The sequence below is a fragment of the Puntigrus tetrazona genome, chromosome 10 (assembly GCF_018831695.1).
Source record: "Puntigrus tetrazona isolate hp1 chromosome 10, ASM1883169v1, whole genome shotgun sequence".
Lineage (NCBI taxonomy): Eukaryota > Metazoa > Chordata > Actinopteri > Cypriniformes > Cyprinidae > Puntigrus > Puntigrus tetrazona.
In genome coordinates this window covers 1,239,864-1,311,952 of record NC_056708.1, presented here as the reverse complement: position 1 = coordinate 1,311,952, position 72,089 = coordinate 1,239,864, and the positions used below count along the sequence as shown (strand labels likewise).

General features: G+C 39.8%; 2 protein-coding genes across 5 annotated transcripts; both read right to left on the bottom strand.

Annotated features, from left to right (window-relative positions):
• Positions 1–1,918: 1,918 nt before the first annotated feature.
• Positions 1,919–11,474, bottom strand: urm1 (ubiquitin related modifier 1). Its single transcript, XM_043251185.1, has 5 exons — positions 11,361–11,474; positions 9,325–9,395; positions 3,851–3,932; positions 2,817–2,865; positions 1,919–2,434 (listed from the first exon to the last, which is right to left on the bottom strand). The coding sequence occupies exons 1-5, from the start codon at positions 11,393–11,395 to the stop codon at positions 2,366–2,368; spliced, it is 306 nt and encodes a 101-aa protein (XP_043107120.1). The 5' UTR covers positions 11,396–11,474; the 3' UTR covers positions 1,919–2,365.
• A 4,469-nt stretch (positions 11,475–15,943) lies between these two features.
• sh2d3ca (SH2 domain containing 3Ca) lies at positions 15,944–60,934 on the bottom strand. 4 transcript variants are annotated; one of them, XM_043250509.1, is made up of 13 exons: positions 60,807–60,934; positions 58,185–58,914; positions 54,190–54,229; positions 28,320–28,448; positions 25,966–26,393; positions 25,055–25,129; positions 24,659–24,783; positions 23,247–23,737; positions 21,792–21,907; positions 20,388–20,559; positions 19,853–19,964; positions 19,379–19,585; positions 15,944–18,662 (listed from the first exon to the last, which is right to left on the bottom strand). In XM_043250509.1, exons 1-13 carry the CDS (start codon positions 60,823–60,825, stop codon positions 18,487–18,489), a joined length of 2,820 nt encoding a protein of 939 aa, XP_043106444.1. In that variant the 5' UTR covers positions 60,826–60,934; the 3' UTR covers positions 15,944–18,486. The 4 variants fall into 4 exon arrangements, with proteins under 4 accessions (XP_043106444.1, XP_043106446.1, XP_043106447.1 ...); XM_043250511.1 differs by lacking the exon at positions 25,055–25,129; XM_043250512.1 differs by lacking the exons at positions 54,190–54,229; positions 58,185–58,914; positions 60,807–60,934 and adding an exon at positions 47,759–48,103.
• Between the last annotated feature and the right edge of the window lie 11,155 nt (positions 60,935–72,089).

Genomic DNA, 72,089 nt, shown 5'->3' with positions numbered 1-72,089 from the left:
ATTCACAAAAACTTATGCAATCAATCAGTCAATGAAATCAAAGCAGCGGCCATTCATCCCCTCCCGGGCTTCAAAAGATTGCAATTAAGCTGCATAAACGGGATTCAACGGAATATGTGCAAGATGTCGACGATTTGTACTGTTTTAGTGTCACTGTTGAGCTGAAGGGCTTGGGGATGCTGTAGCCCTGCCTGTCGATGGCGCACTTCTAACGGTTACACGCGTCGAACCGTTAACTATTTCCGGTGGAAGCACGGGTGTGCAATATATATATATATATATATATATATATATATATATATATATATATATATATATATATATATATATATATATATATATTATATAGCAGAATAATACAAGTAAATCACACTAATGCAGCCGCATTCAAAATAGAGCTAGGCTAGTAAAAATTCGGCAGGCTATGTTTAGGCCTACTTTATTTGAAGATTTTAGCCTGCACCTAGCCTAGAGGTTTCAGGCCTGAACTTGAGCTTCAACACGAAAATGGTTTATTATATCGCAAAATTATATCACTCAACACGAACGAGAAGCGTACGAGTGCGTTTGAAGAATGAAATAAAAAATAAAGACGGATTAATATTTTTAATTATTTCTTTATCGCGCTGCAAAATTACAAAATCCGCGTTGCTTGCATTTTCAAACGCACGAACGATAAAACTTAATTTTGTTCCGTATTTATATGCACTTTTTTATTTTTAAAAAGGCAGACGGCCCACCATTTTGTAAAAGTCAGTTAATTTAATCTCGTGGTAAACAGTAGGGCTGATTTAACCCGGGCTAAGCGTTAAAACAGTAACGACGACGTTGTTATTAATGTTAAAAAAAATGTGTATTATTGTTATAAATTAAGACATAAAAAGCTTAGTTTGAGAATCAATTAATAGTCGTATTTTTGTAAGAAATAAATAGTAATGACAGAATGCTAAATCAAGCCGTATTCATTCATCCTATGGTGAGAAAAAACGACAGTGAAATTAAAATCTCTTTAAAAGCTCTTGCGTCTGTATAATGTAATGATATTTTAGAATAGCCTAAAGTTACGCTTAGACTCTAAACAAACGAAATAATAATAAAAAAAAACATGTCGTTGAATTAAATGAATTAGAACAAAACCCATTTATAATAATATTTGATACCATGTTTTATACGTGTAGGCTATGCAAAAAAAAAAAAAACGCCCAACTTTTTTGTTACACCCACAATCCTTTTTTAATAACGTTTCGAAAAATCAGGCGAAAACCAAAAGTGCGGATTACCTAAGTAAGCCTAGTTTAAATCTCAGTGCGAAGTGTCTTTAATAAAAGAGAAATTGACTCGTGGCCTCCTAACAGGTCACACTCCAGGAGAAGCATGTTTACCCCAGCATTCCCCCTTTCACACACACACACACACACACACACACACACACACACACACACACACTGACATCACGCATTTCTTCTTCGACAGCATTAGCATCTGTATTAGTGTTACTTTCATCATACGAGTTTCCGAGAGGGATTAGTGCTCGACCTCCCGCCGTCATCCTATAGTTTCTTCTAATGAATGTTCTGTAGGTGAAGCCCAGGACAGGGCAGTTCATTCTGCGCCACAAAAATAATACCATTGCACTAGAGAACCGACAATTTTGATCTGTCTGATGCGATGACGCTAAACGTTTCCTCATAACAAGGACGAAATAATATTTAGAGCTACGTTTAAGATTATTTTGCGGCGAGCCATCAGTCTGTCGACGAGAGGTCATTTAAAAGCGTCGTGCTCTCAGATGCTTAAGCTTAGCAGGTGCGTGTCAAATGCACAGCGTTAATGCATATTATATTATATTATATTATATTTCAAATGCTGGCAAAACTGATTCGGATGAGCATTTTTGCACTACACAAAAATCACAGCATTGCAACACAGGGTTTATTTATTCAGATCAAAAATAAAAAAAATACAGACTTGCATAGTAGACATACAATTGATAGGCATTGAGCAGAAATTGAATGAAAAACATAACGGAACCGTTTGACACGGGGCAACCGGTCCAGCGTGTCTCAGGAGGATCCATCTGGACACTGGCTAGACAGAGTGACCTTCCTTAATGAGCCCTTGCTCCCCATCGTAACCCCACCACGCTCTTGTAAGGTACAGGGGGACAGTGATCCGGCCCTCCGCAGCCCGATTCCCGATGACGTTACGCTTTATTAGAGTTAAAATCAAAATACGTCTTTTTACGGGATTGGTCGAGAAGCCCACGGCTGGGATTGAAATCGGCCAGCGATGCCGTTTTTGATGGAACATCTGATTTTTGACCTTTGGAGGGGTGGAGGGGCTTCTGTACGGGCGTGGCGCTGATTTAACCTCCATGAAGTGTGGAGATAAAGACAACATTATCCCGGTCCTGAAGCTGGTACTCCAGTTCACCCTGTAAGGATGCGTGTATAAAGTAAATGACGAACGCCTACACTAAAGACGCAAAAAAAGCATGCATGCAATGTAAAATGAGAAAGGCACTAGAAAGAGTCGCTGCTTTTAATCAACACGTGATTTGCAGGTTTTGCCATCATTGACAGTTGTTGAGACATTGACTTTTTTCCCATTGATTGTGTTTCTTTAAATTACATCCTGATGCCAATACATGTTTTCCTGAAAGAACAACCCAGCACAACCTTTATGTACATTAGATGAATGAAGAGAAGCTGACATTGGACCTAAAATGAGCATGTCATTAAAACAGAGTGGAAAGAGTTATTGAGGAACTGTACACACACACACACACACACACACACACACACACACACGCTTACCATCAGTTCCCAGTCTGCGTCGTTGATCAATACAAGAATCCCGGGTCTACTGTGTGTGTAAAAAAAGAAGAGCTCATGTAAGTGAAAAACATGAAAACATGACAGTAAAGCCGCTCTCTGATAATATAATGCAGCCTGTTTAAACACAATGAAAATCGCCAGGGCTGCGGTTTTCTAAGACCCTTGCATCTGCAATTCATTAAACGAACGAGCTTCTCTCGTACCTACATACATGTGCAAGATGAAGCACAATAAAGACTGCGCACAGAGCATCCTCTCGCAAAGATTAGCACTAAATTTATAATTACAGTCATCAATACAATAACACAATACTGCTTTATATACAACATAACACTTTGGATTTTGTCAGATAATGCAAAAATAATTAATTTATTGTTAATAATAATCAAAATTGAAATTTAAATGAAAATGTTTTGCATCTTTTTTCCGGTGCTATTGTAGGTGATGGAGTGGCCCGTCGCGGCTAAACAGTCGATGGTACGGTTTATATGCCATTAAAGACTACACCGTGTACCAGAGCCTCACTGCAGCTATCCACAGCTGATTTCATTTTTTCAGTAACCGGTCCACGCTAGTTACGTCAGGGCAAGAATAAAGGTCATTTATGACAAATCACTCTTAGAAAAAAACATACTTGTTGGAGAATGCAAAAAGCATAATTTTGGGGATAAAGTGATTGTATCAGAATTATACCAAAAAAACACCCCACTACCGTTCAGTATTAAGCTGAGAAGGCAAGAACACTAGAACTATAATAACTGTACAAATTCTGAGCACACCACACACACATTTACATAAAGATTTCCTACACCTTTACTAATGCAATATAATGCAATAATTTTATCACTGGCCAAATATGTACGCGTTGCATCGGGGAGCGTGGTGTGATTCTGCATCCAACGCGCAGCACTGCATTTATTACGAGTGTGTGTCTACAGCGCGTGTGTATGTTTGCCTGAGCATCATCCTGCATCAGTAACATATTTACTGTGGGTCTGCGTCTGTGTACTTACACAGTGTTGCCCTGCATAAAGAGCTCTGGGCGCTCCTTCAGCATGTTCCCTCGAATCCACGCAAGCAGCTGCTTCATGTCCCCTGGAAGAGTACCACAGAGGTCAAAGGTCACAGGTCAGAGTTCAGTGAGCCAGCCCCACGGTCGATGTGACGCGACAGAGCCTCGAATGCGAGGTGGGAGGGGGTTTGAAGGAGGTATATCAAGAACAGACTCGCCCACTGTCATTTTTGAGCATGCCATTAAAAACATACCAGCGATGGCGTATACATTCAGATTCGTAAACGCCATCAACTGTAGCCGTATCAGCCTAAAAGCAGCGACCGGATAAACGTGATGAAGGTTTTAAGGATAGCGCCGAAAAGCCATATATCTGTGGAGGTGCGGATGGGGGGGGGTTGGGTCGTGGTAATGATTGATGGATATAAACCCAGCGGTCCAATGTGAATTCAAATTAAATCTACGATGTCTGCACACCCCCCCATGACAACAAAATATGCTTCACCAGATGACCATTGTAAGCCTACAATAAAAAGTCGGTAATTTTTGCTTAGAATGTTTTGATGTGTTACACAATTTACTTTAGCCATGCAAATATATTTCAAATCAAAACTATTAGCTGATATTAAAGTTTGGCCTTCAAGACGTGTGACAGTTTTAGCATGCGACGATGGGTAACCGTTTTATATCTGCACGTGCGTTTAAGCCATGAAGTCCAGCTGTTCAACATGGCGGACAAGTCTGTACGTCCAACATTAACATTGTATCATCAGCGTCCATTTCTGGAACGTACCAGTTTTCTGCTCAGAGGGGTGATGGAGACAAAGACGGAGAACGAGTGAGGATCGGGGGGGGGAGAAAAAAGAAAAAACGAGAGATGGAGATGTTTTCATTTGATCCGGGGAGGAGTTAGAATTTTTCGTTTGCGAGTTTCCTGTGGTTGACATTGGTAAGGCTGAGCACGCAAATTGCGCACTTAGCGTATTTTGTATTCTTGAACATCGTCTGTAAGAAAGGCCATTACACTTATTGGAAATGTGACATCAGAGACGGCGCTTTGAAAAACATCAGAAATAGCTACCGCGCTGCCCACCCTATCCGAACACACGCATGGACTCACCTGCACACAAAAAAAAATCCATACTGCTGCTGATCCCTGCGATATAATCCTGTGCATAGGTTTAATCCTTGTGTGAATAAACATCCACAGCAACTTACCTGAACCACTGAAATAAATACTAACACAAAACTTTAATGCAGTTTCATTTTATACAATCCTCGGACGTATGTGAAGGGCGAGGATAGCTGGCAACGTCTGTGTAGGTGTTCTTATGTGTGTCAGCATATATCTCGGCTGTGTAAATCCCATAAGGGAAGATTTTCTTTTTTAAAAGGAGCTCCATTTACTGAGGCGTTTGACAACATTTAACACCGAACACCGTCCTCTCGCACTCAGCGTGTGGTGGCAGTTCTCAATTTGAGCAGCAGGGATGGACGTTAAGGTCTCAGGTGAGCAGTGGTGACTAGAAGCAGAGAACCTGCGGAAGGGGACTGGGATACCCTTGATGAGTTTGAGGAGATGACCGCTTGCAGAGTTGTGCTACAGCTAACTGGCTATGTAAGCGTGTATAATTAGACCAGGACAAATTAGCAAGAGGACGAAAGAGGAGGGCAAGTGGGTGCAGGAGTGCGGGTCTATACAATACTCTCGACTGGGCAAGTTTCCACCAGAACTGAAGCTTTCAGAGATGTCAGCACCAATGCGTGCAAGTGTGTGCGCTCGTAAGCGCGTGGCGTGCTTCTCGGCGAGAGGCAGGGGTCGAGCAACAGAGGCTGTTTCAGGTTAATTGGATCGCTGTCAGCCTCTTCAGTTGTGTAACGATCGTTGTACCTTGCAGCTCAGCTAGCCCACAATCCTGAACCTATAAAGAAGAGTGATGCTTGCCTCAGTGCAACGCTACTGCAATGAATATTGACTAGCACCAAAAGCAGGGGCAAAAAACAGACGTGATCACTTTTAGCCACATCAGTCCTTTGATTGGGGGAAGTTGGAAAAAAAGCGAAGGCGAGAGTCTCCCGCTTCGTTTTCTCATACAAAGAGTGGTTGACGTGAGCCGGGGGTAAAGAGTGAGGGGTATCAACAAGACGCCCCACATCTCTTCTGCCCTCATTTGAGATAGAATGGAAGACGAAAAGAACTGGATAGGTCATGGTGAGGTAGGAGGAGACCGAGGAAAAACAGGATCGGGAGGGGGAGTATGCGTCACCGCAGACAGGTGCATGCTGGGATAAGGAATGCGTGGGAGGGTGGCGGCGTCTGCGTAGCATAGTGGCTGGCTAACTCTCTTCGTTTCCTTTCTCTTTGCATGACGATCATCATTATCGCCGTTATCTGTGGGTGGGAGGGAATGAAGTCATTCATCTTACTTGGGATATGAGGGTTGGCGTTTCTGTGACGTTCGTGTGTGTGTGTGTGTGTTCGGTGGCGGGGGGCTCAGCACCACTCATCAATCACTGTGGACCAGTGGACAGAAAATTTAGGCGGGATTAGTGTTGAGCATCAGTGTCAGCCTTAGCAATCATAGCCAGTCATCCGTGACATACTCAAATCATGCCCACAAACATGCGTAGGGTCTTTAGGCTTCAAAAGTGCTCCAAGGTCATCCCCGGGCCCCTGCGAGGTCTTTGGCCACATTCCCTCCTGCCGTCCACTTTTGTGGACAGGTTGTCGTGGATACTCTGGTGCCACAGAGCTTGACCCTTCTCTTGTTTGGCAAGGCCACCAAAGAAAAGTTCTCAACCTCAGAGCTGGGAGAGGGATGCAAAAATACTAACACACTTTATTCCTGTTACATGTACCTCAGACCCCAACTGGAAGACTAAGACCAATGTACAGGGAGGTAAATTGACTGGCTATAAAGAAAGAGTAGTACTACTAGGCTAGGCTAAGTTTCTGAACGTCTGTACTCTCCTACTAATCAGCTGGATCATCCTTGAGGTACCAAGCTGAGCTTGCAGAACTATGTTTGAAGATGATAATTCTGTCATTAATTACTCACTTTCATGTCGTTCCAAACCTGCAATACCTTCGTTCATCTTTCTGACACTGCATAGACAGCAACGCAACTTACAAGGCCCAGAAAGCCATTAAGGACATCGTCAAGTGGCATCAGTGATTCAGCCGTAATTTGATGAAGCTACAAGAATAGTTTTTGTGTGCAAAGAAAACAAAAATAATGACTTTATTCAACGGTTTCTTCTCTTCTGTGTCAGTCGGTTGAACACTAATGTCACATGGACTGTTTTAACAACCGCCTTGCTACCTTTATGGGCTTACGAGTCTATGCAGATTCAAAAAGCTTGTGGATAAACAAAGGTCCTACTGGTTTGTGACGGTATTTTGAAAAGAAGTTAGATTTTGGGGTTAATTATTCTTTTAAGGAAGAAAACAGAAGTTTATATAACTTAACTAATTATTGGTGGAGACTTACCCACATAGAAAGATCAATGAAAAATTATACTGTTTCGTAACTACAGTTCTTCCAGCTACTTCTGAGCATTTGCACAGGATGTAAGGTCTCACTTTCCTAATCTATCTTTTGCACTAATGACTCTCAAATGACTGCCATGCAATCCAGCGATGGCAGAGAACATGTTACCCACTCTGTGCTTAAATACCAGGGGGCAATACAAGTGCTCCCCCACAGCCAAACATCCCACCACTTTTACCCAAAAGTCCCACCAGGAAGCTGTAGGAATGCAAGGTGTTTGTAGGAGTGAGGCATTTGTACTGTCAGGCATCCCAAAAAAATGACTGCACACAAAAAGGATTTAGTGCTTTGTAACAATTGTCACTCCCTCCTTTACTGGCCCTCCATTCTCCATACCTTTCCTGTGACCCCAGCACTAGGCATAAAAGATCCATCAACAGTATCACTGGCTGCATTTACAAGTGAAAGGGGCCCAATAATGGAGCAGTTAGGGAAAGAATGGCTGGGCGCAGGGAGGCTCACAGATGTTGGTGGTTGAGGGGGAGGTGGGATGTATGGAGAAGGGGCTCAGCTCCATTGTTGCTGAGGGAGGGAGGGGTCGGTGGAGGGGGAAGAAAAACTCGATTTGTGATGGAGAGCCGGCACTGGTTCACCAATGGCCCGGCGTCAGGGTGAAAGCCGGACTCGCTAGAAGAAAAGGTGTCCAGGGAAGCGTGTGAACCAGGGCTCTGAGAGGTCAGGGGAGGAAAGGAGGCGAATGGGAAAAGGCCATCAGACAGAGGGAAGGCAGAAAAAAGATAGATGTGGAAAAAGAGCCACATAATTTGGTATGATTTGTGTGACTCTCTTCTATAGGAGCAGCAGAGAAAAAAGACATCCTTTAGTTCCAGCGGGGCATAAGGCCAATAAGTGAATCTTACTTCCGAATCACTGGCATTGGGAGAGAAAGGAAGAGGATATTTGGAGCAAATTAAGTCATCAGTGCGGTGAATAGCAAAGCACTAGCTTGGTATAGAATTGGCCCAACACTGCAGTGTAATAATATGTTGCTGTGGTTCATGGGATGTTCTGGGTGGTATCTGAAGCATTGCTTGGTGGTTACTTTCCTGTCAAAAATTCAAATGGTTGGAGTATGTCACTAAGAGTATGTTCACACTTGTCATATTTGGTTCAATTAAAGCAATCTCCAGTGTGATTGCTCTGTTAGTGCAGTTCATTTGACTAAGGGTGAACGCTGCCATCCGAATCAAACTTGGGTCTCGGTCCCCATCCAAACGAACTCTGGTGATGTTCAAATAAAATCTGAATGCAACACGGACCAAATACTTCTAAAAGAACCGAAAACAGGATGTTGTGACAAGATGTGACGCGATTTGACCAACGTGAACATATCCAAAACATAATGAGCAGACGGCAAACGTAAAGCAATTAGGTAAAGTGCTTTTTATGAACTCTTTGTTGGCAGGTGGTAAAAATAAAATCATATGTACACACAATGAAACTCAAGTCGAACATACCTATTTGATCTGTTTGTTAAGTTAGGGTAAAATATACATTATTCAACCCAACCAATCAGGTTGTGGGCATATGAATATGCCTTTAGATTTGGTTTCTTTAGGTTCTCTTTTAAAAATGCCAATGTGAACCAAATATATTTTCTTTTTTGGTCCAGATCGATCCAACAAAAAGCTCAGCCTTCATCATATAATATCCAAACATATATGACTTTCATTTTTTTGTGGAACAAAGGTTATTTTGAAAGTGTTTTTCCACGCAGTATTTTGGACCCCATGGATCATATGGACAAAAACAGCATGCCACAAAATAAAGTCTCACACATGCACAAACATCTAGAACATCATTAAATCATGTAAAGTTGACAGAATGTTCATTTTTTTGGTGAACTGTGCTTTTAATACTAAGTTACTAAGCAATAGTAACCCCATGAACAAAACAGAAGGTACATTTTTTTGAATATACTCACAAGGATCTGATTGGCCAGGGAGTGTCACATGATGATTCTTGACCCCATCAAATAGAAGTTCAGCTCCTCCTCTAAAACAAGAGCAAAATACAGCATGCATAATACTGTTTTTGCCTTTACTGGTAGAACTTCAACAACAAAAAGGTTCAGTGAATGTTCTCCTATTTCTAAAATCATTTAGCAGTATCCTCCATGCAGCTTTAAATTACTCAACATCTAATCCAAACACCACCAGAAACCATGGTTTCTTGTCCTTAATATTTTGATGTGAAAGATTTAAAAAGAAAGCTGATTTTATGATTAAAAAAACAAAGCAAAAACACAATAAAACTCTTGGAGAGAACCAGGTTGTATGTACGGCATCAACTCAGTACTTTCAGCATAATAAATAAAATAGTTACATAACTTACAGAAACGCATGAAAGGTGTGGGGACCAACATGTTTATCACAAAAAAGACAAAATCGCATTCAAGCAGCATTTCATAAACGCAACTCCGTAAGCGACAGAGGTCTGTGCAAGAACTAGAGAAGGTGCATGTCAGTGGAAAAAAACCCAAAACAGATATGGACATGAAGTCAGAGTAGGACTCATGTAGCAGGTGCAGGCCCAATAAAGAGCGCTCACATCTCCTGGAGAATGCCCAGTTGTCCTCCAGATCGCCAGGGCTGGCGAGATGCCCGTACTCTAGCGGTACAGAGAGAAGCCAGCCTGCGTGCCAGCCTCAGAAAGGCCACTCACAAACACCACCTCTGTCCACAGACAGTCACATAGGACTCTGTTACGACTTGAAAGCAGTGAGGACTTTGACCGAAAGCCAAATGCAAAATTTTTCTGCACCCACTGGCCAAGATTTGTTTCGAGAAGCTCCGTCTTTCTGTCACTCCATGCCTATTTTTCGAAATAGCACGCTGCCATAATACACTGTACTGTGCACGGTATGCAACTTTTCTGTATACTCCGATGGCCTAGTACATTTGTCAAAATGAGCTGTATACAGCATTGGGTGTTATGTTACTGTATTTCACAATGCACTGCGCTACATGCATTTTTTAGCTCATTATGGCATTATGCAGCTACATGTCTCAACATCAAATTTGTTTTGGGTTTTACTTTTTTTTTAAAAAAAAGAAGCCATGATCATTTACAAGATTATAACTTAACAGCATTTACTGCACAATGAAATTATGTGTGCCTACTATTGTTGGAACGGTTTATTGCTGTATAATCTGTACTGTTTCATATTACGGCAGTATTCAGAGATATTCAGAAAAGTGTCTAGAGCAGTTGTGCACATGAACTGACATTTTGGGTTGTGATGCTTAAAGGATTCAAATAACAAAGATTTAAATATTAAGTAAAGATTTTAAATATCATTTGATGCGTTTAATCAGCATTACTTTGTTTAACTCCTACAAAGCTTACGTACTTTGTCTTGTTTTGTTATTCTGTTACAATATATATTATTAATGAGTATGTCTCGGCTCGTATGGACTAAGAAGTTCTTCTCTGAATGTTGAAAAGCAATAAATGAATAAAAAAATAATAATAAAATCTCCCTTTTTACTGTGTTTTATGAAAAGGGGAGCAAAACGGGATGGAGAAAAAACAACTGCAGCATTGAAATATCTTCTGATAGAGAACTTCACTTCTATTAAGACTAAAGCTTCTCCAAACGAGTCTGTATCGATTATTAATTTGTTCAGTTTAGGTAAGCGAAGCAGTTTTTTTTATTGTAGTCCTTTGCGAGTGCACGCGACGCCTGCGTGATTGACAGCTCTGTCCGCGTGAACGCGCGCCGCTTCAAGAAAATATCTAACACGAACTTTTACTACGTTTACTTTTTTATTTAAACCTGGTTTTCTTTCCAGCACTGCCGTCAAACCGCTGAAAAACATCAGTCTGCATCGACCCAGTCCCTTCGATAAAGCTTCGGTCGAGCTGTTCTGAAGGCTTTCCTTTCGTTACGTATATTGATGTAAGCACTGGAACACAAGGACAAGGCGACGAATCATAAACAAAGCGATAAATACAAACCCAAACTCCAGGTGCAGACCTAAGGGCGCCGCCATGTTGCTGTAAAACCCGGAAATAATCGCAACTCTTCACCGGAAATGACATCTTCCTCCGAGGAGCCCATTTGCTGTAGAGGGCGTTTCTGCTCTGTGTCTTGACTCAGAAACAAGCTTTGGTTCTCCTTTGCGAGCTTAAAGATTAAAAAGTTATCTTCTAAGAATAATCTAAAATGTTTTAGTAATTGATATTAAATGGCAGATAAATTACGAAACATTTTGGCTACAACAATTAAGAATTATATATATATATATATATATATATATATATATATATATATATATATATATATATATATATATATATATATATATATATATATATATATATATCCATAGAGAGCATGTCACAAGTAAAGAGAATACGTTTGTCAACATTTGGTTGAAATAATGTTACATTTTCATTCAGTGTAACACAATATTTATGTAAGAATTCAAACAACACGCCTATTGTGACTTGTGCATATTAAAATATATAAAAGAATAAGTGGGATAGTGGCACATAAAAAAAAAGAAGTACTAAATAGTATTTGGGGTGAAAGTAATTCATCTTTTAATGTGTCACAAATTGATTTTTGTTGAAATTATGCCTGAAAAGATTGTTACACTGAATGGCTTTTTATTGACTATATTGAGTAAATCAAGTAAAAATGTGTATGTGATATATAACAAAATTGCACTTAATTTAAACAGAAAACCTGTCAACTATTTGAGGCAGTATTACACTTATTATTTTTATGGTTGAGCCCTTTTCATCTTTGACCCATATATAGGTGAGTACAAGATGTTTCTGGAACGACATCCTTGTCGACCTTCCAGTCAGCCAATCAGATTCGAGGAATCATTTTTCTGTAAAATATCTGTTTTTGGGCTCATGATCGGCGTCAGGTGTATGTTTTTAGACAGTAATGTTGATCCATTGCATGATTATATGATAGCACAATAAAAATTGTATCTCTGTGCATGCATATATATATATATATATATATATATATATATATATAAAGTTCATAAGTTTATTTTTCGTGATTGTTTTACTGTTTAAATTGTGCAAGAAGAGCTAGCGTAACAACAGCCTGCGAGTCCATCTATTACATTGCTGATTTTAATGATTATTTTTAACGTGATTTAAACGTCCCCGTAATGTGTAAAATGTCTGTTGAGGAGAGGCTCTGGAGTGATGGCGGTCCCCTGCCCCCTCGGCCCCTGTCACACTGCTGACGGGTCTGTCCCGACCGGAGCGGATTGAATTGCAAATCTCCTGCCTTCTGTTGGCGTCCGAGGCTGAACTGGCCCTTTGCAGCCGGCCATTCATGTGGTAATGTGAAGTCTGAGGGGCGAGGGGGGCCCTGGGGCCACAGAGAGTCACATGAGGGGACACTCCGGACTGACTCCCAAAAATACCATTATCACTGGGAATTTGGACAGCGGTACGTGCGCACTTCAACTACACTGTATATATATATGATTAAGCCATGATTAAGCCAGCGGATGGGATGTGTACTTTTCTTGGCTTCTGTTGTGTTTTCTTTAAAAACACGGTTGTACACGACTGACAGTAATATGAGTTCAGTGTGTGTGTGTGTGTGTGTGTGTGATGGATGCGGCATGAGCTCTAGATTTAGATGACAAAGTGTTAAAGCACCAAGACATGTAATCCAGTCACTTTACATGTACTTAGCTGCTCAGGACATGACAGGCTGTTCCTGCGCTGTCACCCGGAGGATCTGTCTGTAAATAAATCAGCTTTTACAGCAAGAGAAACTAGTCGAAATTAGTCCCAACATACATGATGACACCCAGTTTTGCACGTAGCCAAAATAAGGCTGGAAAAAGGAGTCGCTCATGTTTAAAAGTGCATGTTAAGGTAAGGTTTTTTTCCCCCCAGGCACTAAAACCATCCCAGAACCCCGTTGAGCTGAAAAACAGTTCACCCACAAATAGCCCAAAGCCACATAAAAAGCATTTTCACATGATTGAAAAACAAATAGAAAGTATAATACTGAGGTGGAATGACAGGGTCACCTTGAACTTCTGTTTGTTGTTTGTTTTAAATGGGCAAAATATTCTAGTTGCTTGCAGAGTGACTATATATATATATATATATATATATATATATATATATATATATATATATATATATATATATATATATATATATATGACGTATTTAACCTTACATGCTTTTTAGTTGCCAAAATATAAATGTTTATTAATAATAAGGAATTTAATATTTTAAATGAAATGTGTGTGTGTACATATTTGATGAAACATATTAAATTCATTATTATTAGTAAACATTTAGAACAAATACAATTGCATTTTTAAGCATCATTTTCCGACATGAAAAATTTCTACAACCACCAAACAAATGTGCTCTTAATACATTATTTTGCATTTCATATTCTAGATTTGAAACTTAAAAAAAAAAGGTTTTTGTATTAAACTAAAAATAAATAAATACACTTAATGTATTAAATGCAACACTTAGCGAGCGATCGACTTGTCAGTTACCAAAATAAATCATACCTTTCAGCACCAGTTTCAGTCATGCGCACGTGAAATCTAATAAGAAATATTATTAATGTTTAGAAAAACACATGCACGTGTTATGTAATACTCCATATCCCGGCTTTGATAAGGTGCTGTTGTCTTTCAGAGCGGACCGTGCCTGTGTGCTTTTGTGCGACTCGTCGTTGGAGTTGGCCGACCACAGTGGCCTTCGATAAAAGATTTTAATCTGCATTTCCCCAATATTTTGAGCACGGCGGCGTGTGACGGGCAGCTCGGCCGGGTCTTTGTGTGCTGAGTGGGCATTCAGAGCCTGTCAGTGTGCCCGCTCTGCCAGCAGTGCCTGGTGGACCTTTCTCTGACTGACACAGCTGTGTGGGGGACATCACACACACACACACACACACACACACACACACACAGAGAGAGATTGCATCATGGCTTCGCTGCAGCCCCCCTCCACAGCCACCATCTTGTCTTGGTGAAGTCACTTTAGCCTGACGCACCCACAACTCGGAGCCAGCACGCATGCTCTGTATCGCGGCGCATTCACAACTGCACCCTCACACACACACACACACACACACACACACAGATAAAGAGAAGTGTGTATTTCATCTTTGCACTTTGCTGAAGTTCTACACACGTCAACTCCAGAGAAAGGGCCGCAGGAACAGCTCAACGAAAACCGAGCCTGGAATAGACGGCGTTTGGTGATATACGTGTCTGGAACATACGTGTTACATGCGTGTTCTTGATTGGGGTCAAGTGCAGAGAGTGGAGGACGCTGACGTCACCGCGCTGCGTCTCTCCGGAGCTGGAGCTCGACGCTGCGGCCATCTTCTGCTCATATTGTAGAATTACACTTTTTGAGTTAAGTGTGCAACCATAACATATATTAATAAAATACCGTTTATTCCAAATATCACTGGCCCGCCTTTGATTTAATAATATCTTGTAAGCAATATTTTAGTCTAAACCTAAAGTAATCTTCTAACCCGTATAGCATTAACAACCCTGGTTTCATTATTTATTTTTCAGAGCAACTTTAATTTAATAAAAGAGCTCTGTTTTTAAATAGCGACACACATGTAAAATTATTCATTTTCGAAGATATACACAATCTATTATGTTAACACGAATAATAATTTTCCGCATTAATCTGCATTTTAAATTACACACTGTGTTTTCGAGCTACAGGGATGCAATGGATGATGGATAATGGATAATAATATAATATATTTAATATTTTTAGTACAGTGATCATCAATCGCAGGTACCACTAACAAACTGTATGATAAATTAATAGCAATTCTTAAATTATTATTACTATTATTAAATCCTCTTTTTTTAAATGCGGATGGAAAATGCGTGCCTTTTTATTGTTGGAGACACTTATAAAAAGTTGCTAAAAATGTCCAAATACATAAAAAAAAATTGCTAAATTTGTTGCTAGGTGCTTTTAGAAAAAAAAATAGCTAATGTAGTCTGAAAAGCTGCTAAATTTAGCAACAAAATTGCAAAATAAAAATAGATTTGCTACAAAATAATATTATTCAAAATGTAACCCCCCTTTGAAATTATTAACATTTATAACAATTATAAACAAGCGACTCTAATTTATTTTTCTCAGTAGATGTAGTTGATTACAGTTATATTTATCTTGTAATTAAATGACCAATTACATGTAACTAGTTACTGTCCAACTCTGCTAAAATATCATTTGTATGTAAAATATCATTAATATTTACTTTTTCCTAAACATTTTTGTGATTTCATTTTAGAGTTTTTTTATTACTTTATTTTATAATAGCCTCCTCCAAATGCGGATGTACTATATGAGTTGTTATACTCTCTTTAACGAGATACTGACACAGAAAAGAAGAAATAGTTCAATAAAGTCATTCATTTTGTAATCATTGCCCACTAATAAGACAGATGAACAAAAGTCTTATGGGCTTGGAATGAATTATTAAAAACCGAATGCTTATTTTACTTCCTCTTAAAATATTTTAGAGCAAAAAAAGAGCACGAAAACACAAGCTTGCTGTATTTATTTTCTGAAAAAAGAGTGCAAAACATATGACATACCAGTATGTACAGCACATAATAAAAGGATGCAACCACGTGAGCTTGTCCGCCTCGTCTGTCGTCCACCGTTTAGGGGTAACTATTTACAAAACGAAATAGTCACACATTTACCTTTACAGTAGAGAAACCAAACACAAGTTACAGTCCTAGACCAGCAGGCCTCGTTAAAAAAAGTTCCAAAAGGTTCAAAACTTACTTCCATTTATTATTATTATTATTATTATTATTATTTTTAGCTTACTAAACAGAGCCCTCTGCTGGCTAAAAGTGAAATTGCATACGATCCACTTTTCATCCCATAATGCTCCTCCTATCTGTGACAGACAGCATCTTCTACTTTCAGATGTGCCTTTTAATAGATACCTGAAAAAATACCTTCAGAAAATTCCCTGGAAATATGCATTGATAGACTGGGTGTGAAGTATAGCAGCCTGTATATGATACACAATAGATGGCGTTAGGAACAGATACCTACAACTTTTCTCTTTATGATACCCAGAAATAAGGGTAAAACATTTACACTGTTGATAGAGGTATATGCATGTGACTTTGGGTTTTGTTTGGCTAAATCTACCAGAATGTGACAACGGTATTGGACTAGTAAGTGTACTGAGTTTAATGAGCATGTTGCTATTACTCGACGAACTCTTTCAAACTTTAGTTTTCCATGAAAATGTGAACGGCACCCATCCAAAAGTTGCCACAAAGATATCAGAGTGTTTTGGATGGCTGCTAGGTGGCTACCTAATGGCCTAAATCAAAAGAGCCCTCATTCAACTTTTGTAGTTGTTTTATTAAAACCACCACAGTGAAAACTGTATGTAGCCCACCCTTTCCTAACAGATTTTTTTATTGTATGAGGTATAATTCATATCTGTTGGACAAACAGATGATTTATGCATCAAAATTACCTAGTAAAACTCCTAATCTTAAATATGATCAATATGCGTTAGCGTAAACCGCTAACACAGCGATCCTCTATATATTAGTTTGTAAATTATTGCCGTGACATTACTTTAAATGTTTTGAATGAATAATCAAACGTCTGTGTTCGATCCGTAAAGTTTGGCTTTATGGGTCTCTTAAATAATTTAATTCAAACTGACATTCACTGAAATGCATTGAGAGTTATGTATCGTTGCCAAGGCCGTGTCGACAAGCGCTATCGGTCACGAAAGATATTAAAGCGGTCATATCCAGATTTTTGCTATTTAACTTAATTTTGCAGGCTGTTTTTGCGCTGCTGTGCCTTTAAGACTTTATGCAAATGGCCTTCTATGAGAAACGCATGAGCTGTGGGGTTGCTAACGTAGCGATTTTCACTGTAAATGAGCTGTTTTCCGACATTTCTTTTGCTTTTTCCGACATCTCGAAAGCTCTGCAGAGCAGTAGGTGCTACACACAGCCGAAACAGCACAGCACGTGGCGGACTTTACCACTTTCACAGGTAGCTTTTTTCACACTTCCGCGTTTATCGGTATAAGTTTTCCGGTGACAACAGCACTTAATAACAATTAATTCAATAAGCAAAGTCTGTTTTAACAAATCAGATCCTTTGAAAATGACGAAGTGGGCGGTCTTATGTTAATGAGCTTGGGTTGCCAAGTCTCAAAAAAATTTTTTTTTGCACTTGATTTTTTTAAGTCCGAACATTTCTAATTACGAGGAACGTCATAATGATGTGACCCATTCAGACAAAAACAAACCCCCAAAAAGACCGAAAGAGAGGAAGGAAAACAGCATGTCTTCTATCGTACACTTCCTCGCTAACACATAGACACCAAAGCGCTCTGAGAAGCGATGCTGTCAGACCGTGAATGTGAGCATCTGTTACAGACGCGGTACAAAAATGAAGGCCCAGTTCCTCACAGTAACCGTCGACTCCGTTTCTATCGACAAAGCCATGACAAGACCTGAAAAAACCCCCACAACTACACAGAAGTGAACCCAAAAAGTGAGCATAAAAATAAGACTCTTTTTCCAGCAGACATCGGTTTAAATTCATGGTTTGGCAACTTACATTCAGACATTTGAAAGGTGAGCGTGTGTTCAGTCTATTCCAGCAATAAACCGTGTAACGTCAATGCAGTCTCGTCTCCAAGCACGGAGACGTGTCACCTCCTGCTTTTTGTCGACATAAAAGCTGACGGAAACTAAATTATGGATTCACATGAAACAGGATTCAGACCCGTTAGGGTTAAAGTCAACTCGCACTTCATCACATTCTCTCTTTTTGAAAAGGAAGTGCCCTTGGTCACCACTGAAAAAGGGATTTTGGCTTTAGATTTTTATTTCATTCCATTGCTGCAGTTCACCGCTGTGTTCTTTAGGGGGCGCTATCATGCTCGCATAAAGCCTGTCCCCTTTTGTGCCTTGTTTTGCAGAGCGAGTCCCTCAGTGCCGTGTTCCCCCCCAAAAAAGCATGGTCCGGTCCAGGAGTAGGAGTGACAGGAAGGTCAGGGATCATACCATTTGTGGGTGCGGGGGTGCTATAATTCGCTGTGCCGTACAGGAGGTTCTAGCTTGTGGGACAGAGCGGTGAGGACCTTGTCAAACTTCTCGTAGCGCTCGGACTGGCTTCCTTCAGAGCCGCGGCTGCCCCATAAAAGCCTCATCTGAAACTCCGTACAGAAGATTTCCAGCACCTCCTTCTGCTCCTGGAAATCTGTGTGGAGGCAGAAAATAGTGCACTTCGAATTACAGTGTGTCTTCAAAAGTGCATGCTTTTTAGGCTAATATTATTCGGTTATTATTTATTAAAGGGCTAGTTCACCCCAAAATTCACCCTCATGTCTTTCCAAAGCCTTAAGACCTTCCTTCATCTTCAGAACACAATTTAAGATGCTCTTGATGTAACCAGAGAGCGTTCCAGTTCCAAAACTTAGTAAATACATCGGCAAAAATTTACCAATGGTTACATTTACAGTTACATTTAGCATCACTTCAGAAAGTACTGCAACGCACGCTTTCTCCTAAGAGTGAACAACCACAGATTACGTAAACATTGATGATTGCATCACATACGTCAAAGCGTGTGCAAAACTCTCCAAAATGGCGAAAGACGCGACTCAGAGAAAAATGGTTGCGTAAATTGTTATATTAGTTTTGCTTGCGCGAAAAAAGTATTTTCGTAGCATCATGGACTGAAGATAAGCCGCCCATGTCACACGGACCGTTTTATCGATGTATCTACTACGTTTCTGGATCTGGATCATTTCAGCTGTGTTGACGTCTTTGGAGGGTCAGATGTCTCTTAATTTGCGTTCTGAAGGCTTTGGAATGACACGAGGGTGAGTGATTAATTACCGAATTTTCACTTTGGGGTGAACTAACCCTTTAAGTACTCTTAAACACTCTTATTTAATATTTTAGCTGATGTACCCTGGAGTTTGCTCTCGGCGTTGGTGCGGTACAGTCCCCCGTGGTGAGCGATGGTTCGTGCCGCTTCCAGGTGACTCATGACCACGTCCACTCCAGACTCCACGCTCTCCCACGACTCCAGAGCCTCTCCAGCAGCTACGCCACGCTCCAGCAGCGACAACACCGGCACCACGTGAGGGAAAGACGTGTTTGAGAGCACACAGGTCTCTGAAACATTCATGCATAATTATAAATAAACACATACATCTGTCATATATCAGTTCAGATGCCTCTAAATGGCGCTTCAATTTTTTTGGATAAGGCAAAGGGCCTTGGGTTCTATTGCATAGAAAAGGACCTATACATTGCCATTAGAAGAAAATCACACATGTGCTGCTATTCTATCACTATCAAAAGTCTTGCCACTGCCAATAAAACAACAACAAAAAAATTACTGGTCAACGCAGATGAATTCTTTAAAGCACTTCGTCCTACCTTTCCCATCATTCATGGCCTTCAGGAACGGCTTGAGCTTTTTCTCATAGAGGATTGCACCTTCTGTGTGTCTCTGTCGCAGTGTGATCCACGTCTGCTCCAGCCGTGAGATCTACAACAAACATCACAGAACATCTAGAAATGCCTGACTGTAAAAGAATGACGCCTCTAAACAGTACTTACACTCTGGTATGCATTTTACATTTAGTTTCAGCTAGAGGTGTTTAAAGGGATATTTCACGCAAAAATTAAAACCGAAAACTCACAGATGAATACACTAAAAAATGTCTCCCTAGCTTTTTAATGGCAGTGAATGTGGGTCAAGATTTTGAAGCCTAAAAACGTTCATCCATCATAAAAAGAGTGAAGTACACCCATTCACTGCCTTTATAAAGCTAAGAAGAAAAAGAACGTCATATACACCTAGGATGGCTTGAGGGTGATTAAATTATGAGGTCATATTCAGTTTTGGGTGAACTCTCCCTTTAAGGAGACTGGTAAGCCGTGGTGTGAGAGGACAGGTGTGTGTTCTCACCTGCGGCAGCTCCAGGGCTCTCATGACGGCGGCGAATCCGTACATGTTGCCCATGTTGCTCTTGAGTTCAGCAGCCAGCTGGATGGTTTTATGCAGGAGGGCTGCTCTCTCCTCTGTGCTGCCCGTGCAACCCAACAAATCCACCGCCATCATTATAGACATGGTGTAAAACCTGTTGAACCGCAGACAAAGCTGATCACTCAAATATATTAAACACAGTCACTTCTGCTCACCGAGGCGGCATTTATTTAAAGGGTCACGTAATGCTGCTAAGTGGTGTAATGCATTGTGTTTATGGGGACAAAAAACACATTGTTTTTCGCATATTGTACATTATTGTTTCTTCTCTAAGCCCCGCCTTCCCGAAACAGGTCGATTTGTACAAAGCTCATCATTGTAAAACAGCAAGGTGTGCTCTGATTGGCCAGCTATTCAGCGTGTTGTGATTGCAAGCGTGTGATGGAAATGTTACGCCCTTACCGCAACATGATGCTATGACCAAAACAATAAAAAAACAACACAAACAAGGCATTTGTTGCATCCAGTGGAGACATAATTGCTGATTATAATGACTTAATGACTGGAGAAACACCAAACACCAGGCATTACTCTACACTGCTCAAAACTCTTGCTTAAAAAAAGTAAGTAGCAGGTTCTTTTTGTAAGAAATTGTAAATTAATTCAAGGTTGTGAGTCAGAAGCACCAGACAGTTCTTGCAGAATCACTCACTTTATAGTCTCTGTTACAGTCAGCATAGATTCAGGAATCAGTTCTCTGTAAATGAACTGAACACACTCTAATATTTGTGTTCATCTGTTCTGAACAGTGTAGTAAACACAACTTAACTCTGATTTCTACTCGTGTCCTCTTTTAGAAACACAAACAAAGCTGTTTCACTTTTACGACGAAACACAGCGTCTCCAGAACATGGCGCCCGCAGCAACACTACAGACAGAATGATAGCTCCGCCTTCTTTCTTTATGTAAACATTTGGGCGGAGTTATGCAAATAAACCACTCTGTGACATAGAAAAGTGGGGGCGGATTTAAACAAGGTGTTTTAGGAAGCTGTGGTCGAGGCTTTACTTTTATAAAGAATATCTCTTTGGTTTTGAGACTTTAGTCTTTGCAACTTCAGGGATCTTCAGGGAAAGGAAAACTTGTGTCTGTCAAATATTATTGCAATTTAAAATAGCTGATTTCTATTGTGATGTATTTTAAAATGCAATTTGATCCTGTGATGCAAAGCTAAATTTCCAGCATCATTATCACGCTATCCTTTTAATGAGCTGATGTCCAACTAGAAATCTTTTAATGATTGGCTGTTGATTCGTTCCGTGCAGCTGAAGTCTGTGCTGTGTCCTGATGTTGTTATCTGTGTTATGAGAGTAAGAGTTTGCTCACCTCTCCAGCAGATCCAGTCTTAGCTGGTGTCCATGCGGAAGAGTCAGCAGCTCCAGCCCCGAGCTCACTCCCATCATCCTCTGCATCTCCTTGGTAACGCCCAGTATCCTAGCAACCTGCAGATGGCCACACAGTTACAAGAGCAATATATTCAACCCCACCCCTTCATTTTCATCCTAATATATTCACAGTCAGAGCAGAAGACATTTAATTAGCCATGAACTCGTCACATGATGAAAGTGGTAAACAGCAGTGTGGAAAGAGTTTATTAACCCCGAAGGTTTAGATGTTAATGGATCAGATGAAAGGTTTGGGGTGACATTCAGACTTTATCAGTCAGCTTCACACATGTCTTACGTAATGTCGTCTGTTCTCACGGATAAGAAAACAGAATCAAGAACCTTGAGAACCAATCAAATGTCATTCTGTCTGTCTGCTGTGGGATTGACCGGTCATTTTGTGTGGTACTGTTGATGTATATGGGAAATCATAATGTTGTCCTGGGTCTTGCAACATGTATGTAAGAATAATTTATTTGATAATAAACAGTGATTTGTGGTTGTGGTTGAAGAGATCACTCAACAATGAGTTATCATCAAGTGAGGCTGGTCATGATGTGCCGGAGATATATATCAGTGATGGCTGATGCACTGCTCTGAAGAGAGTGGGTCTCCAGGACCAGGATTAAAAACCACTGATGCATATGTGTTTTAAATTTGAATTAATATCTGGTCTTAAATTAAGAGCATGACCAGACCTTAAAAATATAAATAATAATTTATTTTTATTTCTCCAAAAGAAGGGCTCTATACATGCAGCTATCACTAAATTATTTATAATAAATATAAAATTATATATATATATGATTTTTGTCATGAATTATAAATATGCTTCCAACTAAAAGCAACTAAAAGTCAATATATACGAAGTATAAATTATCATTATATATTACATATATTGAAGACTGAACCTCGAATATGTGTGTAAAAATATATAAAACACAATGGGCGAGTTATACATTTATTAAAAATAAAAATATGAATATAAAATACATAAATATATTACTCAATTCTAAAAAATATAGAATTTACATTAAATGTTAAAAATTGTGCCTCACATCAAACCTTCTGCACATGCATTGGATAAAATTCCAATATAAAAAATCCTGACATGACATAAACTTAAAATTAGCCACATCTCAGTCAATTGACTTTCTAATGGATTTAAGTGAGGATTTTGGCCAGATGTGTTACTTGTTATTTGTTTCAGATGAGTTGAATGGAGTTTGAGGACTGAGGACACTTAACAACATCCTTTGCTCTGTATAAGAATCCCTGAGAAGCAGTGAATGAATAGCTGGACCATGTTTACATTTTTTTTCACCTGAGTGTAATGTATATAGGGAAACAGTAATATATCCACCAAGTGTCAGTTTCTTTCATGTGCATTTTTTACCGTGCAGTCTGCCTTGGTGATGTGCTTGGCGGCTGTTTTGGGATCCACCTCGGCCAGCAGCTCCTTCACCCTCTTCAACACGCTCATCTCCAGAGGTTTATTCTCGGCTGGCAGCAGAGCGGACTGGTATTTCCCAGGCTTGAAGGAGGAGCTGGTCTCCACCAGGGGGAGCATGAAGCTCTCCAGCCCATCTGGGGCTCCGGAGCCGGGGGTTTGGCCCTCCTCCACCCTCAGCCTCTCCACGTAGCTCTTGCAAGGAGGAATGGGGGCTTGACCGGGTCTCAGCTCGCAGTAGCTGCCGCCCGGCTCCGAACTCTCGGACGGGTAACCGTGAGCCGGCGTGGAGTGAGTGCAGGGGGTCGCGTCTGAGCAGGGAAGGTTGTTATTGGAGGAGGACGGCGAGAGATGGGGGTCGCTGGAGCGCCGCATCACCGGAGAAGGCGGGATCACAGCGAGGACACGCCCTCCCGAGCCATGCCTGTGACGGGAGACTGGAGAAAGAAACAAAATAACTGATTCTGATTGGTCGGCTGCACCATTCCAAGTTCATTTGCACTCTGACTTGCATTTGACCACTCAACCTAATTCTGGACCTTCTTAGATGTTTTTGTATCTCACCACGACATCACGTGTGCCACCCACGATGCATTTTTGAGTTTAAAAATATCAGGTGCTAGGTATTGAAATGAAAAATGTCTATAAACGTGTCACATTTGTTCAAACGTGAGATGCTGTAAAAGTGTAATGCAAAATGCATTAACGCAGTGCATGTTTTTCTACGTAAACATGCACAAGATGGACATGTTTGATCAGATTTCTTGAATCTTTAACACATGACACAGCATGCTATAAATACAGAGAACAACTTTTATAAGATTGTCTATAGACCTATCATTTTTTTCCGCTTTGTTTTGCATTTTGCAGTTCAAAACACGAGACAGAGGAGCGAAATGCAAGGTTTAAAGACATTAGTTTTACGTGAATGGCACTTAACAGCAGGCCTATGGTTATGTTGTGGTAGTGTTTGTCTCATTAACAGAACGTTCACTAAAAGGGGCGTTTTCACTGTTTCACTGTGCTACTTTCCATTTAAACATGTTATGATTTGACACTATTCATCATTGTGTTCGTGTCTTATGCAACGTTCACATAAGATCAAATATTTTTTCTTGTCCCCATTATTATTTATACGCTGAACATCTGTGTAATGTGTGTATTAGATCCCTTAAATGTCGGCCTCGCTTGAATTTGTTTGCTCATCTTGGCTGAAAGCTTGCCAAGAATGTTTTTTCTCTGTGAAAGCTAATAACTCTTTCCGATAACAACCATCTGGATGTGTGTTATCATTAAGCTAACACTTAAGAGGCGCTGTCGGTGGGTTTGAATGTTTGGATGCGTGTGTGTGGACTCACTGGAGCTGTAGGCAGGTGAAAGAGGTGTTTCTCCCACAGGAGACAGCGGGCAGCGGTACTCTTGGATCTGATCCATGCTCATGGCGCAGTTCCTCATGGCATCCTTATGGTGCAACGTAGAAGGGCTGGAAAGGACAAGCGTGCTATTACTTACGTCAAAACGCATTTTGCATGTCAAAACAAGCAGCTTCCAATTTTGGTGAACAATTTATAAGCCACAGCTAAGCTTTATGAAGGAGACATTTAGTGCTCTTGTGCGGATAAAGACGACATGCACGGAAGCAGGTGAAGGGTTTCCATGTGGCCAGATCTGTTTGGAAAACAGAAGTGAGTGGGAGGGGGTCTGTGCCAGCTGTGAACAAACACACACACACACATAAACACACGCACACACACCAGCTGCTGCCCTCCGCTGGTTTCACCTCTGGCTCGACTGTCTGGGGCTCATCTGGCTCTGTAGACTGGGTCGCACTGATAATACAAGACATCCTACATGAGCACATCACTCCTCATCTTTGGCACACGTGTATATGATTTGTTAATATGCCTGGTGTAAGATCTGAAGCCGTATTGGATTAGGATATACATTCAAAACATATTCGGAACAAAACAATTTGTGAATAACTGAATATGGTAGGAAAACAGAAGAAAAACAATCTTGCATGGAATCTTTAATTGAAAGTGAAAGTGGTCATTAAACACTAAATAATACGGTTAGAAAACAAAAGCAAACGAAAATGGAAAACAGACAAACAAAAATAATGATATTTGGAGACTTAGAACCAATTTAACTCACTAAATTAATTAAATGAATACGGTTACAGAAAACAAAACTAAATGTTATTTTAAGACTCTAACCCTAACATCTCACTCTGAAACTCTAAATAAATATGGTCAGAAAGCCAAATCAAACAAAAAGCAAAGCAAAACAAAACAAAACTAAACTAAATAATGATGTTTTGAGACTTCTCAGACGGTCTAAAAACAATAAATTAGTATAGTTAAAAAAGCCAAACCAAACAAAGCACTATTTTGAAATTTGGAACCAATTTAACCCAAGATGGTCGCTTAAAACAATACATACAAACAAAAAATACAAACAAAAATTATTTAGAGACTTTGAACCAATCCAATTTACTAAAACACTCTAACTAGATAACTAAACTAAACAAAACAACAATGAAACAAAGCAATGCTCTTTCGCGACTCTGAATAAATGCAACTCCTGGTGAAAAATATTAAACGATTATGAGTTTGTAAAATTATTCTGTGAGATGATGATGATGATGATGATGATGAAGGTTTACCTGTGAGGAATGATCTTCTCCGTGGTCAGTCCATCCGTCATGGTAACGCTTCGTCTCTTGATGTGCGCCCCCCTCTGGGTCGATGGTGAATGTGTAGACCCCGGTCTCCCACCGGCCAAAGCAAACGTGGCCTCCAGGTACCTGAGCGGCAGCGTGCGGTTGACCGGACACAGCAGCTGGGCTCCGGTGCGAGGGCACACGGGCCGCCCCGTGCCAGCATGGTGCCTGACCAGCGCGGGGACAGAGTCGAAGGTCTCGTGCTCCAGCATGTACTGGATTTTGGTTTGCCCGCCTTTGACCAGGACTTTGCTGATCCGACAGTGGATGACTTCCTGCTGCCAGCGACACGTGAGGACGTAGTCTCCCACGGTCGACAGGGAGTCCCGCACGAGGAAGTCACCGCTACGCAGAACCAACGTTTCTGAAGCCTGTGACCACACAAAATAAGAGAAATGTTTAGAGAGAATTCTAAAAGGAAACGTTGCGAGCGGGACTCAAACCCATATTTCCCACATGAGCACCCCAGCTCATCGTTTCTTAAATAAACTTATCAAATTTATTTTAAATAAACATTTTAAATGCAAACAAATGAATTAAAATGGCATTCTGTGACATGTGCGATACATCGCTGTATAATAGCAAGGTTTAAAACATAGTTAAAGTTGCAGTCCATGATTTTTGGCACACAGAACTGCGTCTTATGGAAGAATACTGTAGCTGGATCTACTTCTATGACGAATTAGCACTCGACTATTATATAAATTTTGTACATTTTGAACACAAAAGAAGCTATAGGACTGCAGCTTTAATCAAATGCCACAGATGTGATGCTCTGTGCTACATGCCTCTGTTCCAGCAGATGGCGCAACAGTACATTTGGTGAGGTCAGAAGTGCAGCATGGGGGCGTATCGCCATGGCGACTAGCTATATTTTTTTTAATAGAGAGGGCTGGAGTTTCTCTTTACTCCAGCTTGAGCAAGAATACATTATGCTAATGCCCAGATGGCTGCTCTCATAGTAGAGACAGTGTGGGCTGTAGTTTGACGGCTCCGTGGTGCAAAAAGGACACAAACGCACTCTCTCACACATCAAAACCCAAATAAACACGCACGAAACAAGTGAGCGCATAATACGCTATAAAAGAAAGAAGGTTTTTATTGAACAACTTCTCCAGTTGCAAACTTGCTCGCATCGCGGTGCGGACTTCTCTCCGAGGCGCATTGTTCTCAAAGTTGAGGCGTGTAATCTTTTTGAAGTTAAAATGCTTTCACGCATTACCGCTTAATATGCAGAGATAACTAGAAGTCATTTGCTGGCGGTTTTTCCCCAGAGGGTGAAACACTGGCACCTGCTATTGCTCTGTTTGTTTGAGAGAAGAGTTTGGGATTTTGGGAGGGCATAGCTGTAGATGGCAGACAATCCTTTCACTGAACATGTGATGCATATAGCTTGAAATCACCAGTTCACGTTTGACTGGCTAGCTTGACGCAACTTCCGAGATTAAGGGCACGTGAGTTTTCAGTGGTCTACCTAAAACATAAAAAGGTCCCGGGATGATGCAAGCAGCACTTTTGATGATGAAATAAATCACTTGTAGCTCCCAGTGGCAATAAAATAGACTCTCAAAAATAATGTTTCTTTAATGGCATTGATTTTCCAGGAAGAACCTTTGACATCAGCTGAATTCCTTCCATTCTACAAAAGGTTCTTTAAAGTTCTTTAAATGATTAAAATGATCCTTACGCTTTGAAGAACTGTTCGATGAAAGGTCCTGTCAGTTCTTATGTGGTTCTTTTATGGGATTTTATCTATAAATTCACAATCGCTAGAAATAAAGTCAGTCTTTTTTTCTCAGAAGCGCATGATATAAACTCAATTCAAGCTAGTGTGTGAATTATAATATGAAGTTGCTACATAATTACATAAACTCGCAGTTGCATCAAATAATAGATATAAACTGACTTTGTTTTCACATTTCTGCCTTCTTTTCTCACAATTGTGACATAAACTCTCAAATTTGAGTTATATTTCCAATTCAGAGAAAAAACAATGACAATTTCTTACAATTATATATGTATACTTTATAATATGCAATTCAGAGGATAAAAAAGCACAATATTCATATCATGCAATCAACTTTAAATAATGCATTTCTGAGAAAAAAAGTCAGAAATGTTTTCTTATTTATACTTAGTGGTGCAAACAAGCTTCCATAGTTTTCGTACACCGGTTCATTGCTCCAAATCTGAACGATTTTGCATCAGTTTCTTTTTGTCTAAGAATAGGTTGCAAAGTGAAGCAGACCCTGTTGGGTTCAGTCTACTTTCTGCGTGAGTGAGACCCCCGAACGCACCTCTCGTGGAATATGGCCATGGTACCAGCCGTGGCTCCTCATGTCACTGCTACTGAGTTTGAGCTCGTCCTCCAGCTCCTTCCTGAGCTTCTCCGGGGGCGACTCCAGCAGGTACTTCTCCTTGGAGAACTGCAAAAAAAGCACACGCAAAACCAGCAAATAAGTCACACTGCCCTACTTCGCGAACGCGGAGCCATTGATCGCTCTGAGGAAAAAAACAATACATTCTTGAACAACAATTGTAAGGTTTATTGCCTCACTTATCAAACTGACGTATCAATCCATAAGAGAAATTAAAAAGTAATTTGAGTCACGTAGAGCTCCGCTGCACATAGCTCTTCTTTATAATTTATGTAACGTCCAACTCTGTAGCTAAAAACGAATAAAAGCATACAAATACACAATGCAGAATGAGACTTCCTTGTCTCTCCCAAAGAACTGTCCCAAAAGTGTGTCCGTGTCCAGTAGAAATAATGTTCAAGGCGAAGGTCTCGACCCTCTGCGACACAGGAAATCTAATCCAAACACCGGCCGCATTGTAATGAAGTCAATAAAAAGACGAGCTCAGGGCACTAACAGGGCTGAAAGTCTGTGAATACGGGAGACGCTTGATCAATTTCCCAGTCCTGGGTCACTCTAATGGTCTCTTCCTCTCTCTGTCTGAGGTAAACCGATTAAACATCTGCTTCCTTTCCCTCTTCGACCCACTTTTACTCTTGGGAACAGGAAAAGATGCTAGATTTCAGCAATCCCGCTGTCATTTAACTGGTTGTGTGTGTATGTGTGTGAAGCGTGTAAAGATAGCGAGGCAAGGTCAAGTGTAGGGAGTTATTGCTTTTGTCTCTGCCTCCAGGGGCCGAATCCACCACCTGGGCCTAACCAGACCTCTCCGTAATCTCATATTGCCGTCTGTAATTGTCTTTTGCTGCTTGAAGATGGCCACAAGGTACAATATTCTGGTCTCATATATTCTCGATTTTGGACTATGGGGAAAACCCAGTGTGTGAGCGATAACAGGCCTAGGCTGATATGAGTACTTTATATTGACTTATGAGAGGTGCCTCTCACAGGAGAAGGGTGACCCTTTTCCAGTTTTTTTTTATTATTCTCTTTTCCAACTTTATTAGAGTTTATTCGAGGAGTGAGCTAACTTGTTTAAATTAAGTTTTGCTCAAACGGTGCTTCCGAGAGAACAGATGAGATGAGACAGGAAGAGCTAAGAAAAGCAGAAAGCCAATACTTAATACAAAAAGAAGAGGTTAATTGAGACAAGCAATAGAAATAGAGACAAAAAGAGAAAAGACAAGATGAAAAAGAGAGGTGAGACAAAACAACACTGCTAAAAATAAAACTACATTTTTTTAGTTCAGTGAACTTGAAATTTTAAGTTTACCAACGGCGGGGTAACAAGTTATTTTCTGTTGAAACAACTCTTTTTTTTTCAGTGGAGGCAAGAAATGATGCAAAAACTGAATGAAGTGAGAACAAGATATGAAAAAGATATGAGGAGACAAGATAACTAGAGTGAAGTGAGAAAAATTAGAAGCTGAGAAAACAGCAAGGCAAGACAAAAAATGAGGTTAGATTAGACAAGAGAGTTACAAGAGAGGTGAATATTAAGCTGAGGTGAATCAAGACAGGAAAACTAATGAGAAAAGACAAAGAAAGATGACATAAGGGGAATGAAATAAGACTAATTCTGACAAGCGGAGAATTTCTAGCAATTAGTGAGAAGAGACCACGAGAAGAGACGAGAAAAGATGCGAGGTGAGATGAGATGAGTTATAAGGATAAGAGCGAGAGAAATGAAAAGAAGAGGTAAATTGAGCCAAGGAAAGATGGGCCGAGAGAAGACCAGAGAAGATGGGATGAGATGAAACACTTCGAGATGGAACAAGGAGAGGTGAAAGGAGACAAGACAAGAGCAAGACAAGATGAGAAATTAAAGGGAGTTGTGGTGAGAGCAGAAAATGAGACATGAGGTGAGAACAGATTAAGAAATGCTACGAGACCTGGCAAGACAAGAAAAAACGGCGAGAAGATGAGGAGATGTGGGGTGAGTTGAGATGAGATGTGAGCAAAATAAAGCGAGCCATTGTGACAAACTAAAAGAAGAGATGAGACGAGAGATGAGACAGGAGACCAGAGTTCTGAATAAGTCTTAGCAAAGCATGTATTGTCATTTCTGCAGAGATTCGCTCATTAAAGAGCCTGAAGAGAGACTGAATCAGATCAAGCTGCGTTCGGCTTCCAAACACTGATGTCTGAAGACTCCAGAGAGACACCTGGGCTGTTTCAAGTCCCCTTGCCCCATTTAGAGCTGCTCCTGGAGGGCTAAAATGTCTTTCTCACTGCCCTCTTTCTACCACAGAGAAAGCACTTCTGGCAGTCTAATGAAGCGCATGCTGGGGGAAATGACCTGACCACATGCGCAAATACACACACACACACACACACACACACACACACACACGAATGCACAACGTAACCTCTACAGAGACACAGGGACAGAAAGAAATTCAAGATAAAGAAGAGATAGAAGGAGAGATGGAAAGGGGGTGATAGGACCTATGCTGCTCACACACCCCCAGCACTGAAGCTCTGGTTGTCATGGAAACCTCCCACTGTGTGAGTCGGCCTGGTGCCTTCATACACACACACACACACACACACACACACACACACACACACACACACACACACACACACACACACACACACACACACACACATACACACACACACACACACACACACACACTTCAAGCATTTTATAAAGCAAGAGAGCAATGCATTGTGAAAAGGATAATACAGCACTGATGGGATTGGTTGATTTTGGGATATCACATCTTTAGTCTCTAGTTTAGTCTGGTTTAAATGTTATGCTGTTGGATACCTGAATGCCAAACCAATCAGATATTCTTTCCAAAGGACAAATAATCCGGAAATAATCCACAAATCATTCCTCACAGATTATTGTCATAAACAAACTTTAGTAACTTCAGGAGTTGTGTTCACAGTAGATATAGGAGTATTTACTAAATAAAAAGGACTAGGCTAACAAGCACACATTTTCACATTTAACCATGTATACTGGACTAAGCAGCAGTTTGCAGACTACTTTTTCCATGTAGGATTTATTATTTCATAGTTTACTTCCGTTCATTTCATTTAATAGGCATTTAAGCCATATTTGCTAAGAAGGAAATGTACATACTGAACCTCCTAAAACTTTAATTTAATACCTCTGGCCTATCTAAGAATCATAGCAGACAAAGATAAGGTTCCCATGGTGCTGTCATAATAACACTGTCTAAAATTTCCAAGCATTCATAGTCCCAATATGTATACTGCCCTAAATAGTACTGTAAATTACTAATATCACATAGAATTTAGGATGAATAGTATGAACATTGGGGTGCCGGCTTGGCCTCCTATTTTGGTTTCCTATTGCATCTTGCGGGACATATTTGCCTGAAAATCCCTGGATGAATTCATGCACAAACACCAACCCATTCGGGGGTGTTTATCTTCAAACCCCCATGGCTTGTCATGAATAACATCCAGCGTGATTCATCACCCAATTTCACTCAGCTCCCCCATTCGCTTCTCCCACCAATCGCGTCGTTCCATTTAACCTAAACACCCACCCACCTAATTCTATTTCCACCAATCAGAAGAGCCCTCGCAATCGCTCAGATCGTGTGTGATTGAGTGCAGCTGCTCCTCTGGGTGAAAGGAAAAGCATAGACGCAAAAAACCATTAGGCCAACGCGACCAGCAGATATGGCAGATAAAGCTTCACAGGTCAGCGCGTGTCATTGAGTCCGCTCTCTGGGGTAGAGCTAATCCAGTCGGCCCTGCTGAGCACTGACCCAGTGCTGTGAGAGATAACGGAGCAGCTGGTGTCAAAATCACCTGCCACACTGATGTGGAATATGATTTAGACCATAAAACATACTTTACTGAAACGTCCAAAAGTACAAGGGAATGCTAAGCAAATGGTTTATTAGTGTTCTTAGGTAACCGTTGGGGCGATAGAGGTACTTTACCTTTAAATGTCTCCTGTGGCACCATTTAGGCCGGTAGGTACCAACTAGACAACGGTTTAAATACATAGTTTCTTCAGTTTCAGCACAACTTTACAGAAAAAGCTGAACTGTCTATTGCTCAGCCCACATAGAAACCACAAATTCAAATCTGATGTCAAATCTGCATATGGGAAATCCTCATGCTGAGTTTCGAAATTAAAATGACCCACAGAAAATGGCTCAACAGTCGTGAATGTGACCACACCATTAGTAGTGCAGATTTTGAAAGAGATGAGTAACTGACGAAAGTGAGTAAATGGTGGCATAATCTTAATTTTAATTTCTGAGATGATAGTTGACTTGAATAAACGCATTCGTCAAAATCGTGCCTTTTGCAGTTCATGGTTTTATTTTTAAAGACTTTTTGTGATGGGTGGCTATTTGACGTTGACCATCAATAAGTCCTAGTACAACTATTGTATGTTTTAAGCCTTCAAGGGTGGGTAATCGTACAATCTCAATGAGACATTTTGGATTACAAACTCCATGGACGGACACAGATAGATACACCCAGCCCTCTGACCTTTCCCTCCGGTTGACCCGGGGATCCCGATTTTAAGACATTGTCCATCTGCTGCCCGTGCGGTGTTGCTGTCCTTTTCATCCCACCTTAAGCCGTCTTAATGCCCCTATCATGCCCTTATCTCCCAGAAAACCATCTTTGCATTATCCCTTCATCTATCCGTGCTGTCTTACACCACCCAAATCTCCACTAAATCCCCATATCTGTCATCGCTGGCCTACATCCCAACATATTAGATCTTAAAACGATTTCTGTTTCTTAGATTTTCTCTCTCGGTCTGTCTGTGTCTCTGTTTCAAACACACACCCACACACCCTCTCTGGTGTTTAACACACACACATGCGGGTCAGATGAGGTACTAGAGCTCATATGACTCTATTAACAACAATACTAAGCTGATGTTGTGCGCGTTTCAGAGATGTAAATTGATAACCATGTTTGCATGAACATACAAATCCACATGCTTGAAATGTTTTTGGTCTCAGATCAGCTTCTTTGGAGAGCGAGATGACCGGGAAGTTCACATGACATTGATTTCTTCAAGAAACAGACCTACATGACGCTATATTCAACTAAAAACAGGAATGTTTTAACGCGTTTTAGATGTTTTGAGGGCCTGACAATGCAAACGTTTAAAATGTGTGTACGCGTCCTCAAGCGTATTGTGTCTTTACAACGCTTTCGTGGATCCATGTGAATAGGAGTCATTTTCGCTTAGTGTAAACGTATCCTTACTCAAAGATTCGCTCGCGTTGTTCATATGGCTTCACAGAAAACAAAAGTAGTCCGAATTTTTAATCCGCTTTTGTCCATCAATCGAAAGCTGTCAGTGAGTCATGGAAAATATAAGCACTATAAAATGTTCCATATGTCTTCTGAAGCCAAATTTAATTTGAACATTTCCCATCTGCCACAGTCCTCGAATTCATATCAAACTCAAAATGCTGTGGCAATGTACTAGTATGGATTGCTTTTTATGGTTCTTGTACTTTTTGAAGCATGACAGTATATTTCTCTTTTTCAATACCTTTTCGAAAAGTATTAGACCCCTAAATTACCTAAATTGTACCGTTATTTTCTGAGAGCGATGAGGAAGAGAAGTTTCTGCGATGGCGAGAGAAGTTTCTGTAACTATTTATTATATCAATCCTGTTGGTTCAACCAAAACAGTCCAGATCTCACACAGGATTTTCTACATTTACTGGAAGAAAACACATGCATAACCTTGAATCCAGAGAATCTCAGAAAAGCTCGAGGAAAAGTCACTGTAAATAAACACAGCTCTTATCTCCGTGTTTCGAGCGTCTGGCTCGCTGTCCCGGAGCGCCGCGAGGAACCGCAGACGGCAGGGCCGGCGAATCTGGAACATTTTATTAATTCAGCATGCATAGAACGATGCGCTCTGGATCGCGGACCGATTCGTAAGCTCAGTGCGATACCAGACCCCATGAAACAACATTTTATTTCTGATCCCGAGACAGCTCTGTTGTGTGTTTTAGCCGTGTTCCTTCTCATTCCTTTCCAGGGTTTGTTCGAGCCTAGGTTGCAATCGTTTTATTTGTTTGAAACAGCCAGAGCAGACTTACACAATGACATTTTCACAGATGAACAAGCAGTTATTAAACAGGTCGTGTTGTGTCAGTTTGTCATGAGCTGTATTCGTTCAGTCAATGTTATTGACCTCCTGAGTATGCAAATAAGAGCGCTAACTCCAGGTTTACAAATGTACAGTGTGACATTTTAAACCTCTTGTATAATCTCAGCAGTCTTGGCATCAGACCTCAATCTCTCTATCCTCCCCCTTTCTCTCTTGCTCTGTCTTTTCATCGCACTTGTTTCTCCCTCTTGTGCTTTGCAGACAAATTTAGGCGCAATGACTCTTGACTGTGAAGTCTGTAGTCTTGAAGCCGACGGCACGGCTGCCATCTGCTTCGCCAGAGGGTCTATGTAAAGTCAACATGAAATAAAAAATTGCTGTTTCTATAGGACGAAAATAAATGATAATGATATATATGTATAATATAAACACATAAAGTCAGCTCATTTTGAGACTTTTGATGGCTTCTCTTTCTAAGCAGGAAACTGGACTCGTTGCAACACATTCAACATTAAACACCAGTTTGATTAATGTACGTTTGACATAAATTAAATTTTTTTATTTTACATTTAATTAAATGTTAATTTATGCATATAAAAACACGTTTTAAAATTAAAACTTAAATATATACAAACAAATCATTGTTTCAAGAAAGGAAATAATTTAATCAATATTGTAAACCAGTACTTTTAGAAATGATCATTGACCTAGATAAAAAAAAATCATTGTTAATTCATAATAGCTAATGCATTTTTTTGTGAATTTGAGTCACTTATTTTTTTTTCCTTTGGCATTACACTAAAAATTTATTTCGATTTTTCGGTTTTGTGCATTTCACAATTATTAACAAAGAAATGACAAACAGCACGGAAGTTATGTAATCAATCAGATAACTAGTACAGTAACCATTACTTCAACTTTACAAGAGAATATCAAAGTTACTTAAAATCAAATGTCTTTTGAAACTGGGGGTTATTTACTTCAACCCGAAGCATATTCATTTCACTTTATTTGCTAACTTGAGTTTTCTGTTAAAATCTAACCTAATCCAAGTACTGCAAAGGTAACGTAATGCGTTTTTTAACACAATTAGTTACTTTTTTAAGGAGTAACACAATATTGCATTGCATATTGTTCCCAATAACCATGATTCTTTTTATTGCACTACTCCGTGTGGATAGGCATACACCTGCACTTTAATTAATTAGCATCAGAAGTCTGGCGAGCGCAGCACGACCTCAGCTCAACTCGGAGCAGGAATTAGGTCGTCTCAAAGCCACCCTGCACCTCCTGTTATTGGCAACCCTCTTGACCTATTAAAAATAAAGGAGCGCGCTTTAGCATTTGGATACAGCCAGTCCCACGTCAAAACACTGGCTCCTGTCAAACGCCATCAGTCAGCTGCGTGCCGCGAGGGGCGTTTGGATTGTGTGTGTGTGTGTGTGTGTGTGAAAGGGCCGACTTCTGCTGGGCCAAGACTGTGACCTCAGCACTCGGAGAGCAAACACCTGATCGTGCTGTTGTCATGGAAATGCCGCCCGGTCCCTCTGATGGGACGTCTCAAGGGCAGTGCGATGTGTCTTGGGGAAATGAGGGGGAAATTCTGGGCGGATGCATTTGGACGACACCCCATCAGCTGTTCCGCCGGCAACATGAGGCCAGCGATCAGCTGTTGTGGCGCTCTGGGAATTCTGGGTGTGCTGACACACATTCCAGCTCAAGCATTTCTCTGAAGCCTGAGTGCTTCCTGTGGCCCATCAGGCCTCGGGGGCCGAATGATTTCCTATGCATAGGTAACGACTGTTCCAAATGAGATTGATAATTAAGCATCAATTATGAATTGGTCTCTGTGCTTCTAATTCAGCTGAAGAATGCTGGGAATTACTAGGATTGGCTGTCTGTCAGCGGATTTGTTTTTTGCACTCGTGTACAAAATGTGAGACTCGTTTAATGATGCTACGAGTTATTAATATTAGGCAAAATTATTAAATCTGGAACATTTGAAAACCTTAAAGCTGCAAATATACAGTGTGTGTTTATATAGAGACAACATATACACATTGCTGTAGCTATTTTCATGCATATACTATGTAGAAAGATATTAAGTATATAACAAAAATCTGTGCCTGTTATAATTATATAATTTGTTTTTACTCCTTTATCTAGGAAAAAATTAATGAAAAAAAAAAAAAAAAAAAAAAAAAAATATATATATATATATATATATATATATATATATATATATATATATATATATATATATATATATATATATATACAAAAATAAATTAAAATAATAATTCTAAATAGCCTTTAGAAAGAAGATTAATAAATGAAGCAGCAATTATATATATATATATATATATATATATATATATATATATTTTTTTTTTTTTTTTTTTTTTTTTTTTTCTACCAGCATTTTAAACTCACTTAAATACTACATATTAATGCATATATATAGGCACTGAAAATGTGTTATAATCTAATTTGATTGTGTATAATCTAAAAGCTTTAAAACTACAGAAAGACAGAAATTAGGCAAATTAACAATAAAATTACTAAAGAGAAGGTTTCAACTGCCTGAAAAGACAATGGTCTCCACTAGTAATGCAATTTCACCCGAGTTAAAATGCTTATGCATGACATCACAGAGTGTATGCGAGGCCACGTCTCGTGTGGTTTGTGGTTGGGCTCATAAGACTGTGTGTATTTTCTTTGTGCTGCTATTGTGTGCTTCTGCTGGATCGTAATGTGTCTCTGTGACACATGGGCCTGTTACACTGACAGGAGCAGGAGAAACATCCTGATTACCCTCTTTCCTCCGGCTCACAGAGAACGAGAGAGAGAGAGAGAGAGAGAGAGAGAGAGAGAGAGAGAGAGAGAGAACAGAAAGAAAGAGAAAACTGGCCATATGGGGTCTACGGGTGGTTTGGTCCCTATGTGTTTGGGGAGCAGCTCAAAGCAAGTGTGTTTCTGAGGGTTTTGGGCATATGGTGTCATAGAGGGGGGCAAGTACCACAGGAAAACACACATGACTTATCTTTCATCACGGGTTTGGAGAGAACATGTCTCTGCAGATAAATGCCTCGACATTCACGGCATCCGTATTAGCCAAATAGCATCTCAGTGCCGCGATGTAGCGGGTTTAACAAAAAGCTGAAATCATAGACACAGCGGGAGCCTCATTCAAGATTTGAAGAGTACCAAAAAAAACACTGTTCGGAGCATACATAATGACTGTGGTGGTTAACTTTAAGTGCCGACATTTTTAACCGCTTAACTGCGCTAATTTTACTGTTAGCGCGCTAATGTATGTGCGAAAACATAAGATGGGTATTAAGATGGCTAGTGTCCAAATATGCATTAATGATCTTATTTGGAACGATTTTTTCATGCATATATTTCATTTTTTTATCCTAATTATATCATAATTTGAATTCTGGTGAAATGACAGGCTTTCCCTCTGATGATGCATGTTGGATTTCTCCAGAACTTGGATTTAATCTGACGGATTGAACTGCATTATTCTTCTTATTTATAATTTTTTTTTGATGATTATCTCTTGAAGTTGTATATATGTCACAATACAGAATGAAGGATCCATCGCTGCTTGTTTTGTTGTGATGTCAAATTTTAAAGCAGCATTGCTTTGCATCCTTCGCTAATGCGGCATATCCGAAAAAAAATAAATATGTGCCAAACAAATCATCCAAGATGGCGGACTAGCTTTGTGAGCTACTGTAAATGACTGTAAACTGAACTAAAGCTTTAACAAATGAACTTTTTCCCCCCATATTCATGTGCTCTGTATTTATGATTATCACGTTGTTAGCTTAGTAACATGTACTAACTGTAAAAACACTGTCAAGCCGAGTTTGTTTACGTATAGCTTGTGGCATGGTAGCTTCACAGTATTAAATAAGTAATAATGCAAAAAATGCAAATTCAGTAGCAACTGCATCACTGTCAAAAATTTTGCCTTAAATTGCAAGCTTTCACTGATAATGCCTTCTAGTGGCAAATATCAATAAGCCTTTAGAAAAACATTGTTAGCTTAGCGACATGTGCTAATGCAAAAACTACTTAAATCAATCGATGAGCAACTTTGTGGCATCTCTGTCAATATTTTTGCATTAAATCGCCAACTCTCACTGAGAACGAGCGACTTCCAGTGGCAAATATCAATAGGCAAGCCTTTAGAAAAACATCAATGGTAATTGAATAGACTCATTAGACCTGTTCTAAATGCAGTGAGCACCTCTCCAAGCAGTAAACCAGCTCCCCAGGTTAGGAAAGGACAGTCATTTTTCAAATGACGCAATATTTTTGCAACACTGACAGTCACCTGACCAGACAGTACGAGCATTAATATTCATGAACTGTCACAAAGAGCCACTGCCACCCGGAGACACCTCTGCTTCCTGTTTCTCTAACCGAGCAACCAATTAGGAGCCAATTTACAGGCTGTGAGGGGTCGCAGGGTCATGACACTGATGGATTGTGGGGTCACGTCAACATAACCTCATCAAAAATGGTTATAAATCTAACATCTCTGTCTATGAAAGGTATTAGTTTAGTGTAAAAGTGTTAGGCCGGTGGCTGTTTTGCGTAAAAAAATAAGCCGCACATCACACAACACCACACTGGGCACAGCCCCAAAGGAGAAAACTGCAGCGAGGTGAGTTTCCGAAGGAATATAAAGACACCGATTGATTAATCAATAAATGTCAGCCGTAGATTAATTACACAGCCTGGAAGACGTACCGGCTGAAATTATGAAGACACCAGATTCAATAAAAGACTTTGGGCAGCACTTCTGGGGAGCATCAGTTATATAATAAACGTAAAAGGTTTATGAACACGGACCTGTTCATCTGATTGGCAACAGATTCGAAATGAATTCAATGTGTTAAACTCAGTTCATCTGTTTCTGGATTTCTGCACTTGAACGGATCGCTGTGTCGCCTTAAAGTGAAAGGGCGCTGTGAAAGGTCAATGCAAGTGAATTTATGATTGTAACCTTACAGGCATCTTCCGTCGCAATCCGCATCCATCTCTCAGACCTTCAGAGGGAAAGATCGAGGTGGGAAAAGATGACAGGAATTGACGGAGAAAGCTCAGGCGGCGTTTATGAAGCACATGTCAAGCACTGGCAGCGTTTGTGCTTTGAGGAAATGTTAACGGATCGTTCCTTGATCTTTGACGGAGCCACAATGATGCTCGTGTGTGTGTGTCTAACTATGGGGTTGAATGTCAAGTATTGCAAAGGATTCTGAATACTTATGCACTGTAATGATGTCAATTGTTAGTTTTAATAAATGTACAACATTTTCCAAAATGTGATCATAATAAATCGTGAAAGAAAAAAACTTGAAGGGGTCTGAATACTTTCGCAAGGCACTGTTACATAAACATTATTTTATGATATCAGTTCCATAAAGAGTACCATTGCAAAAATAATGAACTAAAAGTGGAAGAGTTCAACTAATTGCCAGGTGGTCTGCACTTTATCACTGTAACAATTTTTTGTCTGAGATTTTTAAAGGCAGCTAGTAGAAACGTCTGTTATTGGTTTTTATCTCTGGTTTCAACTTAAGAGTGCAGACCAATCATTCTAATTTTTATACTTTATAATTTGTTGTCTTAATAAGTTGATTATGTTCAGGTGGAGTATTCCTTTAAATGTCAAAACACGTGAGTTTCAAAATTGCTTTTCATTATAAAGTCACGCTACAATGACAGTGGGCCAGATTAGAACTGAAAATGTCAAATGTCATTGATTTTCGTAGATCACACTATCATACAAAACGCTTGGAAAATTAGGCCACATTAAAAGTGCCGTGTGAGATATGTCTGTGTATACAAAGCACTCTTTTTTAGCCGTGACTATCAAGTGAGGTGATGCATACACATACTCATCATTGTCTCTGATCAATACACACACACCCACACACACACACACACACAGATTTACACAGTCACACAAATCAGCTTCAGGAGGACATCGGAGACATGTATTGTCATTGGTTTGTTAAAAGTGTCCTTAAACACTAAGCACATTATGCATGTAGAATACCGATATCAAAAGTAAACACTGCTAATCATTTCAGGATGACACATTATTTAGGAAAAGAAATGACAGTGAAATAGTAAGTGAGACATTGAATGCAAGATCAGTTTCACGAACTGCTGTTTTAAAGAATGAGTCAGAATGCATGTAATAATCCTACACAAACAAAAAGTGTGTTCTCAACGTTACCATAAGGGGTGCTAGAGCTAGAATTAATTTATATTACCAGTCAGTTTTCTCCTCAAATAAACTACTGCCATGGTTCAGCAACAGTTGGACACTAATCTGCTGAACATGTTACTTTGAAATGAAACATTTACACTATTTCCTAAATGCACTAATCTTATTGTGAATAATTCATCAATGCATTTAAAGGGATAGTTCACCCCAAAATTTAAATGATGATTAGCTGTGAAGAATCTTAGTTGTACGATAACTATCCATACTTAATAAGCACTAAATGTGAGGGACGTTTTATGACGAATGCAACGGTTAATTGTTTAAACCCATTCAAAGGCTTGGAGGGGTCTGAACAATTTTTATTGTAACTCTGATTGGATTTGTCTGAAAGAAGGAAGACACATACACCTTCAAAGGTGAGTAAAAGACAGGATAGTTTTCATTTTTGGGTGAACTATTCCTTTAATTTTTGGCAGCAAATGCAGTATATTTTATTCAAACTGGATCTTCGAAAGAAACTAAGGCATCTCTCACGACCTATGGTGGATTTCTCCAATCATTTTGTCCACTTAAACTCCACCCCTTTTTTTCAATCAACTACAAACTTGCGTTGAGATCCCCAACCACACCACAATGCAAAACAAAACTTTTCTCAATATAACAGCTACCCAAATAATGCATCGAATTCCACACGATAAAAAATTAAAGGTAAACATCGCCACCTTGAGTCCTGAGGTTTGTTAAAAACCTAAGTAATGCAAAAAACAGAGCATCATCCACGCTAACGCCAACTTTCAGCACTTTCAGTATTTTGTCAATGAGAGTTTTCAGGGGAGAGCACCAGCTACCATTGGATGACAGCAATACGACAAGCATTCGCGTTTGCATTTGTGTGACCGTGCAGAGTATATTTCAGCCCTAGAGAGTGAAAGAGAGATAAAGGGCAAGGTCTGTTTTTATTCTTTGCCATATGGAAATGTTACCGCTCTGGCTTAGGTCAGAGTATTTACTGAATACTAATAGCTGCTGTGTATTGAACATACAGCATGGTCAGCAACCTCAGGGCAAAGGGGTATTAGCCCAATAGGAACGCACACACACACAGTGGCAAGAAGATCTGCCTCGTAATGCCGGCTGGCAGGTCACAGAGAGATATCACTGTCAGGCACACACACACACACACACACACACCTGCCCTTCTGTCATCCAGCCCTGATAGCAGGCAGAATGCCTTTGAGGTCATTTCAACATCATATCTGGTGTTTGCACTGAATGAAAGGATATCGCAACATGCTTCCTTGCATTTCTGCGCCTCGCCTCTCTGTATATCTCATTGCTTTGCCGAGCCTGCAGCACTCAGCCCTTGAGCGATGCTACGATTGGCTGGAGATGATGTCATCTCTTCCGGAGAGCTCCGCAGCGGTGCGTGCCATTGGCTGGCAGCGCAGACGGTGGCGGAGTGCTGAGATCTCACTTTCATTCATGTACAGCTGGGGAGGGGCATGCATTGGCGGGTGGCCCGTGACCTCTCGGTTAGGGTCGCACTGCAGCCGTACACTGTGAAACCGTCCCGGCACAATGATACTTCAGACGTGCGCTCGAACGAAGTGCTAATGGGAGTTTATAATAGCCTGGAGCCCGGGGCTTTGTTCATACAGCTCAGGTGTGCACAAACACATATGCACCAGTAGACTTAACGGTGTTCACACATTCATTACACACAGCCACATGGGGACGCGAGCAGCCTAATCAGTGGGGGTTGGGATACGGGGGTGGGGTTGTCCTGGAGCGTGAGGCTGTCACCATGGCGACACTGCAGATGATGCACTCCTCCTGGAGTGTGTGTGTGGGGGGGGGGCAGAGATGGAGAGTGCTGGGGAACTCCCTTACAACACAGATAAACACACACCAGACTGCTTGTGTGCGTGTGTGTTGCCACTTAGCTAATCTCCCACTGGACGTACACTAGCCCTTCTCAGCATGCGCTAAAGCGTACCTCACAAACTAGGTATTATCCAGCAATATCCCACTGCGATGTCAAAGTCTCTTTCTCTCTTCTCTCGCTCTCGTTCTCCACCCTGTATATGATGTCATTGTTTTTCCGTAGTTGCTGCAGAGGCATATGAACAAGACGCCCTCCAGGATCTTCGAGGAGAAATCCACTCTAAAATTACCGGTTCTCTTTCTCCTGTCCCTACTTTTTATTGTGTGCCAATGAATACCCTGCGCACTACTAGCAAACTAGGTTAATTCAATTTAACATACAATGCAAAACTGAAGATTACGTGCTCTACGCGAGTCTATAACTAATCCAATCCAGACAACACAACAGTCTAAAGAAGCTTAGGAGATTCCAATTTTGCTGTTTTTGCCGCAATTTCAATTCTGTTATCACTGCTCTTCGCCAAGGTACGGCTGGAATGGAATGGAATTCATTTACTGCAATTAACCGTCTAATCTTTCCTTCTCATCATTTTGTCATTTGGGGTGATTTGGTTGCTGCGTGGTGGGTGGTATCTCTTCAATCTCAGACAATAAAATGCTTTTTTATGCTTGTTCTAATGTATTGTGTTATCAGGCGTAGCATAATTCTTCACTGTAATTCACTGTAGTGGCTCTTCTAAAGTGATGGGTGCTTTAGTAATGCAGAATGATGCATAAAGGGACAAGCTGGAGTCCTGATGGAATAACTATGAGTCTAACAAGTGACTAGTGCTCATTTAAATGTCACAGAGATAGGAGACGCACGGTCTGGTACTGTTTGAATTGGTCAGACACATGCTCAAACAAGATAAACACCAGTCCACTGCAATGACAACGTGAATGGATATAACATCACCTCATACAAAAAAGAAAGAAAGAGAAAGAAACCCTGTGCACTGATAAAGCCAAGTTGCATACTGGCCATAATTTTAACACTAGATAAGGCCATTTACAGAACATTGTTCAGGATTAAACTGAACTAAGTTCAAAAGGACAAGCTGTGCCTTAAACCACCTTCACTGATTATATGTATCCTACGTGCATGACTGATTATACCTGTCTTCGGCTCCGTTCATGGCCTTGAAGTGACCCCCTGTCTTGTGACCAAAACAAGTAAGTAATGACAAAGCCCCCTTCTGTCTAATAAAGTTTAAAAGAAAAGAAAGAGGGGTCTCCAACCCTGTTCCCGGAGTGCTACCATCTTGCAGATTTCCCTGTTAAAAACAAAAAAAATCAAACCAGCTGCCATGCTTCAAAACATAACTAACCAGCGCATGCATTGTTTTTCAACAGGGTTTAGCTCTAACCTAAATCTAACATACCTGGACCAATTGATCTAAGTATTCAGGGTTTCTTAATATTTAGTAGAGTTAGAACTAGAACTGAAGTCTGCAGAAAAGTAACTCTCCAGGAACAAGGTTGGAGATCACTTACATGCACCCTTTGTTTCAGTGAACTGAAAAGGGCCTGCTGCTGCCCATTGACCCCGTCAGGTCAAACCGGGATAAAAGTCAAGTGGACGTACAAAACAGACCTGAATCCAGCCTACACCACATCCCAGCCCCCTTTCCTATGGCCAAACCCACCTGCTCAGATGATCCTCAGAGGGAATGAAACTTTAGGACGTCTCTGTCGTGATATCAGCTTATCTTTCACTTCAGAGGAAATTAATTCCTGCTGGTGTTGATAATCCTCTGTCAGTAAAGCATCTGATAGTGGACGTCTAAGACAGAGACACTTCCTGTTCAGAGCTAACAACCAATCGCACTGACCTATTGGATTTACAACGTGATTGTCTTGAAAACCGAGGCAGGGGAGAGGATGAGCTGAGGGATGGAAGAGAGAAACTGTGAAATCAGCACTGAGATGAGCTGAAAGCATCTCTTCAACTCTCTATGATCTCACCGCTCTCTCTTAAAGGGGCGGAAGCATAAAAGACTTCTGACGGCCAGCCATGAAAAAAGCCCTCTGATCTGATAACACAAAAAAAATCTCTTATTAATTCTACTTCCATTCTACTACCACTTAAATATGAAATACATCTAAAATAACACACAACCAGCTCATAATTTCGTAGATATACTGCACTGACAGGGTTAAGGCAAAACAACAAACATAATTCAACATAAAAGGGAGCATCAATCGATTATTGAATGTCAGATCAAATAAACCAGTGAGATAACCTTGTAAGTCAGGATTGTCTGAACCTGATTCTGTAGGGCCACCTTCCTTCAGAGTTTAAGGCCAAACCCAATTAAACACATATGAACTTGCTAATTAAGGTCTTTGGGACAGGTGTGTTGGAAGAAGTTTGTAGGAAGGTGGTCCTACACGTTCAGGATTGGACACTCATGCCGTCGGTGTTTGTTGGAGCAGTGCAAGAATGACAGTGCCTAACTTTCTAAATCAAACAGACAGCTTTAGAATGGTTGAAATGCTAGCATTTGTTGGGCAGTGTGATGCACAAATACACCAAACTTTTGCACAGATGGTTTGTGTCTAATTTAGCATTTTTGACAACTTCAGTATCTTCATTTGCGTGATAAGCAAAGCAGAACAAACATCATTAGTCTGAGAAGTATACACAATATGAATGAGGACTAATCCAGTCTCTAAGGGACTTCTAGTTCAGCCACATTCATCAAAGGGATGAGAAGAAATCGGTACAGAAGCGGTTTGGGGGGAGGTATATAAAAAAATCCTGGGCACTCCAAATCTGCGTGGCGTTCATTAGGAGAGAAAACAGCCCAGTGTAATTAGGTTATCCTCACATTCAGTAACAGGCAGATTTACTCTTGAACTTTTCTGTTTAACAGCTGCTAAGCCGCCGCAGCCCTGGGGAAGAGACAGCGGCACCAGAGAGGATTTGGAGAGGATAGAAAGGAAAACACAAGAAAAAGAGAAGAAAGAAAGAGGGGAGAGGGAGAGTCATACCCTGAATATTTGAATATGAAATTAATATATATATATAATTTTTTTTTGGACTGGAAGGGAGAGAGTTTGGGGGGAAATCTTTGCAACTGAATCATTCACCAGCATGGAAAAATTAGCCACCAAAGCAGACAATTAGACCAGTCTTAATGTGTCTGGAATCTGTGTAAATGCTAAAGGGGTATTAATTTTGGACCCCTATTGTGAATGTGGTTCCATGACCCCTGTGGTTAAAACTAGCATGACCACATATGCAAGTGGGGTCGTAGACGAAAAAAGCTGTCAAGCTGCCAGCCGGCATAGAATGTGGGGATTAAGATGAAACAATCAAAGTGTAACTGCAAGAGGCAGATGGAGGATTTGGTGTTGATGCTGTCCCTGATAAACACGCAGTAGCCTAGCCCAATTAAAATCAAGACGGCAACCATCTTTACTGGTAATGAGGCTAAAGAATTGGTGCAAAAAGCAATACAACATCAGAATCTGCAGGGACACAACTGAGATCAATGGGAGAAGGGGTCTAACCTGGATTTTAGGATTTCCAAATTACCATAACAACTAAAACATCTACCTATACCGCTATCTTGTAAAAATCCGTTTAATGCAAAGGTACACACAAGGTTAAGATACTGAACAGAATTCAAAGCACAAGGACATTCATCTGTGTCTGTTTTTGTGCATCTGAATATCAAATAAGAATGACTATTATCAATCTGCAGCTGGGACATTGTCATCTCCTCCCAGTGCAGCTCTGAGCTCAGGTGGCCAATGGGATGAACACATACATCATTACAGACAGTCTATGGACATCTATGGCATCTACATGCATTTGAGTACTTACATTTTGTTCTCAGTATTGTCAAATGTGAGGTGTGCTTATACAGTATATATATGTTTTTCTATACTAGCTAAAGGTCCCGCCAGAGCAATGTTAGGAACTTTAAACATACTTTAATTTTTTTCTCAGATAAGCACAAATTGATTGTTTCTCAAATTAAACATTGAGTATTGTATATAGAGATCATAATGGTAAGGATTACCCTAACCCTAACTTTTGCTAAATGCTTTGTAAGCATTTATTTTTATCGGGAAACATTTTTATTACCATCTGCACCTGCTACTGTGCTTTTATAGTGAGAAACAGTGGCACTCTGGCAAACAGGGGAGCACAAAACACTATAATTTAATTACTTTAAACGCCCTCTGTTTTGCTTTTAAAAGGACCAGAAAAAATTAAAAGGGAGGGTGAGAAAAGTAGATGAGGCAAAGAAGTATTGTCCTTGTTTCTATAGTGCTTAGTGCACCACCCAATCTCAGAGCCAAAATTGTACTGTTGTTATCCAGTCCAAGTCGGCTGAAATAGAGGACAATTAGACGACACCCATTCCCCTTTTCCAGCTTTCCCACTCAAATTCTGTGTTGTTCTGAGATCATGTATCAGTCCTCGTCACAGTAATGCAAGATTTTTTTAATGTATTCTGAACCTTGCATGAAACAATATATCTTCACTTTCAGATATAAAAAGCATGACCTCCAGAGCTACTTTGATGCATTCTCCTGTTTCCTGAGCCCATTACAATCCACTACATAACCGCAGGGTGACAACAGAGCCCTGCCTGCCCGCTCATCCAACTGTGCATCATCAGCACTAGTGTTACAGCTGAGCCAAAGTGAGCTGAGCCCAGTCGGCGCACAGACTCACACATACGCACACACACACACACACACACCCGGTGCAGTGATATCATAGCAGAGGCTGGTGGAATGACACAGTTGTCCGGGTTGCACAATTGCACCGGGCCAAACACAGAGCCTTGAGGGGCACCCTTCCCCGCCAGCAGATGCCCTGGACGGAGTCGCAGGACTCAACGTGTACGCTTACATACAGCACACACACTGCGAATGTGACATGCATCTTCCTCCACTTCTCACGCAGGAACTCCTGAAGGCATATTTAGAGATGATGTAATCCAGATCCACACCTTTTCTCACGCACAACGCGGCGTATGCATGCACATACACTGTAGCTGCACTCTCACACGCAAGCATTCTGGGGCTCACCTGCACCTGCATGAAGGAGCCCCTGTAGAAGCAGCAGGCAGCGGCTGACAGGGCACTCCACAGGCTGCATCTCTCCGTCATGGCTCCTGTCCTCCTCTCTTCGGCTCTTCCACCCCTGGAGTCCACTAGAAGCCCCGGGTCATGTCCCTATCCCCTTGTGTTCACCCGTGAACAAGCCACTGCTGCAACTGATCAGTGCTATCGCTGTTCCTCTAGAGCCAGTGTCATCTCAGATCTGCACCGGCTTCCTCTCTCTCCCTCTCAATGTCTCGTTCTCTCTCTCTCCCTCTCTGACTTTCAATATATCTCTCCTGCTCAGTTCCACTGCCTCTTACTCTCACTCTAGCGCTTGCTATGCTTCACAGCGCTGGCAGGGATTACCTCATCGCTCTTGGATGAAAGCAGTGGGTGGGGGGAGGGACGGAGGGGGAGAGGGAGGGATGTAGAAAGAGAGAGATGCTTGCAGGCACCGAGACCCCACCCACCCCCTCCTCCAGGGCTCCAAACAATGCTGGGGGGAGAGAGAGACAGAGAGCAAGAGGTATGTGGCGCACGCATTCAGCACCTACTCAAAGGAATTTTCTCTTTTATTCCGGTTTGAAAGACCGCAAAAGAAAAGTACGAGGGGGGGAGAGAGTCTATAGACACTCACCCACATGCACATACACACCCCCACACCCATCGAGTCACACAAGCTGAGAAAACACTTAAATTCATGCACACATGACTGTTAGTGTATAAGTATTAAAAAATGGTTATGTTGAAAGCCTGGGCGTGCAGGAGCTATTTAGATGAGTTGTGCTTGGAAGTAAAATTATATTTTCTAGGAACGTAGTAAAAACCTGCTAATGAGCCTCAGTCCTTGAATATTCCCTATCGGATACTACCCACGCATGCTACTTACTCTAGATAAAATGAGGCTGACTCTGGTACAGCAGTCTAGGGTGGGGCGTTTGCTCCCTGGGGACTATTGTGACATCAAAATGGACTCTTTGCTATGGCAACCAACTCAAAGCTTTGACAACAGCATCCTTAAAAGGACCAGTTCACCCCAAAATTTCTGTCATATACTCAGCCTGAAATAGTTACAAATGGAAACAGACCAAAATGTAAATTGTTATTCACGGAAAATTGTCCCATCTGCCATAGATCTCAAATTTAGCTCTCACTTGTGCTTCTGCATATTCAAACTTGATGCATCGAGACACATTACGATAGGTTGCAAGTAAATACTTCACACCAACATTTTAGAGCCAAAGTGGAGGAGGAAGAATATCAGCGAATAATGACTTAAAGGCTTGTTTCAGCCTGCCCCAACACACTCGCCTGGAAGTTCCTAATGAAACTGAAGACCTTTATAAGCTGATTTAGATGTGTTTAATGATCTAAACTCTGCAGGATAGTGGCCCTCCAGGAGCAGGAATGGACACTATTTAAAACCAGGCAGCTGGTAAGACATCTGCATGGCTGTAAGGATCACATCAGCATTTTGCGTCTGTATATGTGCATATTATGTTCTCTAAAAAGCTTAGCTACTGAGTGATGAAGCTTACAGTGTCACCTAGGGAAGCCACACAATGAAAAACAAAAGATATAATTAGACGAGACCCATTCAGCACAGAAATCTCTCTGATGCTATTGTGCATTTGCAGATAATCCGGTAAGAACATGTTCATTTCATGTTGAACGCTCATCAGCCTGAGACAATGGGAGGATGAATGTCAAGTTGAAGCTATTAAAGAGTAGAAGATAGCATGTGGTGTAATCCAGTGCGTGGGTTAACGTCATATGCTATTGTGGTGTGTGCGTGCGTTTGTCTCATGAGAGCATGATATGAGAAAAGGATTTCATGTTATTACCACACATATGATGAGAAGTCTCACATGACACACACATGGTGACACACATATGGTGACCACAGACAGAGATGAAATTACTGCTTAAATTGACTTTTTGTTGGTTGGTTTTCCTGTGGCTTTGCGGTACTATCAAAGCATTGCTGTATTTAATTGAGTGTCCCGACCGGACCAACACAGCAATAATGCCTCAACCAACAGTGTGACGTGTGTTTGAAAACGGTCATTATTCAGTAGGTCTATCATAATGAAACTAGGATTTGGGCATTGTTAGTGCTAGTGTTTAAGACGCGACGTGTTGTTTTCAAGCGGAGGAATGCAGTCATGTGTCGTGGTACTCGTGGTACATGAATGGTGGAGGCGACTGACTCTAAAGAGAAGAAACTGTTTAATAAAGTTGCAGTTTTTGTTTTCTTTGTGCGCAATAAATATTTGAATGGATACAAAACAAAGGTTGAACCAGGTCACATGGACTATTTTAACAATGTCCTTACTACCTTTCTGGATCTCGAATGTGGTTCTTCCCTTGCTGTTTATGCAGACTCAGAAAGCGCTCAGATTTCCCCAAAAATATCCTAATTTGTGTTCTGAAGATAAACAGGTTTGAAACGAAACGAGGGTGAACTACATTTGTGGGTGAACTATCCTTTGAATCTCATGGCTCAGAGATAAACAACTGTCATTAAAGAGATATTAATTTCTTACTTCTTTCCTACTTCTCTGCCCTAGTTCTCTACTTTCTGTGCTCCTTCTCCATTACTTGTTTTCGATCTCATGCTGTTGTTTATTTCTATGCTGATCGTGGCTTTTCCTTCACAACTCCTCCTCAATCTTTCATTCAATCTCTCTCTCGGTTAAATATTAATTACACAGCGAGTGTCCTACAGGCAGGGTGCAGCGGTACAATGGAGAGGAGCTAGACTCTGTGAGCAAACTGATAATGAGGAGGTGGATGGGGTTCTTCTCTACCTCTGTCTGCCTACGGGGCCCAAGCACACTTACCTCCCCCTTCCCATTAACATTAATGAGCTCGGCCCCTTTGGAATTCTGGGTATTGTAGTTTGCGTGCGGTATGGCTCTTGCCCAAGTCTGCACTGCTTTCGCTGATCAAGCAGTTTGGTCATTTGGTTTGATCTGTAGCAGTAATGGAAGACCACGAGAAGCATGTTAGCAAGTAAGGCCTAGTCAATTTACAGGGCTAATCAATGCAAAGCCGTGTAGTGATTTGATTTAAACAGAATAACCGGCTGTTCTGTATGTATTTCCATGCTGAAAAACAGGAGGGAGGGGAATCACAACCCCCATCTTTCACCAGCTGGGTCTACATCAATTCATAGCTTCTTCTTATGCATCACTATTACTACTGCAATTTTTAAAACCTCTAACTATGAGAGCTTGAATAACTGTCACTCTTGTAGGCACTCTGAATTACCCATAGAATTAAACACTAAATGAAATATTACTACTGCTGGTACTGTAGTACTGCTAGAGCAGATCAGCTCTGGTGTATTTCAATAGAATTGTCAGTAATACAATTACCAAAAGGAAACCGCTAATTGGTGTTAGCAGCTAGCAGAAAGGTTAGGAGTTCAATTCGACGTTGCTATGAAAGGTGTGAGATCTAGGAACAATCGAGATAATGAGATGACAGCCCAGCAGAAAAATAAACATCGGTATCAGCGGCTGAATGGAAGAACGCAATTACGAACACCTCAAGAGATCACACATGGGCCTCTGGGAACATTCTGTACTGGAACGAAGACCAGTCGTTCATCTCTGTTTCCAGGCGAAAGAGCTGTTTTTTGCCATTACAGTGAACATTCAGGGCAGAGACTCATTTTAACTCAGACAACATTAAAGTTTCATATTGTGGCAGAGAGGAGAGCGAAGGATGGCATCCAGGAATTGGAGGGAAAGGAGGCTGTGCTTCCAATGCATTTCTGCAAACCTTCTGCAACCAGTCAGCTTGACATGACTCAAAAACTGTTTTTCATGAATAAACCTACAAAGGGATAATGAAAGTGCAATGAAAAATTACGGAAAATTTAAAATCTATGTGGGAATCAAAAAAAGGATCTACATACAGCAGTTTCATTCCCAAACTCAATAAAGAAGAAGAAGAAGAACCAGTTCTTTTCAGAGATTCATAAACATAAAAAACTGTGTGCTCAGTGTAGTCTAAACCTGAATTTGAGACGACGAATGAAAGTGATGAATGGAAACAAACAAGGAAGTCAAGCCAGCTCTTCTAATTTGACATCTTCATCTTACCTTCCAATATAAAATACATTCATATGTTCTTCAGAGGTTCTTTATTCTTAGTAACAGTTCTATTTAGAACTGCATCATTCTGGAGAACTCTTCATTTTTCTAATTTGAATTGGTTAGATGTAGTAAAGTAAAGGCGTTTCATTCAGAAATGATTGCTGACAGTTGAAGGGGCGTGGTTAATGATGCCACGCCCCCAAGTTAAAGTTATTTGACACACTCTGCACAAGTTTTTGGCCCAGATACAGGCCTCATCTTAACAAGCTAGTGCTCTTCTTTCTTTACCAAAACATAATGTACAACCGGAGCACTCTGAATCTATTTAGAGTGGATCAAAAATGGAGCTCTGAAGAGTTTTGGCACAATATGAAATAAAGAAGTTTTACTATGATCCATGAATGGCATTTAACGTAAACAAATGCACGAATGACAATAATTATTAAGAAAAACAGCAACAGAAAGGATAGTGAAAGAAAACAAGCAACACTGTATCTCAAAAAAGAAGCAGAGCATAATTAAAATAAAAGGAGAAAGTTTCACTCCAACGTTTCTCAAACTCTCCGGAGCACGCATTTGTAGGCTGCATACGTTATAAACAATATCTTATTATAAAATATTAACAGTCATAACTTTGTGTGTTATTCTTAAGTGTAAATTGTTGCATCACGCTTATGACTCACGAATACAATCCTCAGTTACCTGAAATAAACCAGGCTCGGTGACGTATGCAACCTACAAACACGTCCTCCGGAGGATGCAGCCTTCCGTCTGAGAAACGGCCTGCGTTTAAGGCCTGCGCTGAAGACCCCGAGCAAACACGGCAAGCCCGTACACAGTCAGAATATATAGGATGGAGAGGAGGAGAGGGCCTTTTGTTTAGTGGGCATGCTTTTTATAATCTGCATCAAATCCTACATGAAAACAGACCAACTAACTCGATTTTAAGAAAAGTGAGTATAAATTGTACCTCAAATAAAAAGGAAAACCTGTGGTATTGACAGGCAAAAATTTAATTCCATGCACAAAAATCTATTATGCCTACATATTTTTGTAAAAAAAAAAAAAAAAAAAAAAAAAAAAAAAATATATATATATATATATATATATATATATATATATATATATATATATATATATATATATATATTTTGCAGGACTATTAAAGTATGCATTAAATTTTCTGGTAACGTTATCCTTTAAAATATGACGACGCTTGTGAGATTTAACTGAATGAGATTGACCTCATGCTTTTTGTTTTTGGTTTTCTTCAGAAATGATATAAATGATCATTATATAATCTGTCCATCATACACCAATGGATACTGTAATTTTATTTATTATACAAAATGACATATAAATACCGAACTTGAGTCATTAATGAGGTAGATCAAGGTTTTGATGCTGTATTAAATGTTTTAGTCATTTATAAACAAAAATATGTTAGAAGTTCCATTTTTAATGGAATAAACAAATGAGGATTGCTCAGTCTGAAGATCGGTCTGTCTGGGCAGATAATATACAAATTCGAAAAATTGTACAAAGTAATGTAATTCAGTACATTACACATTTTTGGTAATATAATCACACTACCTGCATACAGTAATATCGAATGATACTCAACAAGGTACAGAACTCAACATTTCCCAAACGTTGCTTCCTCAAAAGTAAAAAACAACTGTTAAATGCAGATTTAAAATGAATCAAGAATACACATCGGTTTCCATCCTTGAGAAGAATAAATAAATAACCCCCTCCGTGTGTGTCTGTGTGAATGCATCAGTGGAAAAGAGGACGTTTATGCAGTGTGTGTAAACGAGAGTGTGTGTTTCGAAGGCCTGAGGGTCATGTGGGTCTGACCACACCTAACCTTCCTCTCAGAGCTTCGGGAATTAAAGACCGGTTCGTAGCTCCATCTAGAGGCAGTGGAGTTCACCACACGGCGGTTAAACGCTGAGTCTAACGTCTTAATGACTGCAAACAAGGGCAGGAATAGGAAGGACATTCATTTGCACCAAATCAGCACACACTAAAAGAACTCATTAGATTAATTTCTTATTACATCTCCAAATGGTGCTTTTAGTTAATGAATACAGGAATTGTGCCTAATTAAGCATGAAATAACCATATTCAGCAGGTTGTCAGGGCTCTGAAATATAGCCTGAATCAAGAAAAGACAGATTGAAGTAATGCAGAGATATATGAACAGAATTCCTGCCAGCTTCTCCTTATTAAACACGAGAGACTTAGATGATTTTAGATGTTTAAATGATTTCTTGTTTACAAGAGAAAGAAAGAAAAAAGCCTTACTTCCACATATTCCCCTTGGTTGTCTGTGGTGTTCAGCTGTCTGTGAAAAGAAAGAAAACATTGTTTAATAACACAAATTGTGCGTATTATACCGTATTACACAGAGAGCCATTTAATCACATATGCACAACTACATACATTACAATCTAAATGAATAAACTAACATGAAAATTAATAGTCAAAATTATGAGAAATTAGAGAAAATCTGCTGAATTATACAGTGCGCTTGTACAAAAATACTGAGCAATCAGAATCGAGGATTGCAGAAAAATGCATAAATAATAAGTTTAAACATATGAAAAATGTTGAAGGCCACTGCAGCGTTAAACAACATCAGTAAGATATGTGGTTTTTTCGTATTGCGTTTTTACACCACAGGATGTGATCTAAAAGTCACAGCAGAAGTTGGCTTTTTTTACATCCAAGGGAAGTGAGAAGCATGTTTATGTCGCTGCTGCTGCACGCCACATCAATGAGCTTCAACCACAAAACAGGAAGTGCAGAGACAGAACTTTTAAACACAGGTACAAGAATATTTAGATATGCTCACTTTTAAAATGACACATGAAACAAACAACTTTTCAACCAATAAGTATTTCTGTTTGGGCATTATTCTCAACGAGACAAATAAAAAGCAACACTGATTTGAATAGTCTTTTAAATGTTTTAAACACTTAAAAGCAGCCAGTTATACACAATACATAAAATACATTTACACAATTTTAAAATTCTAGATGGCAAAATTTCTCATCTCAGATGTCAATAAACTTACCTCAACTTTTTTTTTTCCTCTTGGCAACATGTTATTGTCTTGAAAATAACAGTAAATATGTTCAAATGCTTTAAAAATGCATTTGTATTTGTTATTTACTTTAATAAACCCCCACTGTAAACATTTAATTTGCGAAATAACAGAATACTGGCACGCAACATTAATGTTGAGTAAATGCAATAAAAATTGCACTGGTAAAAAATAAATATAGAAAAAGTTCTTCAAATTATACAGTATATTGTATCTTATTTTACATATCTTCTCAAATGTCAATATATTGCCCAGCGGTTGCAAAAATACTTAAAAAAAAGGTACAAAAGTTGTCACTAAGGCATCATCTCTTAAAAAGGTACAATTTTGTATCATATTCATCCCTAAAGGGTGTACATTAAGGTGTGCATATCAGTATCTGTTTTAAAAGGTCTTAAATGAGTAGGGGACTTAAGTGACTTAAGCTCTGAGTGTATGAGAGAAACACACTTGCTTTAAGCGTGGGAAGAGTTTTTAACAAGACGGTTTGATAAATGAGCCATAAATTCCCTGTCAGGTCAGACCAAGAGACAGCTTTCAGCATGGGAAAAGTTTCAGCAAAGCAGAAGTGTGTGTGAACCACTGACGAACACGACAAAAAGACACAACTCTTCATTTTCAGGAAGAGATTGTTCTTTCACGAGCCCCAAATCAGTTCTGAGGCCTTGAATGGTTTAAAGATCATACAGTAACAAAAATACCATTGAAGAAAATCCCATGATTCATTTATTCTGCAAGTGAAAAAATAATACATTATCAACTATTATCACCGTTAACTGTTATTACTATTATTATTAAAACACAAAAATAGGCGAAGCTGATGCAGCGAAAACAAAAGCAGGAAAACTATTAAGACACTGTTTCCTGAAGACGTTTCTCACATCCTCCAGCTGTGCCGACTGACCTCACATCATTATCTTCCTCGGCCGTGTTTACAAAAGACTAAGCAGGTGCTGTTTATAATGAGCTCTGACTGAGAACAGTCTAATCAGAAGAGGACAGAGGCACTTTGCCTGTATTAAAACGCTGTTTAAGACAAGATGCAATTAAAGTGCCATGCTTTTTTCTTTTTTTTGATCTCAGAGTAATTGGATACCATAACTATACCATTTATGACCACTGTTCTCTTCTATAAGGGCTACATTCAATTCAAAGCATACAGTGTGTATAAATGCAATAAATATATATATTTTTAGTTTACAATTTATTTATATTCTAAATAAAATTTCAGATAATAAGCAATGCATCTACTGCTGTCGTCACAAAAAATAAATAAATAAATAAATAAAATGATTTTAAAAAATCTTTTATTCTGACACTGATAAACTCACCTTAGATCCTTGTGCAACTTCATTCTCAAACAACTCTTCTGAGCTCAGCTCAACTCTCTTAACAGGCAACAAATAAAAGCTGAAAATAAATGCAGAGTTTCCTAAAATTGTTCATTCAAGTTTCACGCTCCACGTCCAGTCCCTTTGGGAAGTCTGGAGGAATGAACAGCGGCTTTCCTTCGAACGCCTGTTAGCCCGGTTGCTCTCTGCTGCCCACTAATGTGACTAATGTGAATTTATGAGGGTCACTGCTGCGACTCTGTTTGACCTCATTGATCGAACGCTCACAGGTTTGTGACCTTCTTTACCAGCCATTTACGAGCAGAGGAACTAGCCCGATGTATCAACACCATCGTTGCCCAAAATCTTATCCCAAATGTTAATAAATTCACTTTAAAGATTTTGTTATCCAGGGCCCCTGAGATCAACTGTGTTAGAAAGCATGTCCAAACGCACAGAGCAGATCTAAATATATGAGCCTCTGTCTCACGAGAACATTTGGTGTACATGTACAATGAACCAGAACCGGTGACCCAGAGGAGCAGAGATCATATTTTACTTGATCGAAGGTATATTAGTCTATAGTGCAGCTTCCTGATTTATCTGTCTCAGTTTGTTTCATTATTTATCACTCCGCTTGTACACATGGGATATTTCTCAGTTACTGTGGGTTACGTTTGGTTCACCAGTAGGTGGCGATAAGCGCTTGTCTTTCGAGTCATTCATTCAACCATTTTGTTCGTAAATCCTGCAAGAGTCAGAACGAATCTCACCTGTTGCATTTCGTATAGAATAGAACTACAGAGAATAGTTACAAATAGAAACAAACTAAAATTGACAAATGTAGAATTTGGGTTGTGCAATGTTAACTTGTTTAATGTCGTGGTTTTGCTCTTGCCAGTCTTATAACTATTAGTCCTCGTGAAATCAAAATTGACTTTTTTTTATTTTGTTAGCGCACAACGCTAGTCTTGAAGTAAACAATTATTCCGTGAAAGTTATTCCAAATACAAATGATGTTTTATGCATTGTGTAACACAGCTCTAAGTGAATCTTTCAAAACGAAGAGTCGACTCTGAATCATTGGAATGAGTGGTTTGAATCCCAAGCTGTTTCTTGTTGACATCAATATAGACATTGGCATATTTTATTGGTCTGATTGAAAATGCAAATGAATTCTTCACCACTAGGTGTCGCTTTTGGAGTGATAAAAGCTCACAAACGCTGCTTTAAATGAAATCGACCAATCACCGGAGGGGCTTTGAAAAATGAATCACTGAGCAAATCGTTTCTTAGTAAAAATAGATGCAAATTAATGTGAAAATTAAACCTTTGTGATTTTTGACCTTGCATGCATGTCAGCCTGTTATTTAGGGCTCCAAAAACAAAAATATGAACAGTTCACTGTCAATAATGTTGCTAGCTGGTTCATTCAGCTTTGGCCTTGTTTGGAACGAATCGTGGTGCGGAAAAAACGAACTAACTGCAATACTGTGTCTAAAATGTAAATAATTCAATATTAACTTTTTTTTATTAACTGTTTGTTGAATTTTTGTGCAAAAATCACATTGCTTTTTGTCCGAACAGCCTTCATGTGGTATTGGGGCACACACTGAATGGCATTAAAATGAATTGTGAATGGCATTTAATCTTTAACCTTAAGTACTGTACTACTGAACAACAGTAAAAATGTATATATATATATATATATATATATATATATATATATATATATATATTGGCATATTTTCCAAGGTTAAACGGTCATTAGTGTGGGTTATCATGATTTAACTATTGCTAATTTCCGCAGTGGCGGGTTGTTAACCAATATAAAATTGGAGAATCACGGAACTGATTCTTACCTGTTACTCTCCTTCTCTTCCTGACTGTCTTGTTTGTGGTCTGGTCTTATTTTAGCATCCTCCTCTACTGCTTGCGTCTGCTTCACGTGACTGTCTTGTTTCAGAGGTAACCGAAGCACATGTCCATCCACCTGGAGCTCCCCAGCGTCCCTCACGGAGGCGTCTCCTTCTCTATGCCTCTTCTTGGGCAGCACCGGCTGGAGGTCTGGCTCCTTGCTCCGATTCAGATCCGGTGAAGCTTCCGGACATGCTTTCGGTGGATCGACATGGGGCTCGGAATTAGCCGATGGCTCCTTATCATCAGCTTCCGGCTTCGTTGAGTGTCCATCCGTAGTCGGTGGAGGAGGAAGGTCGCGATTCTGAATGTGATTATCGGCGGCTAGTTTTCCCGCCGCCGGCTTGTCCTCCAACATGGGTCTCTCCAGGGCCTCCAGGCCCTTCCCGGAGAGGACGCTGAGGAGGGGGGAGTCAACGACATGGTCCTGCGAAGGTCTCATGCTTTGGCTCCGGCTGAGGTTGGTCTTGTCCTTGGACTTGCTCTTCTTCAAGCTCTTGTCCTTCTTTGGGTGACGCGGCATGGTGCCCATGTGCGTGTACATTTCACTGGAGCTGGCGTAGCTCGGGCTGCGCGGGTGCATGCCCATATCGTCGGCGGACACCTCTTTGACATCGTCCTTCTGGGAGTCCGATTTCCTCCGGAGGCTGGTGAGACTACCAAACCACTTGAAGCCTGAGAAAGGAGAAAACATGTTGCGTGTGCTGTAACTGCCCGCGGTTTTCAGACTAAACCTCTCATTGAGTCTAAATAGCCGCCGGTTGTGGGCTGACTGCTCCCCAGGACCCCCATCATACCAAGAGTTCCTTCGATGTGAGAAAGAAACATGCAGCCTCTTAAGAAAACATGAGTCTTGACCTTGTCTGTGGGAAAAATTCAGTGCTCCCTTTAGTCCCTAAAACAACCATTCGAACATTTCAGCTTCTCATAAATGAAGCCGATATATATCTTTCTGGTGAAACTAATGCATTAATGACGGCCGGGGAGGAAAATTAGGATACTGCGGAAACAGGAAGGCGATTCTTAAAATAGAGCTTTATCATAATCAGTAATGTTTCTCGCGTGATCTTCGATATCGGGGTCTGAATTTTCTCTTTGTCACTGTTGGAACGTCTCTTCATTTATCTTAATCATTTCAGCTCTCGGGGGACTGTCAAAGATTAGCCCCGTTCTGGTTTTGTTTCTTGTCAAGTTGTCTTGTGTTAGGATCCAGACGGAATGAACTTAATAACACGTTTTATTTTACAAGAAACATCCATATTAGAGTGTAACCACTATTAAGGATGAAACTAGTTCTGGGAGATGAAACTAATACTTTGGCGTATTCACAATAAGCGAATAATCTTAAAATGAACGGCCATTTTAATGCCAGATCTTATTTGCACTAATTCATGAGATTACAGTAAAGTTTACTTTAAGAAGAAAGTGTAACTAACATTAAAGAAGTATAATGTTTTGTGATGTATGCATATGTCAACTGTAACACTAGAAAAAAAAGTAGACTTATATATACATTTTTGTACATTAATTAATTACTGAATAAAATGTTTTTATTGATCAACACGAAGATTAAATATTTTCTGTATATTTACATTTGCAATATGTACTCTTTTGTGTTTCATAGTGATATAATTCATCATACGGTTACAAGTGTTACTGTTAAAATGTAAATATGTTTGCATTAATTTAGACAAAAGGTACTATATATATATATATATATATATATATATATATATATATATATATATATATATATGGGGGTAGATTATGTGTGTGTGTTATTTTAATATTTTAATAAATATAGCTTAGGTTTTATATGTTAGTTTAAACATATGATCTTAGACCTTAGTGAATGTACATGTAGTGTATGTAGCTATGTGTAGAAAAAAATGATTTTAATTTCAGGACTGTGCTTTTATGAGCATTTGCTCTTATTATAATGCTCCTGTTTATCCGTGTATATATATATATATATATATATATATATATATATATATATATATATATATATATATATATATATATATATACCATTTATTTTGCCCTTATTTGACCTTATAATACTCAAACTAATCTAATGTAAACAACTCTTATTTTCATCATGAGTTTGTTTTTTCTCTTGGTCGATGTTCAATTCAGCTCATATTGATCTATTCTGAAGTGCGTTCATTTGCTTTGTGCAGCAGAATCCTCAAACGTCATTACGGTATTCCCACATCCCATCACTGTCCTGAGAACGGCTTTGATTTTACCTCGAGGCATGTGGAGCAAAACAAGAAAAAAGCCTCTTAAGACCGTATCCGACGCACCGCTGCCTTCATCAGAGAGGAACGTTAGCCGTTAAGGCCATTATAAAAATCAATAATGTCAACAGTGCTGCTCCTTCATAACACCCCAACAGCTTCGACAAGGTCAGCGGGGGGTTATTTAAGGCATTTTGATCTTTAACAGTCGTTTTTTTGAGCGACCAGAGGCTTTAACCACAACGAGAAACCTCATGGCAGAGTGATACCGGTCTGAATCGTTGCATCACTCTATGGTGAAAGCCCTCAATCAAATATACTCACTCAGTTTGCGTTTGATCATGGTCTTTGACTCCCGTGTCCTCTTGTGTCTTTCCGGGACGATGAGCCACAAGTCCTCACTTCTGGCTCTTGTAGGTGTGTGTCTGTGTGTGTGTGTGTGTGTGTGTGTGTGTGTGCACTTCCGCTGCGTAGGGCTGATGCTCTGTAAGCAGCAGCTAAAGGACTTCCTGTGGTTGTAGGGTGGATACATGTGATCTGTACTAAGCAGTAATGCCATGTTTACTCAATAGCTCTCGATGTTGACACGCAGGCGAGCTTCTTGGTCACTCTGTCAAAGGTGACATGCATTCAGGGTCATTGCAAGACTGAACAGAGCATCACTGTGTACTAATAATATATAACATAGCTTTTTACTTTATATAGGTATTATTTATACTATCTTATTACAAAAACTTTTAACGTGGCTTGTACCTACCTAAAAAACAACAACCAAACAAAAAAATTACATTTTCCTTTTGTAGGAAGCCACAACAAAGTAAAAAAAAAATTTAATTTCCCATTTTTTAATATCATATAATTTACATAAATATTTAATTGAAGAAAATATATAAATGTATTATGCAAAAATAATAAATATGAAATAATGCATAATGTTATTTCTTTATTATGTAAGAACATTATTTTTGTTTGTTTGTTTGTTTAATTAATTGTACCAAATGATCAAACATTAGGCAAAAATAATCTCTAAGACGTGGAACAATAAATAATGTAAGTGGCATTTCTTCTTCATTATGTCATAACTTTATTTATACGTTTATTTAAACCCCACGATGGACTTCTCTGTATATTTCTAGAAATGTGTTAAATGCATGAAAACGAGCTGCACATGCATTGAGTGCTTTATGTTGAAGTGAGAATCTATCTTTATCTTCACACGTACACCAGAAGAGCAGATGTTGCTCATAAATGTGTCGCATCTCACTTCCTTTCTTGTGTTCTGCCTTCGGCCTACTTCCTGTATGAACGTGAGTGTGTGAGAGTGTGTGAGAGATACTGAGAAAGAAAGTGAGAAGAAGTTTGAAAGGGGCGTTGCTAGTTTCTCTCGAGTCATTTATACTGTACTGTGTAAAAACGGCCATTTCTAGGACAAAGACGCAATTTGCCTTCTTTCACAATTCTTTTTTATATATGTATTCTCATATCAGAAGTGTTTGGTTTATTTAATGCATTAATGCTGCTCAACACTTGTGAGTTCAATGCAAAAAAGGACACGTCAGATATCTTTTTATGATGTATTTTTGTATCAAATGACAAAGCGCAAATGACCGAACATTTAAATAAAAAATCGATCACATTCTAATAGAATAGAAGTAATACTAAAACACTGCTGGATACTGCATTGATAAAGAAAGCATATGCATTCACACAAACTTGTTCAGCTTGTGCAACAGAAAAGAAGCACTTTTACTTTAAAATGCTAATAATATGCAGATAATTTAGCTCTATGCTAATTCTTACATGGTAAGGAATACTAATGATGGGAATATCTCAAGATTGTGAATATCCCACTCCTCACTACATTCTTGAAAATATATCTTTTTTTTATTATCATAGTTTATACTTTTAGTGTCTAGCATGCAGTGAAGTGTCTGACCAGTAGAGGACAGCAGCGCTCCAAATACACTTCAGACCCCACTCTTCTTCTCTGCAGGCTTAATAGCTGCTAATTATCAAGTAGCCATAAAGTGAGTATATATTAGCAGCACATTAGCCTTGAGCTGGTTTAATGTGCACCAGATTATGAGCAAAATTAGCCGAAAATCAATCGGCTACAATTAAATCATGGGACATTACATCCTGCAAGTGACAAATCTGTTAATAACTTAAAGAGGCTTTAGAGTCGCAGAGACAGAGCTGTGTATGATCCGGCATCCCATCCACTACCTAAATTCTCCTGCTAGTGATTTCATTCATTCATTTATTTTTTTAATTTGTGGGCAGCTAATGACTTGATGTCTGTTGTCACTTATTCACTCCATATTTAAACTCGAATGCGTCCATTGGACGACTGAGGGTTTTTGAACAAACTACCAAGATTGTAAAAAGTGACCATCTTCTGCATTAGATTTTGAATATTGGTAACTTGTAGTCTGTAACATATATCCTTCCCAACTCTATTAAGTGCATATTTTGCACATTTCACCACCTAAGCAAACATAACTACTAATATTACATTATACTGCATCATCAACACAATTGTATCGTGTATTTTGGTGCAGTTTTTGGAGAAAATGAAATATTTGTTTCTTTAAAACGACTGCACTTTTAAATATAAAAATCTTTGATTGCATGAAGAATCTGAAACATCCGTTGAAATCTTTGGGGAAGCCAAAAAGGTTCTTCTGTAAGCTTTGACACGATAGTATGATTATTTTTATTATCGTTATTCTTTATGTCCTATGCTGTGAAAAAGCTTTATTTTTAAGGCCACCCTCAAAGCAGAAAGTGTGTTTTAAAGCTGAATCTTCTATGTCGGATGTACTTATAAGGGAAATGTCTAACTATAGTCCCGCTTGCAGGTAGGTGATGCAGAAAAAGGGATAAAAGGGAAAATGACGGTAACAAGAGGGCGAGAGTGACACGTAGAGTGCTGTTACCACAGCAGCTTTGACATAATAACCCCGGCATATATTTCTATGTTAAATGTACAGGTCTGATTCACAGGAGACGACAGAATGGGATGGAAAGTACTTCAGAGGTCACAGAACACAGGGCTATTTAAAGCTACACGTGTACACCTACACACACTTTCAGAATACACACCAAAACACCCGTTCATCGTGTTTTATCAGCTAGCAAAGAATGTTCTCGCTTCGACAAGATTCTCGTAAAGCGATCAACTCTGTCTGGTCAGAGTTATCTGGTTTTTAGTAATGTTCTCGAAACATTGTGCAATGGTTTTACTTCCAGAATATTTTAAGTTTTTTTTAGTAGTTTCGATTTTTAACGCTTTCTGTTTCAGAATGTTCAGAGCACATTTAAAAGTAACATTCTCATAACGTTCTAAAACCTTCCCACAATGTTCATATAACGATACATAAAGTAAATGTACTAAAACATAAAAAAAACTGGAGGTTCAGAAATACATTTTTTATAACTTAAAGAGTTCCTATTATGGGTAACAAAAGGTTCATATTTTGGTTTTTGGAGTCATACATGCAAGGTCAAAAAACACACTTTCTTATAATATGCATTAATATGCAGGACTCATTTAATGATTTAATGATTTCATTCAAAGCATTCAGACCAACACAAAAAAACCAGCAAGTGGGCGGGGAATATGCTAATGTTTCGTGATGACATCAACGTGAAACGGCTTGGGATTCGTTTTGAAAAATGCCTCGTTTTAAAGATTCAGGGTCGACTTTCTTTTGAGAGACAATAACTTTACACACGACGCACTTTCAGATTAAAACTGTAAACCGTGAAATGTTGAGCGTATTAATATTAATATCCAGCCTTATCTTTCTTACAATAAGCGTATAGATAATGAGCGAGATAATTGTTGGACGTAGGCTGCAGTGAGTTCACATTGGACCTTGAGTGGTGATTCAACACAGAACCAAAATGATTTTTTGCATCATAATAATAATAAACACACTGTGTTTGGCACACACCTCTGAGCTGCAATCTACTAGAAGTACTCTAGAGAACAGGGAATAAAAAGCACTCTGTGCAACTTGTAGAGGACAGAAGGCTGTAAACCCCTTTTAAGGCCGAGGTTAAGTATCGTATCCTTAAATCTAACACTCACTAGTGTGCACTATTGCTGTGTTTACGTAAAAAAGCCTTGCTCTTCCTCCCCAGGCCATTCGTATCCCACAGATCCTCTCTCGCTGTTCCTATCAACAGATAAAACAGAGGCTATGAAGATAAGGAAGAAAAACAAATATGATGAATCTAATTTGTAAAATTGCTCACTCTCTGATAAAGGCAACATCCGCTCCCCGAGGCTCAGCTCGGGACTATTGACTCTCCAGCTGATGCTGTGACTATCACTTTACAAATGCTTTTCATTGGCTGCTGGATCCGACAGGTTGATGCTTTTGCCGTTTCTGAAAATGTTCTGGCCTTCAGGCATTCAAGGTGCAGACGAGTGGGTTTCTTCATCAGGTTTGTAGAAATGTGGCGTTACATCGCTGTCTCAGCAAACGGATGCTCTGCAGTGAATGGGTGCCGTCAGAACGAGAGTCCAAACAGCTGATGAAAGCGAACAAGGAACCTTCAGTTGATGTCTTGAGAAGAAAAAAAGATGCGTGTTTGTCAAAAAACAAAACCATCATTACTTCGTTTTGAAGTTAAAAATGAATAACGATGGATTATAGGTTCTCGTTTGTTTTCTTGTTTTTATCAGCTCTCATTCTGACGGCACCCATTCACTGCAGAGCATCCGTTCTGTTCCCAGGAAGAAACAAACTACGTCTGCATCCTGGTCTGAGAGTGAGCGCATTTTAAATAATATATATATTCTTAGATTAATTGTTATTAATATAAAACTACTTTTGCTTCCATAGCTTGAGAAAGGAACCCAGCAGTGAGGAAATGTCAAGAGCTCAGACTCGCTGCTCACAATGCCTTTCTGAAGAGAGAAATACACAATGAAAGGAAAGATTATGCCTGAAAACGTCAGTTAAATTAATTCTGATCACCATTTTACTTGAGAAATAAAGAGAGAAAGCCTGACGTGGGATGGATGACAGATGTTTTCACAGGAACTGTAATCTTTAAAAGGAGAGCAACCCAGTGGTTTAACTGCTATAATCCTGTGTGTGTGTGTGTGTGTGTGTGCCTGTGACCAGTGCCTCTCATCCACACCAGATTAACTCCATGCAAACATCACACACACTCACACCGGTCCGATCCTCCTGCAGAGACACAGATACTGAAGAGTGTCCAGATCCATGCTGCTTGACGATCATCTCATCTTTCTTTGATTTACACAATAAACAGTCAAAATATTATTTGCTTCATTCATGTGTTCAACTGTCCATAGATGTTCATAAAATGATCGACTGTCAGTTTTAACTGTGATTTGAAACACCTGAATCTAATTGAAATGTGAAAAAATATATGTACATTTTGTGAAATATCATTGCAATTTAAAATAATAGTTTTCTATGTTAATTAGAAAAGCTGAGTTCATTACTCCAGTCCTCAGTATTACAAGATCTGCTTCATATTTTTGGAGACCTGTGCCCTTTTTTCAGGAATCTTTGATGAATAAAAAAACATTAATTCAAAAGCCAAAATCAATAAGTTTGAAAATAATGTTTGGGGTCAGTAAACATTTTTCAAATTATGAATATTGTGTCAGTGTCCAAATCTATAGTATGTGGATTGTGTACACAAACGCACACACACACACACACACACACACACACACACACACACACACACACACACACACATACACACACACACACACACACACACACACATACACACACACATACACACACACACACACACACACACATATATATAATTTATTTATCTTGTTTTATTAAGTATGGATGCAATCAGTTGATCAAAAATGACAGTACAATGAAAACTGAAAATTATGGGGAAAATAAGATTTATATATATATATATATATATATATATATATATATATATATATATATATATATATATATTTTTTTTTTTTTTTTTTTCATTGAATACTCAAAGATCATTTATTCCCTCCCTAACTCCTTATTCACGGACATAGCATGAATATCCGCTGCTGGATTATTTCTTGTTCTTACATCATTTGGGTCTAGTCTGAGCCTACAGTCAGGATATTAAAAGGTCATGTACAAACAGCTTGAGATGAAGGGGCTGGGGTGAGGTCAAGTGGTCGCTGCTCACGTATGGAGCTTAGATTGTGCGGGTCTGGCTGTTCCCTCGTCTTCTTTAGTGTGGACAGCGTGTCCTGACTGTTGGCAAAGTGGTTGAGTCCAGGTGTGAGACGCTGATGAAGGTTGAGACGGTGATCTGCGGAGCTGAGCAGGTGTGCTTTTAGTGCTCTCTCTGCTCCTCTCTTGTTTTCATCTGGTCTCTTATTTGCCCATTTATCTTCAACACAAATCATTTTAACACGTCTCTATTAGATGCACAAAGTAGTTTTTATGTTGAGGTAATATTTGCACGAACTCGCTAATATCACACATGCAAATATAGATGATTTATGGACATTTTTAAATATTGTTCACCACTTTTAACGTCACCGAAAGGACGGTTTGGTCAGGTTAAGTTAAGCTTATGTTAAGAAAATCAAAAAACATAAAAAACTTACATTGCTATTTCCCTCACACTTTTTTTCTTAATGAGTTATGAATGTAGAATTGTGCAGTATAAATTTGAGAAAAGAAGTCAGAATTGCATGGATGCAAGGTCAAAAAACACTTTTATTTAATTATAATATGCATTTTTCTTTGTTCAATAACTCGCAAACGATTCATTCAACAATACATTTTTCCAAACCCCTCTGGAGATTGTTGGATTTCATTAAAAGCGGCACCTAGTGGTGAATAATAAATTTACATTTTTATTAATAATGAATTTTACAGTTTGATCTACAGCTAAACTGAAGAGAATAAAAACTAAACAAATATTTATTTACTACAATACTGATTTCCCGCTAAAAATAACATTGAAAGTGAAAAAAGTTTTTGAGACAACTGGCCACCGAACACAACTTTCAGAAACCATCTTTATTTTTTAGCCCAGCCATCACGGAATGAAACGCACGGGATTGTGGGATATCAAGGGCATCGAGGGATACATCTGTGTTGCCTTCAAAATTCTTTCAGATGAAGGTACCTCTGCAGAAGAATTTGAATTCAGACGTGCGTGATGCCTTCCTCTCTTGGACTGCTTTTTAGAGCTTTTGATCCATAATAGGGGCACAAAGTTATGGAAAAATGTCGGACCTGCAAGATATAAACGATATAAAAAAAGTCAGAGTTCAATGGCAGAAATGTGCTTCCATATGCTTGAGAGCCAATACCAGTGAAAATTAAACACACTAATATTGATATTAAAAATAAAGGAAAGCTCTATCGAACAGCCCTTTTGATCTGTTCAGTTGTATATTTCTGTCATGACTGTCTCAAGTGTTTAGCATGGTAGCAGGAAGTAAAAGTAGGCCTCCATTTTATGAGCTAATGTTTTAATTTGTTCATAACAAAAAAAAAATGAGCAATGTTGTCTCGACCTCAGGACAACCATCCTTCTGAGCCAGACCAAAAATACTTCTGAGGAGATTTAGGCCAAAACACTTTTTCAGATAATGGATGTGTCTGACCAACTGGTACAGAAATACACAGGACAAAGTCATTACTACAGAGGACATCGCCTACTTCAGGCGCTCAGTTCATGTGTTCTCCTACAGGAACTGATTGTTTTCTTAGCAAATTTCTTATCTGATTCTTGATTACTGAATATTCCTGACAGTGTCTGGGAGAATGCGTAAAATGTAATATCTGTAAAAATGCGAAATGTGCTCTCGACAGCCATAGCATTAAAACAAGGCTTTATTTGATCGCATATCTATTTAGTAATAACAGCAAATTAAAAGTGGCTCATTTTCAAACACTGACTCTGTAGTAGTGAACCTTTATTCTGATGTAAAGAGCTGTGTTTTTACCCCACCTCTACCCAGAATGCATGCTTTGACACATAAGCGAACTAAATATACACTGTGTAACCATAACTATGTCACCTTACATGCGAATAAATGTGATATTAGAAATTAGCTTTATTCCTCACAAAGGTCTCTTCCCCCAATGGCTTCCTCGCCCACCTACACGTTTCTCCATTTACTTTCTCTGCAGGGCAGACAGCTCATCCAGAGAACTAGACTCACTCTTTGTGTGTGTGTGTGTGTGTGTGTGTGTGTGCGTGTGTGTGTGTGTGTGTGTGTGTGTGTGTGTGCGTGTGTGTGAATGCTGCAGCACATAAGGGGTCAGATGATTCATTTGAGAGACATTTAAAGCGATGTTAGAGCCACGGGTCTCTCCGCACACAGCCTCTGACTGCTAATACAGGAAACACACAGATCTTAGATTGGTTTAGTCGCTGGTTAATTCCCATTTCTCATCAGCTTCATGATCAAAACTCTAACCTTTTAGCTAAAGGCTCCAATCGTAAACCGCTGGGCGATGAACACTCTAGTGAGGGGCACTTGATGAAAATGAGCTCTGATTGCAGAGCAGAGACAATTATATGATATCTAGGACAAGCTTTATTGACTGCCAGATTACTCACTACCTACAACAGCTCTGCAGACAGCGTGTGTGTGTGTGTGTGGTGGCAGACTACCTTTTTAGCATACAGTATGTACACTGTAAGGTGTATTGTTTTTGTATGGATGGAATAGCCAGGCCAAAATTTAAGCATTATACAAACTGCGCATGGCATTATGGCATTAGTGCTTTGCCCCCATGTACTTGACCTTAAAAAAAAATTGCACAACCCTACAGACACATCAGCAAATCTGACCCTTCAAAACTGACTGACAAGTCTTTTGATTGGCTAGTGGCACTGCAGTCGGATTCGGACTCCTACTTTATTGATATCTGATACATAATAAAGAGTTTTCATGCTAGAAAGTCCATAAAAGTGCACATATAGCACCTATAAACAATGTAACAAGGTCATGTGACAATGATATACCAAGTAGTTTTTTTAAAGCAGCTATCACTGCATAAAGCAACGGCCTCATATGAATTATGCAACACACTAGTGACATAATGTTTGATTTTAACACCAGCTTGTAGGTATACAGTGTGCCGTTTTTCCTCTCCGTGCTTACCACATGATGGAGCTCTTTCTGTTAATTACACCCCTGCACCAACTTTGTTTATAGCTCCGTTCGATATTGCTTTCGGCTAATTAACACAGCTGTCCAATTACAAAAACCCTCATAACTTAGAAATTAGTAATACACGCGCTCAACAGTAATTTTCGCAAGCCCGACTAATACTGCTGATCAAACCTGAGGGTTTGTGACACTTCAAATCATACTAGGTGTGCTTAGACAACGTCTAGACAGTTTTACCTGCTTGATGAAACGAACCCTCAGGCTTAGGAAGCTAGTATGTGATGTTTGGGGGAAAACACAGCATATGTAGAAGTTATTTGCCTTGTAAAAGATGAAGGGAGGCTCTTAAGGGAGTGCAGATGTGTTGACAGAGCCGTGTCTTTGTCCCTGGAGTGCCATGAGCAGGAACACGTGGAAGAGCTGATGATCTGTCAGGAGAGGACGGCGTAACTCAAGGGTCAAAAGCCACACGAGTAAGAGAGACGCCTTGGGTTTGGTGCCAGAGGTAAGACAAATAGACTTTAATTACAACTCTTGAAAGGCTACACTGTATTGATATTTCTCAAACGTTCTCATTAGGGCTTTAACCCTACACTTTCACCAATCTGCCATTGATCTAGCTCAAGCTGTTCAAACTTGCTCGCTCTGTGTGTCATCCATTTGGACTTCTTAGCAAATAGTGATCCCGTCATCATTTACTCACCTCCTTCTTTTTTCTGAAAGAAGACATTTTGATGAACGCTGACAATCAAACACTTGCAGGTTTGGAAAAACGTGACGGTGAGTAGATCTATTATTTAGCATACTGGTAATGTTAAAGATAACTATATTAGCATCCATACCAAAGTGCAATATCGTTCTGTTTTTCATTTATTTATTTTTATAAGCACGTACTGCAGTTTTGTCTGCCATTTGAAATTCTCCCGGCTGTCAGTGTTTTTATTGCTCATTGCGTTTTATTGCATTATCGCTCCTCTGCGCCTTTATGTAATAAGTTTAATAAAATGTAATGTTTATGCTTAAAAAAACTGCTGTCTATTACGTAAAAAAAGTTATGCGTAAACAAGTGCATTTTAGATAATGTTTCTCAGATATATTATGCTTTTGCCATATTCATATATTTTACTGGAACGCAAAAAAAAATCATTATATTTTTTGTATCATACATTTTTTGTCGCAGATATACACCATGTATATTTAAACGAGCAAATCAACTGCCTATTAATTGAAATAAATCTTCAAATGTTCAATATAAACACAAGCAGGTACTGTAGTAGATCATCCTCCCATTAACGCTCTGTTTTTTCTCATCTGCGCGCAGGCACTCGTGAGTAACTGTCTCTCCGCTGTGTCCTGTAATTTACGATGCCTGCTGACATTTCAGAGCTCATGTTCCTTTTTGTGGTGCCAGTTGTTGTAATTGTGCATGATGAGGCTGTGGAAAGCAGCTGCAGCCGTGTTATTTCTCTTTCGCTCTGCTGCCTCTGCCCTCCCTAGGTGATGCTACCTGTCAGCCGGGCCACAGGGACGAAGGATTTATGGGGTGTGAATCTGGTATGTGTGTGTGTGTGGAGGTGGCGACATTACGAGGCTAGGGTGTGTTGTTAATCATTTGCCCAATAGGATCCACTCTGGGATTTGTAGATCGAGCCCCTCAAAACAGAAAGGAAGTATATTTACAGAGACTGGTGGTGCAGCTCCGCCTCTGGGACCAGGGGGTCTCATGGCAGAGCTGCATCAGGGAGCCCATGTTCATCTGAACTGTGGATAGATGGCAGAACTTACGAGTGAGGGAAAGTAAACTGTAGAGGGTGCGATGTTTCTAGGTTAGGAGAGTGTTGTCAAACATTTGTCGAATGGGATCCGTTGTGGGATTCGCAGATTGAGCTTCTTGAAAGGGGAAGGAAGTATATTTGCATGGTACTCTTTGCCTCTGGGGTCCAGGGAGTCTCATGATGGGGCTGCATCAGGGAGCTCATGCTGATCTGTTAAGTCTTCCTGCAAGAGTGTTGCTAAACATTTGCTATTGGGCGATTTGTAGGTTAAGACTGTACAGTATATTTACAGAGAGCTGCACTTTCTGGACCTGGAGGCCTCATGGCGGAGCTGCATTAGAGTGGAAAAGTCCTGCAACATTTCTATTAGAGTGTTGTTGAACATTTGTCAAAAGGGATCCACTGTGGGATTTGTAGATTGAGCTTCTTGAAAGGGGAAGGAAGTATATTTGCATGGTACTCTTTGCCTCTGGGGTCCAGGGAGTCTCATGATGGGGCTGCATCAGGGAGCTCATGCTGATCTGTTAAGTCTTCCTGCAAGAGTGTTGCTAAACATTTGCTATTGGGCGATTTGTAGGTTAAGACTGTACAGTATATTTACAGAGAGCTGCACTTTCTGGACCTGGAAGTCCTGCAACATTTCTATTAGAGTGTTGTTGAACATTTGTCAAAAGGGATCCACTG

Bases quoted from the DNA above. Each gene is read 5' to 3' on its own strand.
- urm1 (XM_043251185.1), bottom strand. From the start codon at position 11,395: ATGGCGGCGCCCTTAGGTCTGCACCTGGAGTTTGG. The intron at 3,933-9,324 runs GTGAGTATATTC...GTACTCTTCCAG, and splicing joins CCCTGGCCAATCAGATCCTT to GGGACATGAAGCAGCTGCTT. The intron at 2,435-2,816 runs GTAAGCGTGTGT...GCATCCTTACAG, and splicing joins ACGCAGACTGGGAACTGATG to GGTGAACTGGAGTACCAGCT.
- sh2d3ca (XM_043250509.1), bottom strand. The intron at 26,394-28,319 runs GTGCGTTCGGGG...GTGTGGTCACAG, and splicing joins ATGGCCATATTCCACGAGAG to GCTTCAGAAACGTTGGTTCT. The intron at 25,130-25,965 runs GTAAACCTTCAT...TTGTATTATCAG, and splicing joins GAGAAGATCATTCCTCACAG to TGCGACCCAGTCTACAGAGC.